At 37.7% G+C, this 71800-nt stretch overlaps 5 protein-coding genes and 1 non-coding gene across 6 annotated transcripts; 2 read left to right on the top strand and 4 right to left on the bottom strand.

Moving 5' to 3' along the window:
- Nucleotides 1-5471: 5471 nt before the first annotated feature.
- Nucleotides 5472-9952, bottom strand: LOC143601967 (signal peptide peptidase-like 4). Its single transcript, XM_077079234.1, has 14 exons — nucleotides 9655-9952; nucleotides 8578-8736; nucleotides 8397-8508; nucleotides 7908-8027; nucleotides 7670-7821; nucleotides 7354-7536; nucleotides 7247-7281; nucleotides 7002-7164; nucleotides 6858-6911; nucleotides 6603-6695; nucleotides 6372-6514; nucleotides 6226-6296; nucleotides 6066-6149; nucleotides 5472-5896 (listed from the first exon to the last, which is right to left on the bottom strand). Exons 1-14 carry the CDS (start codon nucleotides 9817-9819, stop codon nucleotides 5787-5789), a joined length of 1644 nt encoding a protein of 547 aa, XP_076935349.1. The 5' UTR covers nucleotides 9820-9952; the 3' UTR covers nucleotides 5472-5786.
- Nucleotides 9953-27223: 17271 nt separating this feature from the next.
- On the top strand, nucleotides 27224-34926 carry LOC143601966 (uncharacterized). Its single transcript, XM_077079233.1, has 5 exons — nucleotides 27224-27445; nucleotides 27772-28819; nucleotides 28907-29022; nucleotides 33933-34104; nucleotides 34175-34926. Exons 1-5 carry the CDS (start codon nucleotides 27428-27430, stop codon nucleotides 34387-34389), a joined length of 1569 nt encoding a protein of 522 aa, XP_076935348.1. The 5' UTR covers nucleotides 27224-27427; the 3' UTR covers nucleotides 34390-34926.
- Nucleotides 34927-48660: 13734 nt separating this feature from the next.
- LOC143601968 (rop guanine nucleotide exchange factor 3-like) lies at nucleotides 48661-51790 on the bottom strand. The gene is made up of 7 exons (XM_077079235.1): nucleotides 51355-51790; nucleotides 50749-50865; nucleotides 50511-50665; nucleotides 50343-50417; nucleotides 49954-50253; nucleotides 49070-49414; nucleotides 48661-48994 (listed from the first exon to the last, which is right to left on the bottom strand). The coding sequence occupies exons 1-7, from the start codon at nucleotides 51752-51754 to the stop codon at nucleotides 48872-48874; spliced, it is 1515 nt and encodes a 504-aa protein (XP_076935350.1). The 5' UTR covers nucleotides 51755-51790; the 3' UTR covers nucleotides 48661-48871.
- A 4428-nt stretch (nucleotides 51791-56218) lies between these two features.
- Nucleotides 56219-57161, bottom strand: LOC143601964 (elicitor-responsive protein 1-like). Its single transcript, XM_077079231.1, has 5 exons — nucleotides 57095-57161; nucleotides 56797-57004; nucleotides 56575-56710; nucleotides 56354-56424; nucleotides 56219-56234 (listed from the first exon to the last, which is right to left on the bottom strand). Exons 1-5 carry the CDS (start codon nucleotides 57159-57161, stop codon nucleotides 56219-56221), a joined length of 498 nt encoding a protein of 165 aa, XP_076935346.1.
- Nucleotides 57162-64703: 7542 nt separating this feature from the next.
- On the top strand, nucleotides 64704-64775 carry TRNAC-GCA (transfer RNA cysteine (anticodon GCA)). The gene has a single exon. It is a non-coding gene; the product is annotated as a tRNA-Cys (tRNA).
- Nucleotides 64776-65077: 302 nt separating this feature from the next.
- LOC143601965 (acyl-CoA hydrolase 2-like) lies at nucleotides 65078-70751 on the bottom strand. The gene is made up of 17 exons (XM_077079232.1): nucleotides 70659-70751; nucleotides 70473-70565; nucleotides 69033-69100; nucleotides 68847-68928; nucleotides 68729-68769; nucleotides 68490-68615; nucleotides 67778-67855; nucleotides 67530-67617; nucleotides 67232-67344; nucleotides 66854-66916; nucleotides 66725-66780; nucleotides 66508-66603; nucleotides 66031-66087; nucleotides 65845-65946; nucleotides 65718-65766; nucleotides 65433-65501; nucleotides 65078-65340 (listed from the first exon to the last, which is right to left on the bottom strand). The coding sequence occupies exons 1-17, from the start codon at nucleotides 70672-70674 to the stop codon at nucleotides 65269-65271; spliced, it is 1269 nt and encodes a 422-aa protein (XP_076935347.1). The 5' UTR covers nucleotides 70675-70751; the 3' UTR covers nucleotides 65078-65268.
- Nucleotides 70752-71800: the final 1049 nt, after the last annotated feature.

Here is a 71800-nt window from a genome sequence, read left to right as displayed (position 1 = left end):
CATGCCGTGACGCCACCCTGCGGCCCGTTCGAAATTTTTCTAGTATTGCCAAAGGGGTATGTTCACGGATCCGGAGAAAAAACGGAGTATGGGTCGAACCGCTGAATCAGATCAGAAATTCGGTCTTGGTGACCTCCATACAATATTTTATGAACCCTACGAAAGAATCGGATCAATAACTCTGCCCTGACGCCGCCTCGCGGCCCGTTCGAAATTTTGCCAGTATTGTCAAAGGGTTATGTTCACTGATCCGGAGAAAAAACTAAGTATGGGTCGAACCACTGAATCGGATCAGAAATTCGGTCTTGGTGACCTCCATACAATATTTTATTAACCCTACGAAAGAATCGGATCAATAAATCTGCCCTGACGCCACCCCGTGGCACGTTCAAAATTTGCCAGTATTGAGAAAGGGGTATGTTCACTGATCCGGAGTAAAAACTGAGTATGGGTCGAACCACTGAATCGGATCAAAAATTCATGCATGGCGACCTCCATACAATATTTTTTGAGCCTACGAAAGAATCAGATCAATAATTATGCCCTAACGCCACCCCGCGGCCCGTTTGAAATTTTGCTAGTATTGCCGAAGGGGTATTCACTGATCCGGAGAAAAAACTGAGTATGGGTCGAACCGCTGAATCGGATCAGAAATTCGGTCTTGGTGACCTCCGTACAACATTTTTTGACCCTACGAAAGAATCGGATCAATAATTATGCCCTGACGCCACCACGCGGCTCGTTCGAAATTTTGAAACATACTCAGTTTCAAAATTACTGATCCGATTACTGATCTGATTCTTTCGTAGGGTCATAAAATATTGTATGGAAGACTTCAAGACCGAATTTCTGATCTGATTTGGTGGTTCGACCCATAATAAGTTTTTCTCCGGCTCGTGAACATACCCCTTTAGCAATAATAGCAAAATTTCGAATAGGCAGTGGGGTGGCATCAGAGCATAATTATTGATCCGCTTCTTTCGTAGGGACATAAAATATTGTATGTAAGACTCGAAGGCCGAATTTCTGATCTGATTCAGTGGTTCGACCCATAACAGTTTTTTCTCCGACTCGCGAATCCCCTTTTGGGAATACTGGCAAAATTTCGAACGGGTCGCGGGGTGACGTAAGGGCATAATTATTGATTCTATTCTTTCGTAGGGTTATAAAATATTGTATGGAAGACCCCAAGACCGAATTTCTGGTCCGATTCAGTGGTTCGACCCATAACAGATTTTCTCCGGCTCGTGAACATACCCTTTGGAAATACTGGCAAAATTTCGAACAGGCCGCGGGGTGGCGTTAGAGCATAATTATTGATCTGATTCTTTCTTCGGGACATAAAATATGTATGTCACACTCGAAGACCAAATTTCTGATCCGATTCAGTGGTTCGACCCATAACAGTTTTTCTCCGGCTCGTGAACATACCCCTTTGACAATACTCGCCAAATTTCGAACGGGCCGCGGGGTGGCGTCAGGGCATAATTATTGATCATATTTTTTCGTTGGGTCATAAAGTATTGTATGAAAGACTCGAAGACCGAATTTCTGACCTGATTCAGTGGTTCTCCGGCTCGTGAACATACCCCTTTGGCAATAATGGCAAAATTTCAAACGGGTCGCGGGGTGGTGTCATGGCATAATTACTGATTCTATTCTTTCGTAGGGTCATAAAATATTATATGGAAGTCTCCAATACCGAATTTCTGATCCGATTTAGTGGTTCGACCCATGACAGTTTTTTCTCCGGCTCATGAACATACCCATTTGGATATACCAGCAAAATTTCGAACGGGTCGCGGGGTGGCGTAAGGGCATAATTATTGATCAGATTCTTTAATAGGGTCATAAAAGATTGTATGGAAGACTTTAAGACCGAATTTCTGATTTGATTCACTGGTTCGACCCATACTCAGTTTTTCTCTGGCTGGTGAACATACCTCTTTGGAAATACTGGCAAAATTTCAAACGGGGCGCGGGGTGGCGTCGGGGCATAATTATTGATCTGATTTTTTCATAGGGTCTTAGAATATTTTATGGAAACTTAAGACTGAATTTCTGATCTGATTAAGTGGTTCGACCCATACTCGGTTTTTTCTCCGGCTCGTGAACATAGCCTTTTGGCAATACTTACAAAATTTCGAACGGGCCGCGGGGGTGGCGACAGGGCGTAACTATTGATTCAATTCTTTCGTCGGGTCATAAAATATTGTATGGAAGACTCCAAGACCGAATTTCTAATCCGATTCAGTGGTTCGACCCATACTCAGATTTTCTCTGGCTCGTGAACATACCCCTTTGGCAATACTGTCAAAATTTTGAACGGTTCGCGGGGTGGCCTTAGGGCGTAATTATTGATCCGATTCTTTCGTAGGGTAATAAAATATTGTATGGAAGACTACAAGACCGAATTTCTGATCCGATTCATTGGTTCGACCCATACTCAGCTTTTCTCCGTCTCGTGAACATACCCCTTTGGCAATACTCGCAAAATTTCGAACGAGCCTCGGGGTGGCGTCAAGGCATAATTACTAATCCGACTCTTTCGTAGGGTCATAAAATATTGTATGGAAGACTTCAAGACCGAATTTCTGATCCGATTCAGTGGTTCGACCCATACTCAGTTTTTTCTCTGGCTCGTGAACATACCCCTTTGGCAATACTGGCAAAATTTCGAACGGGCCGCTGGTGGCGTTAGGGCATAATTATTGATCCGATTCTTTCGTAGAGTCATAAAATATTGTATGGAAGACTCTAAAACCGAATTTCTTATCTGATTAAGTGGTTCGACCCATACTCAGTTTTTCTCCGGCTCGTGAATATACTCATTTGACAATACTGGCAAAATTTCGAACGGGCCGCGGGGTGGCGTCAGGCCATAATTATTGATTTGATTCTTTCGTAGGGACATAAAAAATTGTATGGAAGACTTTAAGACCGAATTTCTGATCTGATTCAGTGGTTCGACCCATACTCAGTTTTTCTCTGGCTGGTGAACATACCCCTTTGGAAATACTGGCAAAATTTCAAACGGGGCGCGGGGTGGCGTCAGGGCATAGTTATTGATCTGATTCTTTCGTAGGGTCATAGAATATTTTATGGAAACTTAAGACCGAATTTCTGATCCGATTCAGTGGTTCGACCCATACTCAGTTTTTCTCCGGCTCGTGAACTTACCCCTTTGGCAATACTGGCAAAATTTCGAACGGGCCGCGGGGTGGAGTCAGGGCATAATTATTGATCTGCTTCTTTTGTAGGGTTATAAAATATTGTATGGAAGACTCCAAGACCGAATTTCTGATCCGATTCAGTGGTTCGACGAATAATAGTTTTTCTCCGGCTCGTGAACATACTCCTTTGATTCAGGAAGATTAATGGGGTTAACATTATTTTTAATCTCTCGTAAATAAATTTGTTTGAAAGAGATGATCATTTACCTAAATTGTAAGACAAGATATTGAAAACAGGGTAAAGTTAAAATACAAAGGACAACAAAAATGAGAAGGGTGAGAATGAATTCAGTCCATTGATTTTAGATTTAAATGGCTGAGATTAATTTAATAAATAAAAATTGATGAAAAGGGCATGAAGGTAATAACTCATCTTTGTTGACTTTCTCTCTCCACATGCAAGGCACATGTCAATTCCCCCATCATTTTAAAATGTCCATAACTTTTTCATACGACATTATTTTTTTAAAAAAAATTCACCATAATAATAAGCGTTTTTTTATCTTTAATATGAGTATCATATTGTTATATAAAAATAAAAAAAATTAATGGGTTTTTTTAATTGTGTTTTTTTGTTGTTTATTGTGTCATTGTGTACTATGTTGTTTTCATTGTGTTTTACGTTTCAAGTCATTGTGTTATACGTATTCACCATTGTGTCTTACGTTTTAGGTCATTGTGTTATACGTATTCACCATTGTGTCTTACGTTTTAGGTCATTGTGTTATACGTATTCACCATTGTGTTTTACATTTCAAGTTATTGTGTAACATGTATTAAGCATTGTGTTTTATGTATTAGATAAAAAGACACAATGGTGTGCGAAAAGACACAATGACGAAAAAAGACACAATGATAAGCGAAAATACACAATGGTGTGCGAAAAGACACAATGACGAAAAAAGACACAATGATAAGCGAAAAGACACAATGGTGTGCGAAAAAAGACACAATGACGAAAAAAGACACAATAAGAAGCGAAAAGACACAATGACGAAAAAAGACACAATGATAAGCGAAAAGACACAATGGTGTGCGAAAAAAGACACAATGACGAAAAAAGACACAATGAGAAGCGAAAAGACACAATGACGAGAAAATACACAATGATAAGCGAAAAGACACAATGACGAAAAAAGACACAATGGTGTGCGAAAAGACACAATGACGAAAAAAGACACAATGATAAGCAAAAAGACACAATGGTGTGCGAAAAGACACAATGACGTGATTTTTGTTTTAAATTTTATATAACAAAAATCATACTCATATTAAAGATAAAAAAACGCTTGTTATTATGATGATATTTTACAAAAAAAAATATCATACGAAAAAGATAAACGTTCTAAAATGTTAGGGGTATTAACATGTGCTTTGCATGTGGAGAGAGAAAATGTGTACAATTACCCATATACCCTTTTTATTTTGGTCCCCACTTGACACATGTTAATTATTTATGGTTTCTCACACTTCTTATTTTTATCACCCTTTATAGAATAACTTGACCCTTGAAAACAACTCTTGGTGAAAGACCAATGACTGAAAGTTAGATACTTTCAAAAGTTAAATCAAAGTTGTTTTAAAGTAAATATTTATTTTGTGGTTAAAGCACCTTACACATGTCGTGTCCGGGAAATAAAATATGGCATACACAAAAATATTATTTTTCTTCTCTCATAAGAAAGTATCCGAGTCAGAAAAAATACTTAAGAGTTACAAAATCTTGATATGTAACAATTTGCAACTTTCAGTTGCATTTGTACTTTATGCAAAATCATACAGAACTTTATTTTTTATACTTTTCAGTCAAATTTATGTTATTTTCACATTTTAACACGCCCATGGTTTAACGTTTTCACGTCAACTCTCAAATATCACATCATCAATTATTTGATAAACATTTGTTTATTTAAAAAAATGACATACAAAAATTGAACCCGAAACTTTTGGTTTTGTAGACAAGCGTTCCTTCCATAATACCATTACACCAAAGTGTCATTTTATAGACTTCGGTTTTAAAATAACTTTATATGTATAATGTGTATTCTTTTAACTATAGGCCCATGGAAAAGTAGGCCCTGTACAATTGGCCACCCCATACATGGACCCGGCCGGCCCTGACTCATCGATGACAGATAATAGATTTTGATCTTGAAAGTTGAAAACGAGATTAGAAACATCCAAAATGTTTGCTTTGATTCGAGTTTCAACCCAAGAGATATGATACAATAACAAATATTAAACTCACTGACGTTTATATAAATACTGCTCTAAGATTTTCTATCTACATTTCACGATAAAAGGAGTAACTACAAAAGGTCAATACGTCTTGTATGTAACAAAACAAACACATAACGATATACAACTTTTACCACAACAGGTACAACTTCTTAACGCATCGACCACTCGAGATTAGATGGTTTCTGCTAAGAGTAAGACTTGTGCTGCGAATCACACTTGGGGGCAAACTTGTAGTTTATTGTTCAGAAAATAGATACGTAATGCATTAGTGAATTGTACTTGCAGTTAAAGTTGTACCTTGTTCAGGGTTTTTTACTCGTCAGAGGATTGAAGCCGCACATGCGGGCAAATCTTGTCGGGCACGCCTTTTGTCCATAAATGTCTTAGGTCGCCTCGTTTTGTTCCTAATGTTATAAACGTGCCTGAAAATATGACATCACCCAAATTTAATATAAATTATGTAATCATAATAAAAGTAAATAAAAATTTGGAGTTAACAACCCGCAAACATGACACATTTAACAACCCTAACTTCGACCCATTACCCAACCGAACGCTCCTTTTGACACCTCTAATATTCAGAGAACCTACCAACTGTGAAAGGGACGATGTAAAGCAACGCTGGTTGACCATGTCCATCCATCAAGTTCAAGGCTACATATGTAACAAGCAAACCTGCATTTTTATATAGGAGTGATTAATATTTGAAAACCGTAGAGCAAATTAACCACACACGTACGAGTTTTCTTACCTAATCCGTAAGCAACCATTGTCCATAAGAAATACCCCTCTCGAAGGGTCTTGTTGGACAGCCAATCATACCTTTTATGTGAAAATACAACATAAGTTTAATCATTCATTCATTTGGATACAACACGAAAACGAAAATGTTCAAACCTTAGAGAAAATGCTACTAATAATCCGGGTAAAATTATATCACCAAATCCAATGATACTGTAGCCTCCCCAAGGATCAAACATCCTTGGAATTTTAAGTAGCATGGGAATACCGTCTTCTCCACTCTTATCACCACGTGCCACCTGTATCGAAAAATAATAATAAGAAACAGTCACGGTGTCCTGATAACTGAAAATTAATAAGTTTATAATTTAAAATCAATAAACTCACCACTATCATCACACTTTCTTTGAAAATCCGTTTGGAAAGAAACACCCAGAAGATGTCGTACAGGAATGCGCAACTCAGGAGAACTGTTCCCACCTAAATTCATCAAATAATAATAAATTATTAACAGTAGATTAGATTAACATATTTAGATACACAGGTAAAAAAAATTTATGTTTTTAAGCATCTTATTAGATTTAATATTAACAATGAAAACCCAATGATACTAACTGAAATGAAAACATGGAATAGCAATACCTTAAGATTAGGCACTTGTATTATCTGGATTACTGTGATTATCAACGCAACACCCTGATTTACCATAGAAAAATAATTACAATTCTGTATAATGCCATTATTTCATCAATTGCAAGTCAAAAATCGATACATAATTGATCTTACAAGTATATCTTGGCCAATCCAAGCGAAGTGGTGTCGGCGGTAAACAGCCCATAAAACCGCGCACGCCACACAAAATGGAGAAACACCAAGTGTCAAATACGACACACCTCCTAAAAACGGGATCTTGATAAATGATTTTGCAGCCTTCTCAAATATCCTGAAACTGCATTTTTTAAAATCGTTAGTTAGACTTGAAAGATAAATTAAATTCTCATATAACTGTTATATGTGGAATGTATATATACCATGCTAATAAAGCACCCAGGCACGTTTGCAGACCCTGAGAGAGAGAAAAAAGGAGCTCATTTAATTCATTAAAGATGATCAAATCAATGAAAATAGCATACGTTACCTCGGCCCCACCAATGGCGAAGAGGACAACCAAAACCTCGATGAACACGTATGACATTTTCTTGTAAAGCAAAATTAAGAAACATGATGCAACCGCAATAAACACAATTGCTGACGTGGTGGTGATCTCCACCACCCCACTTGAATACGAAGCCTCCGTGCTCAAATATTCATCAAATGCATCCTGTGAATTTCAATATTAATCAATAAATTCAGATTTACTCTAGTGAACTTAAGGAATGGTACATAGACATATGATAACTGCAAAAATATAACCCAGATCAACCATTTATAAATAAACGGGTCAATATTGCCACCTTTAAAAGTTTATCCTGCTCAATAGCTCCTTCCCTCGCACTCCAGGAAGACCAGTAAGACGCACATAAAATGGTACCGACAGCCATAAGCCATAAAAACACCTCAGCAACATCTACCAATGGGCGTTTTGGAGAGTATAGCTGCACAGAAACTGAGAAAAGAACAAGCGAATTTCAAATTAATTTAAGGTAGTTTTTCTTAATTAATAACTTTAATAGAATGTTATATGAACCCTACCATTTACTTTCTTCTGGAGACTCTGTTTCAAGCTTTCACCGGCATCTTGTGGAAGCATCACTACTGGGATGCCAATATTAACATCAGGTTCATCGTCTTCACACACCATCTTAAACAATTCTGTAGAAAAAAAATGCATGATTAGCTACACCATTACAAAATTTAAAAACTTTCAGTTGTATCCTTATTAATAGTAGATATTGTATTATACAGCAATCATAATAACCTAAAGTAGCAAAGTAACGGTCAAAACAATTAAACTTGTTTACCCGATGACCACTTACATTACTTTTTTCTTAAGTTCTTATAAAAAGGGAAAATGTTAAATACGAATAGAAAACTATATTATTATAATGATAATCTCAAGTTTAAACAAAATGATTTATAAGGTCATACACTTGAAAAGAACACATAACCGACTTTCAACCAGTTTCCTTATTAGGTAAATTTTTATTGGATTTAGATAATAGCATAAACAAATGACTATACCTGTGCGATTGTTAATAATGAGGATTGCTGAAGCACCAGCAGCTTCAGCAACATTTGCCTTGGTTGTAAAACTACACTTCCCTCGGTGCACAAGGATAATTTCACCAGTAAGCTAAACAAAATTACAGTTGTCAATGAACCGTTTACAAAAGATACAAATATATATTAAATTTAAACAAACCTTATTTTTAGGTGTTGTGCAACAATCAGTAGGATCTGCAAGAGCAATCCTGGTTTTATGAGCATCCTTCTCCTTTGACTCCAAAGTGAGACCAAACCGAGCACCAACGCCTACAAATTCATCTTCTTCGTTATCATTAATCCATGTCTGAACTTTCACCTGTTACACAATTATAATTGAGCATCATGAAGCCCTAAAGAAGAACATAACAATTCATCATACCATCAAAAGCTTTAATAATTTAAAAGTTCCAGTCAGTTAGTACTTGAACCAAATTTTGTGTACAAAACATCATAACCGCATTTTAAACAAATATGCATAATTGCATATCACACACCACATTTTATCATGTTTTGCACATAAAATTTGATTTTTGGCAACTTTATCATGTTTTAATAAAAAAATACAATATTTGTAAATTTTTGGCAACTTTATAATATTTTAGTAACAAAAATATATAATTTATAAAATTTTGTCAACTTTATCATGTTTTAATAAAAAAAAGTTGAGAACTTTATAAAATTTTGGCAACTTTATCATGTTTTAATAAAAAAAGTTTGAGAATTTTATAAAAAATTTGGCAACTTTATTATGTTTTAGTAAAAATATATGCATTAATTAAAAATTCTATAAAATTTTGGCAACTTTATCATATATTAATGAAAAACAGTTAAGAATTTTATAAACTTTGGCAACTTTTATTTCACTACATATGTAATATTTATCGCGTCCCTAAACAGTAGCAGATAGCCGTATACCGTTTCTAAACAACTTCGTATACGTGTTTGGAAAAAGTAACTTGATTAGCTATCGTATCGTGTTCATGTCTATCACCACAAGTAATCGTGTCTTGTTCATGTCTAGCACCACAGGTAACCGTGTCTTATCGTGTAGCGTCCGACCTGTTACGCTAGCCCTAAAATCACACCAATAACTACTTCACACACAAAATCACATACCTAATTTCACTTTCTCATTACACTGACTAACTTCTACTATCACAATTTCAAAACCCTAAAAACTATATATTACCAAAATTCCAACTAATTAACAAACAATTACAAGATCAACAATTACCAGAACGAAATTGTTGTCACAGCCAGGCCGTGTAGGGGCTTTATCGTCATGGTGAACAATATCGCCGGCGTGTGCGTGATACGCGCCGGCAATAAGTGAAATTAAAACCACGGCAAGTAGAGTTATGGTTGGTTTAGCTGATAGTGTTGCTGTTGATGGCTTCATTGATGGATTGTGAGTTCAGAGATGAGTTGATTTGAGAAAATTAAGGGGTTTTGTTGGTCATTAGACGGCGATGAAAACGGCACGAAATGGGTAGACATATACGTACGTATCAAAGCGCGTGAATATGTTATTATTATTATTATTATTATTATTACTGACACGACTCGAAACCAGACTGATACGAACTTAACATGAAAAAATATTAGTTTTGGTTTGCTGACACGACTCGTTTTCTTAAACATTATTATTATTATTATTACTGTCACGGCTCGAAACCAGACTGATACGAACTTGACATGAAAAAATATTGGTTTTGGTTTGCTGACACGACTCGTTTTCTTGAACATTGTCAAACTAAACTTGACAAATTTAAAAGATAGGTCAATTTGAATCCGTCATGATAAAAAGTGGATCGACATGTTAATCCGTTTAAGAATTTTAAAGAAGTTAATATTTTTAAGTTTAAAAGCAAAATAATTTAATTTATTTTTAAGCTACTTTTGTATACTTTTTACTTATAACATTTTTATTTTTATTATTTCTAACTATATAGTCTCTTGTTATTTTTATTCGTTTTTTCTTATCTTGAGTTAAATATGTGAACCTAAATTTGTTAATTGATAATAAGAGATAAATAAACAAAAACAAGTAAACATATCATAAAATTATATAAAACTTGATTCAATTAAAAAAAAATCATAAAATATTAACAAGTTTTATAGGTATTACTCATAAAATCATTAAGAGTAATTAATTGTTTAATTTATTACTAAGTCAATAGGTATTACTCATATTTGTATATGAACGTAAAATGGGTTGACCCAAACACGACATGACACGAATAAATATATATCTTGGGTTAGGGTTGAAGAATCTTAACACATTAACTCGCCAACCCGAGACCATCCATCACTTGTGTCACTTTTGGTGAATTATGACAATGAAAATTTTGAGCTAGACCTTGTGCAAGAATGTTAATTCGAATCCCGATTTCACCCGGGTTTTCGTTTCATCGTGTGTTACGTCAGAAATTTATGCTCTTGTGGTAACACAACAACTGTCAAGTGACAGTCGTCGATATAGTTTCTCAGTGGCACGCCCAAGCCTAAAACTCTGAAGCCATAATGGACCCGGTTAAGACAACATAGTCTGATCAGAGTGAGACAACGAGACTCTCTAAATTTAAAAAGTATGTAACTAAAATACAGAAAAATCATTGTTCTAGAAAAAATAATATAACACGAGTCAATGGCATGTGTTTTGAATAGTATGTTGAAGTGAGTGGTTATGTGTGTACTCAATTAACGTTACTTGTGACAAGGATGGTTGTGGTTTATAAACTAAGAACAAAATAAGTATTCAAAGACATTTGAGTGGCGTGTCAATCATGTAACTTTGATGTATAGATTCTTATGATCGTGTTCTCTTGTTATTTTAGGAGTTTAAACCTTTTTAAGATATGTTTGACACTTGGATAATATAAAAAAGAGCAACTTTACTTGATTTTTTAAAAAAATTTGTTATAAATTCATCACATCAAAGAAAAAGGTCAAGCATTTTTTTACTATATAAGTTAACATCTAATGTATACTAAAAGGTTTCTTAGGTAAAATTTTCTTTTACGTAACATGTTGGATCCATTTGGCTTGATTTGAAGATCGAATAAGTCAAACATCGCAAAAGAGTCTATTGTTTAGATGGAACAAATGTTTGCAAAAACGCTATTGTATGTTGATGCTCAGAATGAGATTCTACATAAGCAAAGGCAAGCCTATCTCTGGTTATAAATCACAGGTGCTAGAAATATATGGTTATAAATCGAGTTAAGTGTCATTTTAGTATTCGTAGTTTATCTAATTACGCAACTTTAGTACCGCTTTTGATTTTATTGCAAATGACTACTTCATTTTTCTGGAACTTTTCATTTGAGTCCTTTTTCTAACCCCGTCAATTTTGTCCATTAATTTAGGGGTAAATTGGTAATTTCATTAATTTATATATTTTCACTTTCGAGCTAAGTGTCATTTTCATACATTTTGTTTGTTCAATTATCCACCTTTAGTACCTTTTTATAATTTATTTCGACTGGATATTTGGATTAATTTGGATCATAATCAAACTAAAAGAGACATTACATATCACATATTGCAACTAAAAGGTCACTAAAATACATGATTTGTAAGTAACAAGGAGATAAAACAAACAATCCCAAACACCCCTCAATCGTTCCTAAACAATAAACGTCCTGCTCAAATTTTGAATTCGTGTATTAATTTTAGCTCTAACAGACTCATCCCAAAGGAAATTGAAGTAATCGTCTATCTCTCCTATATCTATAGATAGATATATTCGACGATCTCCACTTACAAGTTGCAACTATAAACACAATACGTAACCTCTTCCTTTTTCTTACAAGTATTAATTTCCTTTTTTAAATCCTAATGCATTTTCTCCCAAAATATAAGTAATTAGATCATTTCTTTCCCTTTTCATTAAAGATAGGATTCTTCTTCTAGACTTAAATAATTACAGCCCAACAATTATTTATTTTTGTTAATGTTACATTCTTATCTTCATATATAAAATAAAAAGATTCAATTACAATAAAAAAAGTGGATAAGCGGACAACAAGCTATGTCGCTACCCCAATTTTTCAGTTATATACATACACAATTATATTTAGCTGAAATTTCGCTTGAAATCGCTGGTTTTTGCAAGATTCCCATGCGGAACCGTTGATTTTGGTCAGAATCTTGCTGGAAACCGCTGATTTTGGTCGGAATCTTGCCGGAAACCACCAATTTTGGTCGGATTTAACCATTGACCGATTAATTGGCCGACTAGCTCAAAGTTAATCAATGAAGTGAGGACTAGCGATTAATTGGTGACTAGTTGAGCTTTTTGCAGCACTGCTCATTCCAATCATCTCTAGTACTTATTTTCACATTAATATTATCATGTTTTATATTCTCTTCACTTGAATTGCTTGAATTTCCCAAGCTATAACTTTTAATATTAATATTGTTGTTTAATAAGACTAATCCTATAATTAAGAAAGTTAGTTCATTAATAGATTGTACTTGATGAGTTAATGATTGATTCTCTTTGTTAAGGAGATCAGACTTAGATGAAAGTGAATCATATACAACTAGCTTTCAACATGTTGTAATATTTCTTTAATTGCTTTGATTTCCATCGAGCTCACTTGTTTTGAAACCAAGCCAAGATCTTTAGTAACTTGTAACTTCTTACGGGGGTTCAAGTTTGGATTCAAATCGGAAAATTGTCTCGAGTGACTTAATATGCTGATTGATGAACCGTCTTTGGATTTTGTTATTATTGTTGTCGGATAAAGAGTTGTAGAAGGTTGGGAAACATTCTGAATCTAACATCGGCATTTTTTTCGTGAAATGAAATTTACAGTAAAAAAATTAACAAAAAAATCTCAAGTCTTATTTCTTAATAATAATTATTAATTATGATGTCTCGTTTGCCTAATGTTCTCACTTTGTTACATGTCCATTTTTTTCCAACCCACATGAATGCCATGAGACTTATTTCTACACCCAGATAAATATAAAATATTGAAATATTTCTAAACTAAATAATAATAACTTATTATTCTTTTAAATATTTCTTCGTTATTATTAAACGGGTATCGGATAAAATAAAATTCGGGTCATGGGGTGCGTTTGACAAGTTTAGTGGTGTGTGTTTGCCTGTTTCCTATAAGATGTAGCGAGTGGTCGTGTGTACTTAATTGACGTTATAATGACAAGCATAGTTGTATGTTGAATACGGTATGCTTATCTCATCTCGGGTTAACTTATTCTACAATGTCTTCTAAATCTATGAAATGTATAAAGACATAATTAATCGCAAAATATAGCACAATGCCGAGTAACAAACACAACGTCGATAAACAAACACAATGTCAAGAAAAAAATATATAGTGACGAAAATAAACAAAAAATACAATGATAAATAAAAAGACACAATGCTCTGAACAAATATTCTAAAATCTAAAAGCGAAAACCTAAAATTTAATAACGTAGAGTTTGACGTGGCGGTTCCAATGCCGCTTGATTAAGTTCAATCAGAATTCGTTTGATATCATTTCTACGACTTCCTATTTTCAGATGACTATGTTGTTTAACTTAACCCATCTCATATAATGGCACGTTAATCATGTGGCTTTGATGTTTAGAGGCTTAAACTTTTTTTAAGATATGTTGACATTTGTTATAACTTCATCTAGTTAAAGAAAAATGTTCACCTGCTTGACTGGTATAAATTTTCATCTAATGTAATACTAAAAGCTTTTTTTAGTTAAGGTTTAAAAAAATGTATAACTTTTAATATAAAAAGGTTAAACGATGTAAAAAAAAGTATATGTTTTAAATGTGAGACACCTTTTCCTTAAATGGAGACCGTAGGTGTCGGGTGCTTCTTTTTTTTTTCAAACTTGGTTTTGTTTTGTTTGGAGTTGTACGAATTGTGATTTACCACATATCTTTGTTGATGTTGAAGTATCATTGTAGTTTTTATAATGTGCAAAATAGTCGTTAGTGGCTAAGGATGTGTAAACATAAACAAATAAAGTATATCTAATATTTTAGCATAAGTTGATATTTTTATTTTCTTAAAGATAGAAAAATGCATTTCATATTTTATGATCATTTAGCACTAACACTTTTCATTTTGTAAGTATCTAAGTAATTAAGATTTCTCATACTAAACATCAAATGAGAAAAAAAAAAGTTTGCAACCCCCTAGTCGTACCCTCGGTCACACTGTCAAAAGTCAAAACAAAAGGATTCAGTAACTATCGAAATAATAAGATCTCTTCACGTTATCTCTGATTTGAATTGGGGAAAATGATTTAATTGTAGTCTCTTGCCTTGCCCCTTGACCAAAACATATGTTAATATGTTGTTTTTTCCAAGGGTAATTGAAAAGGTAGGTCCCAGCAGAGCCCAGTTGGACCCGTAAGACTCACCTCAAAGAGGGACGTCTGCGCAGTTGAACCTGCAAAACTCACCTTCAACAGGGACGTCTGCGCAAAGGCTAAACTCGCAAGACTCCTTGAAGAGAGACGTCTGCGCAGAAACCAACTGGATCCGCAGGACCCACCATGCTCAGAGACGTGATGTCCTTACGCGCAGTACGCAAGCTGTTCCCGCGGGAAAAGCCTCTCAATGGTGAAGTACTCCGCCTGTTCCCGCAGCTGCGGATACAAGCCATCAGGGAAGGCTACCCGCGCAGCAAGGCTACACGCACAAGGCACTTAACTCTTAAATAATTCAGTAATGTCACCTGAAGAAGGAGTGAGCAAGCCGGGAACACTCCCGCACAAATGAGCCAGTCCGTACGATACTGGAGGATCTTTTGTACTGTACCTGACGAGGTATGGACAAAAGATCTGACCAAATATACGACAGCTCACTAACGACAGTATGACGAGCAGCACGCTCTTGTACTGTATGTCACTATTAGCCGCTGCCTACTCACCAACCTGTCGGAGGACGTGCTTAGCCTGCACAAATGAGCAGGTTAATGCGTGTAGAACCCCAGTTGGGAAAACACGAATAAAACTGCAGCTTCAATGTCGGAGAATACATACTGCGTAAACAACGAGATTCCGAACCAAGTGCATATCGGCTCGAAAGGCTCGATGACACTCCCAAGAGCATGGAAGGGAGCTCAATTACACAGTCGGCATGTAGATCAATTCCAAACTTGTAAAAGAAAAGGCCCAGAGCCACTTCTAATGGAAATAATTCTCCTTATCACATTGACGCTAATGGTCTTACATTTATATTTCTACACTGATATGCCGGTCTTCACCGCATACATAAGTGGGGAAATAAGTCGTTGCGTGTGGAAGGCGGCAAAACCCGCATAAACACAAAACGGCAAACCTTCACGCAGGTCAGTCATAGGTAAAGTTTGGTCATCCCACTAAATGAAAGTGACGGTCTTACCCGCACAAATCATGATAGAGGAAACCGAACTAACCTATTGACAACCGCGCGTCGAACGGTTAATTTATTCAAAACGCTGATGCCGGTTTTCACCGCATGTGTAAAGAAATCGTTGCGTGTGGACGGCGGCAAAACCCGCGTAAACACAATAAACGGAAAACCTTCACGCAGGTCAGTTATAGGTAAAGTTTGGTGATACCACTAAATGAAAGTGCCGGTCCTAACTGCACAAATCATGATAGAGGAAACCGAACTAACCTATTGACAACCGCGCATCGAACGGTTAACTTATTCTAAACACTTAGACAATTTATAAGGAAAAGATGAGGGAAACCTCCACGCAGGTCAGATATAGGTAAAGTTTAGCCATCCTACTAAGTGCAAGTGACGGTCTTACCCGCACAATCACGAAGGAGGAAGCAAAACTCCAACCTATTATCTACCACGTTCAAAGGTTAACTTATTCAGAACACTTGGGAAGTTGCTAATTTAAACTAAAGTATGCATGAGCAAGTCATATAACGTTTATAAAGCAAGACATCCAGTGAAAGTAGCGGTCCTACCCACACAAAGATTTATATTTCATAATAATTCAAGTATTACAAGAATGGCCGGGTATCTACCCGCCTACAAGAATATAAATCTATACAATGTAAACCTATCCTAACAGTGGGAAGGGATCTAAAGGTTCAGGTTTCAGGACCACTCCCTCCAAACCCACTTGTACCCGCACCATCAGTTGGCTGTGGCGGTTCAAGGGAGGTCTTGAGAGTGGTTAACCCATCATCAGCAGCAGCAACTTCGTTCACCTTCTCCACCACTGGATGCGGGAAGGCAGCATACTAGTTCACTGCTTGGTCATAAGCAGCTTCAGTATCCACATCATATAAAGGGAAGTTGGAAGGCGGGATGCCCTTCTCAACGAACCCTAGACCAAGCAGGAAGCCAGCCTTTTCCCCATCCTCATGAGAAGCGTTGAGGGCTGCGCTCATGGCATCGTCGTATGATGTGTCCGTGAAGACCCGATGCACAACCTACAAAACAAAAATACAAGTATCAAAACATTTTCTAAGTATAAAGAAAAGCGTGAAGACATTATGAAGCTAAGCTTACCTGCGACAACGCTTCTCGTAGAAGCCATTCCTTGGTAACCAGAGCCTCCTGGAGGGCAGCTTGAGCTTGGTTACGGGCGCGTTCGGCTTCACTTTTGGTAAGGTTGGCAAGCAACACTTCTTTAGCCGCAGCCTCTTCGACTCCCTTAAGCTTACGCTCAGTATGGTCAAGCACCCCCCTCTGGTCCAAGATCTCTTGGAGCTTCTTGGCGTCTTCCATGGCCAAGGCATCATGAGCCTGTTGGAGCCTCTCTAGTTTGGCTTTAAGTTCCTCATTCTCGAGGCGTAGAGGCTCAGCAACAGCTTCAGCCTTGGTGGCCCTCTCAGTTGCGTTCCGTGCGGTTTCCTTAGCCAGCCGAAGCTGTTAGTTAAGCCTTGGAACGGGCCTCGAGACAGGCCTGAACTTCAACCTCAAGGGCCTTGAAGGCCTTCTCCTTCTCCGCAGCAACAGCGGAGAGCCTCCTGTTCTCCTCTCGGACAGCCCGCGCCTAAGCTACTTCTTGGATCCGAGCTGCCTTTAACTTGTCGTTTTCACGACAAAGCAGCTCGACACGCGGCTGCATCCGAGCTAGGAGAATCCGGAGCTCATTTGTCAATCTACCCTCCTGGTAACTTGACATTGCTCCACTCGACGCATTCTACAGGCGTCCGAAGGGTTGTTCCTCGGCGGATGTTCCATCGTGGAACATACACTTCATTGGAATCCGACACTGCAAAAGCAAAAAGCAGTTAGGAAAATATGATATAAATATATATATATATATATATATATATATATATATATATATATATATATATATAAAAGGCCAAAATAACCCTACGCACCTGTAGGGTCGACGACAGGCCTGTAGCCACCAAACCCTTCACCCGAACCTAACGGATATCCATCCAAGAGGTCAGGCAGATGGGAAGGAGGCAGAGATTGGCTTGACGCCCCAATCCCGGACATACCTGAAGGACCGGCCGTAGTCGCCGGCGCCGGAGGAGGCATGGCGGAGGCCGCCGTGGTAAAGACCAACGGAGGTGAACTCACCGGAGGTGAACTCACAACCGCGGTCGTCGCTGCGGAAGAGACCACAGCAAAACTCACCGCCGGCTCAGTGAAAGAATCAGTGAATATGGCACTGATAACCGGCGGAGACGTAGTCACAGTTGGAGCAGTTGCCTCAACCGAGTGAGCAACTGAACCAACTGAAGCAGGCGCGGCCGCCTGGGTCATCGCCTCAGGTAGGTTGACCAAACCTACCATCATGGGTCCGGAGGTGCTCCTCCCCGCTCCACCCTGGAATGCGGAAGCATCCATGCCTGCACGAAGACAAGATATATAAGTATAATGGCGGAAAGATATGAAGATAAAATTAAAGGAAATTTATACTTACGAGTTCTCTTCAACTTGAAGGTTCTGACCGGCGGGGACGAACCCGACGGAGCCGGCCTCTTCACGCCGGTCACCGTCGTAGAACTTGGTCGCGCGGCAGTGGCAGATGTCTCAACCTCCGAGACTGTTGTCTCACCACCACCAGGGTTCCCCGCCACCTCCTCGCTTTCGGTCTCTGAGTCAGACCGATTCACCGGATCGGCAGTAGAGGCAACCTTCGCCTTGCCCTTCGCGCCAGCAGCCTTCTTCTTCCTCACCAACAAAGGACCATCTGCGGATTCCTCATCAAAAGATGACAAGATTAGAGGAACTCCAGCAGAGGTTTGAGCATTGAGAGGGCGAGGGTCAAAAAGTTCTTTACCTGGCCGCCTGGCGCTCAGGATCTCGTGGCCTGGCGGGTAGACCTCCACGAACCGATCCGCCGTTTGCTCAAGGATGGGCAACTCGTTCTCATCTAGAGCACGAGTACCCATCCGAGCGGGACCATCAGCTTTTCGCGGGTACAGAAGCGATTGCAAATCGTTTCCCTCTGAAAAAAGAAAAAACAGTTTAGCAGAAAAACCCTAAATCAGCAAAAAGATGTGAAGCATACCGTAAGGGATAGAGTTCAAACCGTATTCAAGGACGATGGGAATTTGCGGCGCCTCCGCCCCAGCATTCTTCCACGCCCGGCTCATCCCGAGCATTACCATCCCGGACTCCGCAAAGCGGTAAACCGGAGACTGGATCCGGGAAATCTTGGCGAACCATTCCGCCTCCTCATAGTTGGAGGCGTGAAGGTTCGGGAGAGCTCTCCCGTTCTTAAACGTCATCGCTATCGGGACGACGCGAGCGGAGATATAGAAGAACTCCCGCTTCAAAGACCGAAGACTGCGCTCGGTTGCGCAGATCTTCAGACCCTTGATCCGATTGACCAAGGTATACCACCCCTGGATGCACCTCCAAGAATAGAAGGTCATCAGGCGGTCGACATGGGGCTCCACGCCCAGAATGAGGCACACCCATTCAAAATGGCGGATCTTTGCGATCTACATTGGGTGTACCTCCGTCAGATGCACACCGTGTCTCTCCAGAACACGGTATACAAACTTTGTCAATGGGAACCTGAGATTCCCATAGACGAAGAATGCAGCGTACACCCCTATCTTGCCCTTGGGGGCATCGTACACCGTCTGATGAGGTGCAGGAAACTCAGGCTCGAAAGGCTCGAGCATGAACTTCCTGACGACGTACTGATAGAGGTCGGCCGGAAGAGCACACTGGCACTCACCAGCAGTACTCTTGTCATCCTTGTCCGACGTGGATGACGGATTCTCGACAAACACGTCAGACTCCTCGGCAGTAGCCGCAACATCATGAGAAGAAGACATTCTGGAAGGATGAAAGGCAACGATTTCAGGAGAATGCTCGACAGAAAGGTTAGAGTATTCGCCGGAAATCGCTTGAAGAAAGAAGTGAAAGTGTGGATTAAGATGCAACCTCTCCTCCCTTTATATACTCATCGCAATGAATGCGATGAATTTAATGCGGAAGAGAGAGGAAAACACTGGTGCAATGAAACTATGACACGTGGAAAAAGCAAGCTGGCAACAGCTGTTGACAGGACGCGTGCCAGAAACTTCGCGGCCACGCGCCCGAAAACTCGCGCCCACGCGCCTGAAAAAGCGTCTGGAATGACCATATACTGTCACGTCGTCATAACTTCCTGCACGTCCTGACACTATCAGAAGAAACCGTCGGACGACATTTCAACAGTTTGGACTGTTCTTATCCTTTCACAAACTCTTCGAATTTCAAAAAGATTCAAAAAGATTCAAAAGTAAGCGGGACTATACCCCTTACCTTGGCAACCAAGTAACTATAAGACAGGTGCGGGTACAGTGTCAAGGCAAAACCCTTCACATACTTAGCACCTGCAGGGAATTGAAGCCAGGAATACCTTGGAAGTAAAGTAACTATAAGACGAGTGCGGGTACAGTGTCAAGGCAAAACCCTTCACATACCTAGCACTCCGCAGGGAATTGAAACCAAGAAGGATCTTCTGGGCCATGCTTGCGGAAACGGGAATAACATCCCCGCATAGCGGGAACGTCGAGAACTAGATTGTTTGAAGCTCCAAGATGGAATTGGTTGTTTAAACATAATTGATCACTATGTTCAAAACTACCAAAACCTCATGGAGAATCTATACAAGTGGAACTCAACGCTCCTGACTTGCGAGGAGGTTACAGACCTACCCGCATCATACCCAAAGATCAAGCAGAAAAGTCGGGAATTTCTGCGTGACATTAGGACTTCCGCGGGAAGAATCCCCATGGAAAACCTTAAAACTAAACCCTTTTCAAAACCCTTTGCTTAAGTCCAAAAGTTCACCTCACTTATTAACAATTCATGAGAAGAACATTGGACTGGGGGGACTTGAAGAGGTAGGTCCCAGCAGAGCCCAGTTGGACCCGCAAGACTCACCTCAAAGAGGGACGTCTGCGCAGTTGAACCCGCAAGACTCACCTTCAACAGGGACGTCTGCGCAAAGGCTAAACTCGCAAGACTCCTTGAAGAGAGACGTCTGCGCAGAAACCAACTGGATCCGCAGGACCCACCATGCTCAGAGACGTGACGTCCTTACGCGCAGTACGCAAGCTGTTCCCGCAGGAAAAGCCTCCCAATGGTGAAGTACTCCGCCTGTTCCAGCAGCTGCGGATACAAGCCATCAGGGAAGGCTACCCGCGCAGCAAGGCTACACGCACAAGGCACTTAACTCTTAAATAATTCAGTAATGTCACCTGAAGAAGGAGTGAGCAAGCCGGGAACACTCCCGCACAAATGAGCCAGTCCGTACGATACTGGAGGATCTTTTGTACTGTACCTGACGAGGTATGGACAAAAGATCTGACCAAAGATACGACAGCTCACTAACAACAGTATGACGAGCAACACGCTCTTGTACTGTATGTCACTATTAGCCGCTGCCTACTCACCAACCTGTCGGAGGACGTGCTTAGCCTGCAGTTGGTGGAACAGGAATAGTACACAGTTGGCAGAACAGGAACACTATTCAGCCGGCTGTACCTGCTTGGAAACCTACATTCGGCTATAAATACTCCAACACCTTGGAACGGTATCAGGATCTTATATCTTATCTCATATCTCATATCTTGATATATTACCTGATATCTGCTCTAGTCATTCTCTACACTTATATTCAAGAGCAATCTAGTCTGATTCTCACGCCGGAGGGTGGTCACAAGGAGGTACCCCCCCCCCTTCTCAGTGACGAGCTCACGGTGTCTGTTTTGCAGGTTATCAGAAGAACCATCTTTGCCGGACCTAACCCTCGTGGGAAACATCTATTTAACCCCCAGATTATCCGTAATCTGCCCGGGGTCGGTTAGTGTTTCTTCAGTAATGATCAGTTCCGATGACTTGAGAACTACCACTACGATGGATATAAAATTCATCTCAAACGCTATAACATGTGTGTATCCGTTTAGCAACAACTATGCACATACGTACACTTATATTGAGCGAGTTATGCTCTTAAAGCATTGTTTCTAACTATGGGCACAATACCATACAAAAATGAGATAAATGATTATATGGCAGTTAATTCTAATAACCCACATGCTATAATTTAACCGTGTGGTGTATTTGAAAAGCTGGAAACGAGATGGTGTTTGAAGGAAAAGTGGCTAATCTAATTAGAGTAATAGGAGAAATAAAGACGTTAAGCTTTCTTTGGGTTCGGAATAGATCAAAATATTTAAGCTTACTTGGGAAAGATGGGCTGATTTTAATTTTGATCTTTTGTAAGGGCTGGGTGGGTAGTTTTTTTTTTGTTGGTGGTTTGGTTGTATGTATATTTTGCATGGATAGTGTCATGTTGATTTTTGTGCTCTTTGTTTTATAAAATTTCTTGATTGGTCATTTAAAAAAAATATTAACTAGCATTTAATACTAGCATACAACATCAAATGAGCTATTTGGTACTCAAATAGGCTTTAAAAACATAGCGCAACTTGCATATCTAAAAATCTAAAATATTAGTCGTATGACTCGTATCGACACAGTGAAGATAAACTAACAAAATATGTTAATACAATCATTTGAAAGGAAAAACAAACTATTAACGTACGCTTTGTTTAATAAACACTATGAATTTACTCGTATCCAAACTCTTCAATTATTCGATGTCTATTTGCACCTAACTGGGTCAACCGAACAAACTCATTACATTGATCAATTGTTATGATCGATCTTGTGAGTTTTAATTGTTAAAATTTACTGTTATTAGCCATGACCATGACTTCATCTTGTGAGTTTTAATTGCTATACTTTAAATACTTTAATGTAATTTGCTTGGCCCAACCTGTTACAGTCTCATCCATTTTTTGCCCCACTGATAAGAAATATTGTAACCACGCCACTTGTTTGTAGCATGAGCTCTAAAGCTAAATATATGGTTTAGAGCTTGAACTCGTGTAGGGCGGGGCTTGTGCATGAGCGGAGGTGCAATCATATAGGGCCCAAAATTTTAAGGAGCCAAAAAAAGAGAAAATTGTTTACTTGTTTTGCATACATATAAGAAAATATTTTTTTTGAACAACTAAATATATTATTTATAAATCACCGCTAGTAAGGATCGAACCCTGACCACCATTTTAAAACTAAACCATCTTTGCCACCAATCAAATGGTGTGAGTTATATATAAGGAAATATTTAATTATAGTTTACTTATATACATATATCTATTTTAAGTGTCAATTTATACTAATATAAGTAATAACACAGGACATTTGATACCTCAAGGACAACCTTAACATTTGATATCTCAAGGACAACCTTAAGCTCGTGTTGGTGTAGTGGAGTGTTACGATTTACATGTGAAAACTAAATCATAGAAATTGAAGACATGATGAAATCTAATCAGCTGGCTAAGTAACATATGAGTTCATTACATTCAAGATTCATATGTTTTAGTTTTACAGTAAAAAGTTTAAATAAAAATGGTAAATTAAGGAAAAAAATAAAGTATTGGTAAAAATAAGTAACCCCCCCCCCCCCCAAGTAATCAACCCATATCATTATTTATTTATACCTTTTCTTACTTAGTTCTATATAACCACAAATATTTAAACTATCTTCATGTATATGTAAAGACAAGTCGGTCTCTCTTTCAACTCATTGTTCATTCGTCATTCAACGTCTTTTACTCTTTTTTTCTCTCTACACTTACTATGTCTTTGGCTCTTATCGACTAGTAAGAAAGATCCTTGATCCTCTTCATATCACCTATATTTGTCACTGATTATCCCCACGTAAGAGCATAGGAGAGAGTCGGTCTATTTACCTTTAATGATTTTAGAATAAAAATTCGATTCTATAATAATATTATTAATATGATTATAATTTCATTAGTTAATTGATAAAATCTTGAGATATAATAATGAAATTAAATTATTATTGAAAATCCCTTGATATGAGTAGCTATCTTTTCCTCCATTTTGAACAACCCCATTCACTCAATTTATACATTTCTACAAAATCAATTTTAAATTTAAAATCTTTTTTTAAACGACTGTGTATTATCAACCAAACCCGAATTTCAGCCAAACAGGAACCGTAATCCAAAAACCAAAGAACCTTTACAATGAAAAAAATATATTCAAGCACACCACAATGGCATTATTATTTGCTAGTTATAAATGCTATTAAAATAAATAGAATTATACTTTTATTAAATAAAATACCATCATAAAAGAAAGTACAAATGATATAATTAAAAATTCATTGAATCAAGGAGTGCAATTTATAATAATATAAAGAATGAAGTAGACAATCAAATGAAAAACATCAAGGACCACTCCTGCCTCCATCCCTCTAAAATACAAGTGCATCCCAACAATCTTTAATCAAACTTAAATAAACATGTCCACAATCCTTCAATTATAGCCGGTGGTAGGAAGACTTCAGTTCTTTTTTCGGTGAAGACTTAAGTTCGATATTCATTTGTGTTATTTTGGATAAATATTAACAATGAAAGATTTAAACTAGGCTTAGAGAGTTTGTCAGCCCGGATCTTGAGCCCACCCTGACTTTCGTCCCACCGTGTGTTACGCCAGAGAGTTCTGCTCTTGTGACGGCACAATGATTGTCAAGTGGCAGACAATATGGTTTCCCGGGAAACATTTAAGCCAAACTCATAAACCAGTGTGAGCCCGATTAAAACAACATAATTTAACAAGAATTAAGCAACTTGCTCTCCAAATTAAAGCGAATGATGACCTAAATAAATAAATAAATATTACCTTTCTAAACAAAATAAACATGTCACACTGTTTGTGGCACATTACTATACTCTCTAGTGTGTGACATTGATGATGATGATGATGATGATGATGATGATACAACTGCAGATGAGAAACAATAGAACCTTTAGTTCAAAGCTTTCTCATTCTGTTTCATGATTATGTCATCTGTTTATTTTTCAGTGTGCTTTTGTGTATCATGAATTGATTCCATTGGGGGCCCACCACAAAGCACTTTCCTCTTCAGAATCCCAATATTTCATCCCAAATTGACTCCTTTTTAACACTTACCAATGCCTGCAGCAGCACCCATAAAGAAAAACCCTAAATTTTTGCAAGAAATTAAGTGGGTCAGTGTCTGATTCCATTATTATCAAGTTTCTTGAAAAACCCACATTCAAACAGGTCTGATTTTGTAGAATCTTGATCGAGATTGTTGGTTTTTGTTAAAAAGCTTGGATTTTTATTGTGAATTAGCTTATTTTCTTGAAAACCCACATTGAAATAGGTCTGATTTTGTGGAATCTTGATCAAGATTGTTGGTTATTGTTAAAAAGCTTGGATTTTTATTGTGGATTCTTGTTTTTTTGTGTGTGTGTGTGTATGTGAGAATTAGCTTGGTTTTGCTTGAATGATCAATGATGGGTTGATGGTCCCACAATATTAATGCTGTGATTGTCAATTTTCTCTTATTCTTCTTCTTCATTGCAACCACCACATTGTTTAATGGGTGCCACACATTCACACCTAATTTTGTTTCTCAAATGGGTTAGTGTTTAATTCATATGGGTTCTTTCTTTTTGATCAATTGAGAAAAAAAAAACCCTTTTTTGTTTTATAGTTTTTTTTAAGTTATTGCCAAAAGTTGTATGAAGTATAATCTTGGAACTTTGACAAATTTTTTTTCATAATAATCCACCAAAAGATCCTATTTTATTTGAGAAAGTTTGAGGTACCCAAATATTGAATAAAGTTGGGGTTTTTTAAGAGTTTGATTAAAATCTTGGATGCTTGATCTTTATCATGGTCTTTTAGTTTGGTCATAAGTCAAAACCCTTGAAGATTTGTGGTTTAGGGTTTATAAATCTTGAAAGTTGTTGATCACTTTGTTCAAGCAATCAGATTCCTTACATTGATCCAATGGAATTAGTAAGCAAGACCGAGTAAAACGAAGAAAAAAAGGATTTTTTTTAAAGATTCTTTATCAAATCAGAGAATTGAAATTCGGACCATCGTGATCTTGTCTGAAGAACAGCTTGTTTTGCTCTTGTTGGTATCATCAAAAGGTTATAAATTTAGGTACTTTCTCATCCCTGCATATTTATAGTCATGGTTTTGGATTCTGTAGACGATTAATTGAGCTTTTAATATTTTTGTACTTTTGCATTTACATCGACAGCATCAACGGTTGGTAGTCATTGTATTTTACTAAAAATGCAGCCGAGTAGTCTGTTTCTTAATGCAACTCTGTTTTTCCGATACATTAGAAGAAAACATGGAAAATATAGCTGGTAAATCGTAAATGTGTGTAAAGTTATAACCGTTGCAATTATTAGGAACCGTTGCAAGGGAAATAGAAATAAATGACTATCAGTAAGCAATAATCATGCAGATTTTTACTGAAAAGTTCATATAGTGATAAGATTTGTAACAATCTTTAATATTAAAATTTTCTTTTGCATTATTTTTTAAAAAAGTTGATTGTTTAAAGTTACAATTGGAATAAGATTTGTAACGATTCTACTTGGTCTTTGACTTGTTACCATTATATTACTCTCGAAAGTGCAAAGAAAAAACCTTATAGTTGGCAAGTATGCATAAATAACCGTTAGCTTATTACCTTTGTCCATTTTTACTAACATGCGCTGCTATGCTGCCAACCCTCCAACTTATGTATTTCAAAAAATTGTTAAAAACTTTGTTTCTGCCAATAAGTTTATATTTTGCATTTTTGTACATAGTTTGGATGTTTTGAGGGATATTTGGATGTCTTTTTGAAATTATGAATCAATAATCAGTTTTCTTGCAGCAATTCTATATCTGTTTCTCTGATTAGTAATATATTAATTATTATGATACGAAAAGATCAGCAAATCAGATTCATAATTAATTTTCCACATCTATACATGCCATTAAAGACTAACATCTGGCCGAGTGATTCAAAATGCTAATCACTCGTTTCTTGAGTCAAATATATAAACAAAAACTTCTTAGTTATCACATTTTCACCATAAGATGCATCCATTAACAGCATTTCTAGTGATTTGAGCTTGTATTCACATTGGTTCTTTCTTATCAGGCTTATCATCTTTGTTTGTCAGATAAAAAATTGAGGATACTGTTTGAGGATCTCGATTTCATCATGGCAAAAAAATCACAACAACGTTCTGCCCGACAAAAGAAAGACACATCAGGTTGTATGTGGGGAATTATTAGCATGTTTGACTTCCGATTTGGTCGGACTCCAAGAAGGCTGCTTTCAAATCGTAGAAGATACGACGATTTTACTTATGGTAATACTTTATGTTGTTTGTGTATGTTTTCCTTAAGAGGTTGAACTTTTAAAAATGTAGTTAAGACTTGAGATAGAAACGGGTCAAACCGGTCGAAAGTCGTCTAAAGTGTATTAAAATTCAAAAAAGAGAAGACCGTAAGTATTTGACCCGAACCCAGTTTGACCCGTAACCCAACTCACCCAAATTCCGAGTTCTAGTTTATGAATAAATTTACTGGCTTGTGACCTGGTCATATAACTTGTAATTTTCTTGTGTTTTTATGGTCCTCCATATTCCACATCAGAAGCAGATTTTCCTACAGATTGGCAGGAGATGCATCCAAGCATTCAGGTATAGGATGTTACGAGTTTGACTTTTTAAAACTATTCAAGAAAATCGAACAAATTCAGTTTTTTTATTACTGTAAAATTTGAAGATTCTGTTATTATCACCTCTTTTAGATGTTTAACACTTTGACTAATGGTCAAAAGTCAAACACTTTTGTACAGCCATATGTGAAGTCAAACTTTAGTCTAGTTTTCGGTTCATACAGAAGATGTTATATGTTTACTTTGATAATCTTGATTATTTTGTTACAAAGACATGACATGACTGTGGGACCCACAAAACCGAATTTTTTTTTTTTGACAAAAATGGTTTTCTTGACTGATCCTCAGGATATCGAAAAGGCGAACAAACCGGCATATGATCTTAGGAGGACGAGAGTAAATGAAGTTACTGAAGAAAACATGTTCATTGAGCAAGATCTGAAGCCCAGAAAAAGCCACGAACGCAAGAATATATCTAAAACATTAAAGAAATCTTTTGATGAGGAAACCTCGATTAGTCATCAAGCTCAGAAAACCTCACAGTATCGTGATCTTGAAGCTCTCGTGAGAGAAATTTTATTAATTTACCGAAAAAGGAACGGACAGAATGGTGATCTTGGAACAGGGGCAAAAGGGTCTTTTCCCATAGTCGAAGAAAAGCTTATTGCAGCCATTGAGGCTTTGCTGAACGAGAAATCAAGAAACGTGGACCGCAAGAAGTTCCACCGTTCAAAAGAGATGTTTCAAATGTTGACTTCAAATAAAGAAATGTTCTTGAAAATCCTTCAAGATCAAAACTCGATTTTGCTAAAAGAAGACCGGAAGTCAAAGTCAAAGTCAAAGGGTCAAGAGTCAGAAGAACCCTTGACCCATAAACACCGAAAGATCCACAGAAGAAAGAGTAAGTCCCAAGAAATTTTACCCTCGTATGAAAAGGACAGAATTGTCATTTTGAAGCCCGGGTATTCTGAAAATCGACAATCACCGGGGACCAGGGAAAGAGCGGGAAAAACGGTTGATAGTGGATGGTGTTCTCCAAATAGAGATCATTTCTACATGGAAAGATTTGCAAAGGTTCCAAACGGGTTTAAACGTGTAAACGAAATTAAAAGTGAAAATGCAGATGATCGGATATCAAACATTTATGTCGAGGCTAAGAAACATTTATCTGAAATGCTGACGAGTGGAGATGAAGATGCCGAGTCAATGAAGAGAAGCCTCACGCCCCTCCCGAGAAGTCTCGGGAGGATTTTGTCTCTTCGAGAGTACAATTACTATTCTCCATGTACAAGTCCTCGAGGTCAACCGAGACCTGTGGTCAACAAAAGTCAACCGGCCGAGACTGTTGAAAACCCTGTAAGGAAAGCTGAGGTTCTTGAAGTTGTCACTCGTGAAGGTACTCTTCTTTCTTAAGTTTCGGTTTACTTTCAAATAAAACGTTATGCGTTGACTTTCGTGGTCAAACTCTTCACTATATGTACAGGGGATCAAGAGAGTATAAAATCGTCTTTATATGATAAAGAACACGAAAAGCAACCGGAAGAGTGTGAACCCCGTGATTCTGCTACTGAAGGTCGACCTTCTGAGAGCTTGGAACCGGTAATTCACAAATTTATCGATTTTAAACGAGCCATCGAGCTTGAGCTCTGCTCATTTAATTTAACGGAGCTCAAGGTTTGCTCGTTTCGAGTTTTATGTCAAAAGATCGAGTTCCACTTGTTTATAATTTATTTATAAACTAGTTTGAGGCCTGTGTATTACACGAGTAGTTCTTGAAAATACAATATTGAATAAATAATCAGTATAAAAGAAAACAATAAATCCGTTAAACACTATTAATACAGTTGTTATACCAATAGTCATTAAAACAATTTTAAAGTAAAAGACAATTATAAATATCAAATGTTGAAAAAAAATAAGAAGTAAATATTAAAGTAAGAAATTCTAAAAATGGTAACTATTATTTTACTGTTATAAATTTGTTAAAAAGGGTGAGGTTTAATGTAGGAGTGACAAGTGGCAAAACTTGTAGTCTTTTATTAGAGAGTATAGAAGTATAGATATATAACTATTGGTGTATATATAATTATAATTTTTTGTATAACATAATGCATATTATTTAGTTATTTTTATCATAGTCATATACTTATATAAATATATAATAATAATAATAATATTTATTAGGTAATATATTATTAAATAAAAGTTAGTATATTTTGTAAAGAAGATGGTTGTAGTGAAAGTAATGTTTATTACTTGAAGGTGTAAGAAATACATAAGCAACTACATCTATTTATACACAAATAAACCCTAGCTATCAACCCATAAAAGGCCCATGGGCTTTAGCCAACTATATGGGCTAAAACCCTAATTATAACTAAATACAACTAACACTCCTCCTCAAGTTGGAGCATAGATGTTAATCATGCCCAACTTGTTACAAATAAAATCTATCTGAGCTTTCCGGAACGGTTTAGTTAGAATGTCTGCTAGCTGAATATTTGTCTTCACATGAACTGGTTGAATGGAAGGAGGATCAGTTTGTGTGCCTACTACTCGATCTCTGATAAGGTGGCAGTCGACCTCAATATGTTTTGTCCTCTCATGAAATACTTGATTCTTGGCTATGTGAATGGCTGACTGACTATCACAGTATAACCTCATCAAGTCATTAGAAACAACCCCGAGCTCTCTGAGAAGACGACGAACCCATGTCATCTCTGATGTTACATCTGCCATGGCTCTATACTCCGATTCGGCACTCGACCGGGAAACCGTGTGTTGCTTCTTACTCTTCCATGATACAAGATTTCCTCCAACAAACACACAATATCCGGTGGTAGATCGTCGAGAAATCGGACAACCTGCCCAATCTGCATCTGAGAACCCTGATATCCGACCATCTCCTTCTTCCGTGAAGGCACCTACACGACAATGACCCTGATCAGAGTATAATATACCCAAGCCAGGTGAGGTCTTAAGATATCTTAAGACACGAATGGCAGCATCCCAGTGACCGGTGTATGGTGTAGCCATAAATTGGCTCAGAACACTGACAGTAAAGGAGATATCCGGTCGTGTGACGGTTAAATAATTAAGTTTACCAACCAACCGTCTGTATCGCTCAGGATCTTTCATTGGATCTCTTCCTTTGGTAGGAGTTTCTTTGTAGGAAGCATTGGGGTATCAACAGGTTTACAACCCAGTAAGCCACATTCAGTTAACATATCAAGAACATACTTTCGTTGGGAGAGAAGTATTCCTTGTGGAGAGCGGGATACTTCTATGCCAAGGAAATACCTCAATCGACCTAAGTCGCTGACCTGAAACTGAGACTGAAGAAACTGCTTGAGTTCGATAATCCCGACCTCGTCATCACCTGTGATTATAATGTCATCCACATAAACAACTACGATAATCCTCTTTCCTTTCTGGTGTCTAAAGAAGACAGAGTGATCGTAGGCACTCCGAGTCATCCCAAACTGTCCCATAACACTAGAGAATCGACCAAACCATGCCCTGGGAGACTGTTTAAGACCATATAGAGAACGACGTAGTCTACAAACTTTCGAGGCCTCCTCCTCAACAACGAACCCTGGGGGCTGCTCCATATATACCTCCTCCTCAAGAACACCATTAAGAAAGGCGTTCTTGACATCAAGCTGATGGAGCGGCCAATGATTAATGGCAGCAAGAGCGATACAAATACGGACAGATGACATTTTAGCAACCGGAGAGAAGGTTTCATCGTAATCAATGCCATATGCCTGAGAATACCCTTTTGCAACCAACCGAGCCTTTAAGCGGTGTAAGGAGCCATCCGGGTGTAGTTTAACCGTAAACACCCAACGACAACCAACAATACGCTTCCCTTTAGGAAGTGTTTCAAGATACCATGTATGATTGGACTTTAGAGCCCCAATTTCATCTTCCATAGCCTGTCTCCATCCTGGGTGAGCGAGAGCGCTCGTCACATTCTTGGGAATCGGGTAGGAATCAAGGGTAGTGGTGTACGCATGAGATTCAGGAGATAGGTGGGTGTAGGCAACATAGTCCTGAATTGGGTAACGAGTACATTTCTGGGGTTCCTTGCGAAAGGAAATAGGTATATCGGGAAGTGGGGCACCAGGAGGATCATAAACGGGTGTATCAGAGGTTGTTGGATCGGGTAAGGATGTATTAGTGAGAGGTGTGGATTGCTCGGATGTAGACGGAGTATCGGAGGGTATTTCGGGGTCGTGGCCAGGGTATGAATCAAGAGTCGCTGATGTTTGACCCCTACCCCGCCTAGCATATGTGAAAAGCAGTGGCGGAGATTCTGTCGGTGGGTCAGAATCAGTAGAGATTGGATCGGTAGAAGGAATTGACACAGGAATGGTGGGGATGAAGGGAGATGTGGGTATATCGAGGTCGGGAAACGGGTCAGAAACAGGAGTGGAATACTCGAGAAAGTAAGGAGACTCGTGAAAAGTGACATCGGCACTGGTAAAGTATCGGTGAAGTGATGGGCTATAGCATCGATACCCTTTTTGAACCCGTGAGTAACCAAGAAAGACACAACGAATGGCTCAGGGATCAAGTTTGATGGTTTTTGGACTATGGTCATGAACATAGTGCGACGCAACCAAATACTTTAGGTGCGAGAGGAAATGGATCATCGTTGGGAAATAGTACAGAAAACGGTGTTTTACCATGAAGAACGGTTGAGGGCATGCGGTTAATCAGATATGTGGCAGTGAGAACGGCATCTCCCCAAAAACGATGAGGAACACGTGATTGGATCATGATTGTGCGAGCAACATCCAATATGTGACGATTTTTGCGTTCAGACACACCATTTTGTTGAGATGTATAAGCACACGATGATTCATGAATAATGCCGTTGGTTTTTAAGTATGAAGAAAAGTCGGTGGAAAAATATTCTTTAGCATTATCAGATCGAAAAGTTTTAATGGTGGTGTTAAATTGGTTCTGAACATAAGCATTAAATTCTCGAAATATGGAAAATACCTCACTACGAGATTTCAACAAATAAACCCAAGTAGTGCGAGAATAGTCATCAATAAAGGTAATAAAATATTCAAAACCCAACGTAGATTTGATAGGGCAAGGACCCCATACATCAGAATGCAACAGTTCAAAACAAGAACTGACTCGATTGGGCACCCTAGGGGGATAGGGACGCCTGGTATGTTTACCAAGTTGACACGACTCACAATGAAAATTAAAAGATGAAAGTGGTAAATCTGGTCGCATTTGCCTCAGAACCGCTGTAGAGGGATGACCTAACCGACAGTGAGCCTCCCTGACAGCGGAATCACATAAGTTTGCTACAGGATGCGAAAACGGGGATATACGATAGAGACCTCCTGATTCAAAACCAGTACCAATTACCCGGTTTGTTCCTAGTTCATGAAAAACGCAGTGAGTTGGGTAAAAGGCCACAGAACAGTTGTTTTGTTTGGTAATCTGACTCACTGAACAAAGACTGGTAGGAAATTTAGGAACAAATAGGATAGAAGACAGTTTTAGGTTTTCCGAGTTACTGATGGATCCTATGCCGAGAACGGGACATGAAGATCCATCGGCAAAACGTACCGGTGCATGGGAAACATTTTGAAGACTAGAAAAAATACCCCGATTCCCAGTCATGTGATGTGTGGCTCCAGAATCAATCACCCATGATAAGTCAAGGCTAGAAGGTTTACCTGAATGTGCCGAGCTGGTTTGAGGATGAGGCAACTGGGAGGTAAGAAACCGTTGAATAAGATCATGCTCCTCTTTAGTAAATGTATACATGTATGTATTTTCGCCCATAGTGATACACGAAACTGAAAATTGACTGTGAACAGTAACAAGTGCGGGTGGAGGGCGGGAACAGATTCCGGCGTAAACAGTTAATCGTCGTGAACAGTTAATCCCGGCAGCGAACAGTAATTCCGGCAGCGAACAGAAATTCCGGCAAACGAACAGTGGCTTCCGGCTGTGAACAGTAATTTCTGGCGTGAACAGTGATTTCCGGCGATGAACAGTCTCCGGGTGAACAGTGATTCCGGCGTGAACAGTATTCCGATGAACAGTGATTCCAACGTGAACAGTGCCGTCGGTGAACAGTACTTTCACGGTCGAAAAAAAAAAAGATTTCGTGACAGGACAGAACAACAAGGCAGGGGCTTGTTTCAGATCTGAAGGCTGCTGGTGACGGCTGGTCAGACTCGGGTTCGGGTCAGATCGCGGCTAGGGTTTGGATCGAGAGTCGTAGCTCTGATACCATGTAAAGAAGATGGTTGTAGTGAAAGTAATGTTTATTACTTGAAGGTGTAAGAAATACATAAACAACTACATCTATTTATACACAAATAAACCCTAGCTATCAACCCATAAAAGGCCCATGGGCTTTAGCCAACTATATGGGCTAAAACCCTAATTATAACTAAATACAACTAACATATTTAAATAAATAATAGGCTCGTTTAAACTCGTAAAACGTTCTTCATGTCGATTTGCAGGATTTACCTGAAAAGAATGAGCCATCTTCTCCTCAAAACCTTCACGAGCATTCACTTGCAACCAAAACAGAAGAACACGAGATACATCCCGGGAAACCTAGTCCTACATCCATTCTCGACCCGTTGTTTTCAGATGACGATATTATCCCTGCAAGAACCATTTCTCCACCTGGTAAGCATATGTTATAAATATGAAATAATATTCCTGTCATTTGCTAACTTATAATTTTTGAAACACGCAGTTGACGTCACGGTTCAACCGCGAAGCATCCAGTTTGACGAACTCGTTTCCGGTTCAGAAAATCAACAAATACGAATCACAGACTCGGGTGATAACGAGGAGTCCGAGTTTGAATATGTCGAAGCCGTGCTCCTTTCCTCGGACCTAAACTGGTCGGGATTCGAAACCCGATGGCTTTCATCGGTTCAAATACTCGACCCGGTCTTTATTCGATGAAGTGGAAACGTTTTCAGGTCGGGCCAAATACGACCAAAAGCTTCTATTCGATTCAACTAATGAAGCTCTTGAAGACGTATGCAACCGCTTCATTCCCGAGTCATCATTTATTAAACAAAATGTCGGGCCCGTTCCTAAAGGAATGGACCTGATAACCGAGGTATGGTCGAGGCTCGAGTCACGTCTAAGTAAGGTTCACCCTCGGGATTTGAACACGCTCGTGAGAAACGAGTTGGAAACAAATAGAACGTGGCTGGATCTTCAAACCGGGTCTCGTCAGGTGGTTAATGAGATTGAAGAGTTAATATTTGAAGAAATAATGGATGATATCGTTTTCGAGTTTGTTAGTTAATAGATGATGGAACGAGTAACAGTCCGTCTTGGTCGTGAAACTCGATTCGTTTGAAATCGAGTTCCCGGAAGATGGTTTTATTCGTTTGGTGTGTTTTATTTTATGTGATTTTGGTCACTTTGATATAGTTAAAAAGATATATGAATGGAGGTTAGTTTGTAAACTATTTATGTAAAATCTTATATAAAGGTTGTATGTTAGTAGCAGCTTGTGTTAAGAGTTTTATTTGATATATAAATGGAGGTTAGTTTGAAACCTTATATTAATTATGTAGTAGTTTTATCAAGTGGTAAGTTCACTATCTTCATTTACTCTGCAAAATAGTTTTTTCTTTCTTTTTTTTTTTTAAGGTATATTGGTTTTTATTTATCCTAACTATTACATTTTGGTCACCGTCGAGCCCAATTAACGAATTGGCTGCTGACGGCCTCAACCTTTAACGCATTTGGTTCTAACAGTTCGCGACTAATAGAATCCTAACACCGTTAGTTGCAGGTCGTTGGAAAAACGTTTTTTGCCAGGAAATTAACATTTTTTTCCAAAAAATTTCAACATACTCGTCCCAAACATCTTGGTAACTTCGTATCGGACCCAGAGAACCGTTTTCTAGTAAAAATCCCAATTATTGAGGTCTCTGGAACCCAAGAACCATCATCGGAATCGGTTTATGGTGCTCAGGTGGTGGTGGTTGGTTGGCGGTGATACAATTGGTGGTTGTGGCGGTGTTCAGGTGGTGTTTTTTTAGCAAAAAATGTGACTTTTCGGCCAAAAACGTTTTCCCGGTAACCTGCAACTAACGGCGTTAGGATTCTGTTAGTCGCGGACATTAGGAACAAATACGTTAAAAGTTGGGACCATCAGCTTCCAATTCGTTAGTTGGGACCGACAGTGACTAAAAGACGATAGTTTGGATTAATAAAAACCAATATATTTTTTAAAGAGTTAATTATGTAAAGGTCTTTTAATTATGCAAAGGTCTTGTTAGTTTGTCTTAAGTAATAGATTTGGGACCTAACTTTAAAGAAATAACAAATTTGGGATCTCTTGTTTCAATTTTGTATTAAGTTCGGGTTCTAAGGCTAACTTAAATGGTGCTGAAGAGGTAGGTCCCAGCAGAGCCCAGTTGGACCCGCAAGACTCACCTTAAACAGGGACGTCTGCGCAGAGACCAACTGGATCCGCAGGACCAACCATGCTCAGAGAAGTGACGTCCTTACGCGCAGTATGCAAGCTGGTCCCGCAGGAAATGCCTCCCATGGTGAAGGACTCCGCCTGTTCCCGCAGCCTCGGATACAAGCCATGAGGGAAGGCCACCCGCGCAGCATGGCTACACGCACAAGGCACTTAGCTCTCAATCGTTCAGTGTCACCTGAAGGAATGAGCCAAGCCGGGAGCAATCCCGCACAGAGGCGGGAGGGGGAATACTCCCGCCCAAATAAGCCAGTCCGTATACTGAAGGATCTTTTACTGTACCTGACGAGGTATGGACAAAAGATCTGATCAGAGATGCGACAGCTCACTGACAGCAGCATGGCAGACAGCACGCCACAGCACTGTGACCAATAGCCGCCGCCTACCCACCAACTCCTGCCATACCACGTGCCTAGCCTGTAGTTGGCAGAAGAGGAAGAGTGCACGACACGCCTGCTCTGTGTCAGCCGCTACCTATCCACCACTCACAGGCAGGGCACGTGCATAGGTTACAGTTGGTAGCGTGTTGGGCCGGCTAAACCCCTTGGAAACCTACCTTCGGCTATAAATACCACAAATGGTATGATCATCTTATCTCATCATATCTTATTACATTATCATCATAATATACCTGATATCTGCTCTAGCGATCTCTTAATATACTTTTATATTTAAAGAGCAATCTAGTCTGATTCTCACGCCGGAGGGTGGTCACAAGGAGGAACCCCCCCCTTCTCAGTGACGAGCTCACGGTGTCTGTTTTGCAGGTTATCAGAAGAACCATCTTCCAAGGGTCTAACCCCTCGTGGGAAACATCTCTCCAACCCCCAGGTTACCAGTAACCTGCCCGGGGTTCGGTTAGTGTTTCTTCATTGGCGCCATCCGTGCATAAAGCTAGAACTACAATTTTCTCCAGTTTTTTCAAAACTTTATACAAAAGATGGTTAGAGAAATTCCGGTAACCACAACCCCAGCTATTGGGGGGAATACCGGCAACACAGTTTTTACAAACACTACTCCGGCTACCGAAGCCGGAGCAAGTGAAGTAAATTTTACGAACACTACCCCACTTACTAAAGCAGGGGCAAGTGCAGTAAATGACCGCCTACTGGGATCCACCGATACCCAGTTTGAAAAACGAAGACTCCCCCGCCAGACTCTCGACGAAGTCAAGGCATGGGCGGAGGCACGACAAAAGGAATTCCAGGCTGAGTTAAATGAACGCTTGCGTTCCGTGCAACAGGCCGACGAATTCGAATACTGGGAGGATGACTCGGAGGAATCCGACTCCGACGCGAACCCTCGTCATAAGGCAAAAGGGAAGCGTAAAGAAACGGAAACCCAACCGAAAAGGTATTTTGGACAAGCCTTCAAACCAAAAAGCATAGATGGAAGTCCGCGAGACTTCTCTAAAACGTTCAGACCAAACGTTACAAATGCAGGAACGTCCAAATTTGCAAGGGACATTGCTGAAGCAATTGCCCCGAAAAGTGCTAAACAAATGCCTAACATAGGCACATATGACGGCATATCTGATCCAGACGATCATTTGAACAGGTTCATAGCGGAGGCAACCGTTAGCAATTGGACGGAACCCACGTGGTGTTACATGTTCCAAATGACGCTGGTGGGGGCTGCTAGGGCTTGGTTCGATCGTTTACCGGTTAACCACATTTACGACTGGGCAGACTTCCAGCAGAAGTTTAGCCAACACTTCAGCCAGCAGCGAAAGTATACCGAGGAGCAATGGACAATCCTCAAATGCACACGGGAAGAAGATGAATCTCTTCCAAACTTCATCACTCGCTTCAACTCAAAGAAGTTAAGTTTGGGCAATATCAGCGAGGATCTTGTTCGCGCAGCCTTCATCCAGGGCGCGCAAGACCCAGAGCTTATCCGCACCCTAACGGGTAAAGATGGAATGCCATCCACATGGGATGGCATCATGACAGCAGCCAAACGCTATGCGGAAACGGAGAAGCAACTGGGTAGAGACCTTCCGCAGAACACAAACCTTTACACCCAGAGGACGAGAGAGGACAACGTCCTCACCGCCCGATTGAACAAAAAACGGAAGCAAGGCATTTGGCAGTCAAGGTTAAACTTTGACACCTCATCCGGCTTACAGCACCGATTGGGTGAAAGGGATAATGTAAAGCCGCACCGGAACTCCAGGTGGACGCCACTTACCAAAAGCGTCACTGACATATTTGCTACTGAGGAGCTCCCATGGCCAAAGCCTCCAGTAATCCGGCATCGTCACGATGCTGATCGGAGCAAGTACTGTGACTATCACAGAACAAAAGGCCACAACACCGAAGAATGCATAGACGTAAAAGACATGGTCGAAACATTCGTCAGAGATGGGACGCTCGCACACCTCGTGGCGAAATAAAAGCTAGGCAGGCGAGTGCGTATAGAACCCCAGCTGGGGAAAACACGAACCAATTTCAGCTTCAAAATCAAGACTACATGCTGCGTAAAGAACGAGATCCCGAACCAGGTGCGTATCGGCTCGATGGCACTCCCATCCCAACATGGAAGGGAGTTCAATTACACAGTTTGCATGTAATCAATTCCAATTTGTAAAGAGAAGGCCAAGAGCCACTTCTAATGGAAATGATTCTCTTTAAGAATATCGAAGCTGATGATTTTACATTTATACTTTTCTGAACACTAATATGCCGGTTTTTCACCGCATAATTACGTGAAGTCATTGCATGGGAAGGCGGTCCTACCCGCACGAACCCAATAACGTGACAAACCTTCACGCAGGTCAGTTGAAGGGGAAAAAGTTCAGCACCCAAAAATGAAAGTGCCGGTCTATCCGCATGAATCATTAAGGAAACTGAATAATAACCTATCGACAACCGCGCGTCGAACGGTTCAAAACAAAATTCTTAAAAAGATGAGAAAAACCTACACGCAGGTCAGATAAGGGTAAAGTTCTGCCATCCTACTAAGTGCAAGTGACGGTTCTACCCGCACAATCACGAAAGAGGAAGCAAAACTTCACACCTATTATCAACCACGTTCAAAGGTTAACTTATCCTCAAAAGATGAGAAACCTACACGCAGGTCAGATAAGGGTAAAGTTCTGCCATCCTACTAAGTGCAAGTGACGGTTCTACCCGCACAATCACGAAAGAGGAAGCAAAACTTCACACCTATTATCAACCACGTTCAAAGGTTAACTTATCCTAAAAAAGTAAGAAAAACCAGCACGCAGGTTAGATAAAAGTTAAAGTTTAGCCATCCTACCAAGTGCAAGTGACGGTTCTACCCGCACAATCACGAAGGAGGAAGCGAAACTTTAACCCACTATCAACCACGTTCAAAGGTTCTTATTCTGAACACTTGGAAAATTGCTAATTTAAACATGCAAGCCATAAGTTTATAAAGCAAGGAACCCAAAGAAGGAAATAACAGTCTTATACGCAAAAAGATTAATATTTCAATGATGTATTACAACAGTGGCCGGGTAACTACCCGCCTAAAAGAAATCTATACAAAGCTAAGTCTATCCTAGCGGTGGGAAGAGATCTTCAGGATCAGGCTTCAGGGCCACCTCCGCTTGGACCAGCACCGTCTGAGCGTGGCTGCCCAAGGAAAGCCTTAAGGATGTTTAGCCCATCATCAGCAGCAGCAGCCTCATTCACCTTCTCCACCACTGGATGCGGGAAGGCAGCGTACTGGTTCACAGCTTGGTCATAAGCAGCTTCAGTATTAACATTGAATAAAGGGAAGTTGGAGGGCGGAAAGCCTCTCTCAGCAAACCCTAGACCAAGCAGGAAGCCAGTCTTCTCCCCATCCTCATGAGAAGCGTTGAGGGCTGCGCTCATCGCATCGTCATAAGAGGTCTCTGAAAGGACCCGACGCGCAACCTACAAAAGAATACAAGTTAGAACATTTTCTAATTACGAGCGGAAAGCGTAAAGAAAAAGATAAAGATACCTGAGGCAACGCTTCTCGAAGCAGCCATTGGAAGGTAGCTTGACTTTCTTTGTAAGCACGTTCGGCTCCGTTTTTATCAAGGTTGGCAAGTTGAACTTCCTTGGCGGCAGCCTCTTCGACGCTTTTGAGTTTCCTTTCAGTGCGGTCAAGCACCCCCCTCTGGTCAAGGATCTCCTGCAGCTTCTTGGCATCTTTCATTGCCAAGGCGTCATGAGAATGCTGAAGAGCCTTTAATTTGCATTTAAGCTGCTCATTCTCTTCGCGAAGCGGCTCAACAACAGCTTCAGCCTTGGCAGCCCTCTCAGTTGAGTTTCGCGCAGTCTCCTTGGCCAGCCGAAGCTGTTCATTCACAGCTTGGGCAGCCTTGGAGCGGGCCTCGAGTCGCGCCTGGACTTCAACCTCGAGGGCCTTGAATGCCTTCTCCTTCTCGGCTGCGGCAGCGGCCAACTGCCGGTTCTCCTCCCGAAGAGCCCGCGCTTCAGATATATCTTTGGCGCGAGCTGCTTTTAACTTGTCGTTTTCACGACAAAGCAGCTCGACGCGGGGCTGCGTTCGGGCCTGGAGAACCCGAAGCTCATTGGTTAGCCTACCCTCTTGGTAGCTAGCCATGGCTTCCCCCAACGCACCATGAGGAGCAGCGTGGCGAGCCCAGTCCACGCACTCCACAGGGGTGCGAAGGGTTGTTCCTCGGCGTATGTTCCATCTTGGAACATACACTTCATTGGAATCCGACACTGCAAAAGAAGCAAAGGCAGTTAGGAAAAGATGATAAAAATATATAAGGAAAAAAGAACCCTACGTACCTGTAGGGTCAATAACAGGCCGATAGCCGCCAAACCCATCACCTGAACCTAAAGGAAATCCATCCAACAGGTCAGGCAGACGGGAAGGTGGCATAGATCGGCGGAAAGCCTGGCGCATACCTGATGGTCCGGCCGTCGGTGCCGGTGGCGCAGGTATAGTGGCAGCCGCTGTGGTAGCCATGTTTGGCGCCACCTCCTCAGCAACAGTAACCGCCGGCTCCGTGAAAGATGCTGTAAAAATTGCACTCACGGCCGGCGGAGACACCTTCTCAGCGGGAACAGCCTCAGGAAGGCTGGAACCAGCGGAAGCAGGCGTAGACGCCTGGGTCGACGCCTCGGGAAGGCTGACCGAGCCTACCGTCATTGGCGGGGGAATACATGCTCCAACTCCACCCTGGAATGCGTCAACATCCACACCTGCACAAGCAAAAGTGTTAGAAAAATTTATTTGAAACAACAAATCTAGACAAGAATTATGGGGGTACTCACGGGGTTTCTTGAGCTTGAACGCACGGACGAGCGGGGGCGAACCCGATGGAGTCGGCCTCTTGACACCGGTAACCGTCGTCGTCGCTGCCTCCCCGGAGGTAACACCTGCAGCCTCCGGAGCGGTGGTCTCCTCACCACCGGGCTTCCCCGCCACCTCTGCATTATCTGACTCCGAGTCAGATAGGATTACCGGGTCGGCCGTAGAGGCCACCTTCTCCTTGCCCTTCCCGACGGCAGCCTTTTTCTTCCGCACCAGTGGAGGACCTTCTGCGGATTCCTCAGAAGAAGAAATGTCATGAACTCCAGCAGCAGGCACAGCATTGAGAGGTTCAGGGTAGAAGATAGGCTTACCTGGCCGTCGGTGGCTCAGGATCTCTTGGCCTGGCGGGTAAACCTCCACGAACCGACCCGCGGTCTGCTCTAAGATGGGCAACTCGTTCTCGTCCAGAGCACGAGTACCCATCCGCGCGGGACCATCTTCCTCCCGCGGGTTCAGGAGCGACTGAAGATCGTTCCCCTCTGAAATCAACAAGAAAGTTAGTAAAAATCGAAGTCAGCAAAATGAAACAAGACGTACCATAAGGGACAGAGTTCGAACCATATTCAAGGACGATCGGAACCTTATCCGCATTCGCCGCCTTCCACACCCGGCTCATCCCCAACATCACCATCGCCGACTCCGGAAAACGGAAAACCGGGGACTGGACCCGGGAAATCTTCGAGAACCATTCCGCCTCCTCGTAGTTGAGGGCGGGAAGGTTCGGAAGTGCCTGGCCATTCTTGAACTTCATGGCGATGGGGATGGCGCGAGCGGATATGAAGAAGAACTCTCTTCTCCATGAGCGAAGACTCCGCTCGGTGGTACAAATCTTTAAACCCTTGATACGGGTTGTAAGAGTGTACCACCCTTGGATGCACCTCCATGTATAGAAGGTCATCAGGCGATCAACGAGGGGCTCAAGGCCCAGTATCCGGCACACCCACTCAAAGTGCCGGACCTTGGCAATGGCCATGGGGTGCACCTCTGTCAGGTGCACACCGTGCCTCTCTAGGACACGGTACACAAACTTTGTCAACGGAAACCTAAGGTTCCCGTAGACAAAGAATGCAGCATAAACCCCGATCTTGCCACTAGGGGCATCGTACACAGTATGGTGGGGTTCAGGAAACTCAGGCTCGAGAGACTCGAGCATGAACTTCCTGATGATATACTGGTACAGATCGACAGGAAGAGAGCACTGGCATTCGCCAGCAGTCTTCTGGTCATCAGCATCATGAGAAGACATGGTGGAAGAAAGACGAAAAGAGATTTCAGGGTAATGCTTTACTGAACAGAAAAGTTTGCCGGAAATTACTTGAGAAGAAGAGATGAAAGTGGAAAGTGTGAATTGCAAATAACCCTCTCCCCCTTTATATAGTAATCGCAATTAATGCGGTGAATTTAATGCGGAGGAGAGAAAAATCAAATGTGCAATGAAACTATGACACGTGGCAAAAAGCAAGCTGGCAACAGCTGTTGAAAGGACGTGTGCCAGTAAATTCGCGGCCACGCGCCCGAAAAATCGCTCCCACGCGCCTAAAAAAGCGACTGGAATGACCATGTTCTGTCACGTCACCATAACTTCCTGCACGTCCTGACACAGTCAGAAGAAACCGTCGCACGACGTTTCAGAGGTTTATCTTTTCACCAACTCTTCGAATTTCAAAATTCAAACTTCGAAAGTATTAAAAAGTAAGCGGGAAAATACCCCTTACCCCTTGGCAAGCAAGTAACCGTAAGACGGATGCGGGTACAGTGTAAAGGCAAAACCCTTCACATACCTAGCACCCGCAGGGAATTGAAGCCAAATAAACCTTGGCAAGCAAGTAACCGTAAGACGGATGCGGGTACAGTGTAAAGGCAAAACCCTTCACATACCTAGCACCCGCAGGGAATTGAAGCCAAATAAACCTTGGCAAACAAGTAACCGTAAGCCGGCTGCGGGTACAGTGTTAAGGCAAAACCCTTCACATACCTAGCACCTGCAGGGAATTGAAGCCAAGAACCTTGGTGAACAAGTAACCGTAAGACGGATGCGGGTACAGTGTTAAGGCAAAACCCTTCACATACCTAGCACCCGCAGGGAATTGACGCCAGGAATACCTTGAGAGTAAAGTAACCGTAAGACGAGCGCAGGTACAGTGTTAAGGCAAAACCCTTCACATACCTAGCGCTCCGCTGGGAATTGAAACCAAGAAGGATCTTCTGGGCAATGCTTGCGGAAACGGAAATAGCATCCCCGCATAGCGGGAACATCGAGAACTACGTTGTTTGAAGCTCCAGGATGGAATTGGTGGTCTTAACATAATTGATCACTATGTTCAAAACTACCAAAACCTCATGGAAAATACATACAACTGGGACTCAATGCTCCTGACTTGCGAGGAGGTTACAGACCTACCCGCATCATACCCAAAGACCAAGCAGGAAACTCGGGCATTTCTGCAAAGTGACAAGGACTTCCGCGGAAAGAATCCCCATGGAAAACCTTACAAAACCCCTTTTCAAAACCCTTTGCTCAAGTCCAAAAGTTCACCTCACTTCATTAAACACTCATGAGAAGAACATTGGACTGGGGGGACTTGAAGAGGTAGGTCCCAGCAGAGCCCAGTTGGACCCGCAAGACTCACCTTAAACAGGGACGTCTGCGCAGAGACCAACTGGATCCGCAGGACCAACCATGCTCAGAGAAGTGACGTCCTTACGCGCAGTATGCAAGCTGGTCCCGCAGGAAATGCCTCCCATGGTGAAGGACTCCGCCTGTTCCCGCAGCCTCGGATACAAGCCATGAGGGAAGGCCACCCGCGCAGCATGGCTACACGCACAAGGCACTTAGCTCTCAATCGTTCAGTGTCACCTGAAGGAATGAGCCAAGCCGGGAGCAATCCCGCACAGAGGCGGGAGGGGGAATACTCCCGCCCAAATAAGCCAGTCCGTATACTGAAGGATCTTTTACTGTACCTGACGAGGTATGGACAAAAGATCTGATCAGAGATGCGACAGCTCACTGACAGCAGCATGGCAGACAGCACGCCACAGCACTGTGACCAATAGCCGCCGCCTACCCACCAACTCCTGCCATACCACGTGCCTAGCCTGTAGTTGGCAGAAGAGGAAGAGTGCACGACACGCCTGCTCTGTGTCAGCCGCTACCTATCCACCACTCACAGGCAGGGCACGTGCATAGGTTACAGTTGGTAGCGTGTTGGGCCGGCTAAACCCCTTGGAAACCTACCTTCGGCTATAAATACCACAAATGGTATGATCATCTTATCTCATCATATCTTATTACATTATCATCATAATATACCTGATATCTGCTCTAGCGATCTCTTAATATACTTTTATATTTAAAGAGCAATCTAGTCTGATTCTCACGCCGGAGGGTGGTCACAAGGAGGAACCCCCCCCCTTCTCAGTGACGAGCTCACGGTGTCTGTTTTGCAGGTTATCAGAAGAACCATCTTCCAAGGGTCTAACCCCTCGTGGGAAACATCTCTCCAACCCCCAGGTTACCAGTAACCTGCCCGGGGTTCGGTTAGTGTTTCTTCAGGTGCTTTAAAAGTTAATTACGTAAATGGTCTTGTTGGTTGGTCAAAAGTAATAGATTTGGCCTTCGGGATCTAACTTTAAGAAATAACAAATTTGGGATCTCTTGTTTAACTTTTGTGTCAAGTTCTAACTTCTTCATTTTCATTTTTTTTTTTAATTTTTAAGGTTTTATTTATTTATTTATTTTTATTTTTTCGACTTAACAAAAAACTTATAATTTTAGCCTTATGACTTATATTTGATATAAAACCGAACCACATATCCCAAATTTGTTACTTATAATTTGACGTCAAACCTGTTACTTTTATAGAACCAAAGTGAAAATTTGTGCATTTACCTTTTTTTTAAGGAAAATTGGATACTAATAATCCAAACTATTGACAATTAGCCAATAATAATCCTAACCAACAATCTAACCGGTGACAGTCCCAACTTCCAGTGATGTTACTAATAACAATCTCAGTCTAATAAACTGTTAACTCCGTTAACTATGATCGTTAAATTTGTGTTAAATGACCGAAATACCCGCACACATTCTGGTCGCCATCTCCGGCCACTGTTACCTTCACCATCTCCGGCAACACACTAGTTCGTCTGCCCCTCACCATCATCCACACCGGAAAACCAAACCCGCCGCTGGGTACGGGCGGAACCTTAACATCACCTACAACATCCTTTAGATCGGGCTGTGACAATGACCCCGGAAAGATACAGATATGGTCTTGACAACCGTTACCATTTCAGCCGCATGAACCAACAAAAACAGTTGCCATCGATCTGGTCATTAATAGCCACCGAAGTCATGTTGCCGTCGCTTATCTAATGTTCGACAACCACGGACACCGCCCTGTAACTACCGCAAAACCACCACCGATCAGAATTCCTTCACCGGAAAATCGTGGTGGTGATGGGCGAAGATGATGGTAGTAGAGGACTGAGCTGTTAACTGAGATGGTTGTTGACAGTGGCGGGCCGGAGATGGTGGCAGGTCGGAGATGACCGGAATAGTGATTTATGAGGAAGAAATAAAAAGATTTTAATAAATAGGTAAAGAGGGTAAATTTTATTTATTATTATTTATTTGTTAGTGAAGTGTATTTCGGTCATTTAACGATTATAATTAGCGGAGTTAACGGTTTATTAGACTGAGATTGTTATTGGTAACAACACTGAAAGTTGGGACTGTCACCGGTTAGATTGTTAGTTAGGATTATTATTGGCCAATAGTCAATAGTTTGGATTATTGATATCCAATTTTCATTTTTTAAGAATTAATTTCATATATACCCCTATAAACAACATAAATATCATATATACCCAAGTAAAACTTGAAATATCATATATGTCCTTACAAAGTAACTAAAATATCATATATGTCTTTAAAAAACATTCAAAGTATCATATATACCCCTATCTATTAATAATAATTTAGTAAATGACCAATTTTATCGTTATTTTCAAACAAATTAACTTACATATATGCTCATTTTAACGAATATACCATTCTACCCCTTCCAATTACATAATGCATTTATACCATATATTATTATTTTAATTTTATTCGACTTTTCTCGCCTTTAACGAGAACCAAATCGTCTCTCGTCACCTCTTCAAAATTGCAAATTATTCGAAGATTTATTGAATCTAATGCTCTACAGTATTAACCTTTTATCGCATCTAACCAAACTAGGGTAATATGGTCATTTTTCTATAATTTTTTAGTGAATTGGGTATAAATGATATATTAATAACTTTGCAATGACATATACGACATTTTTAGTTTTGTATGGGTATATATGATATTCTCACTATTTGTAAGGGTATATATGAAATTGTCTTTTTTTTAAATACCAAAAGAGACAGACAATTTGTTTAGGAAAAAGTTAGTAGTCATGTTTAGAGTTTTGCTTGATTCGCATAATATTAAAAAAAACGAAAATTGTATAAGAAACTATACTTAGTTATACTAAGAGTAACTTATCACTTTTAAACACTTGCAAACCCCTTTGTCAATCTAAATAGAGTAATAAGTAACCACATGGAACCTTCATCATCGATTCTTCGTGGAGATTAAGCTTGGCAACCGACGAGGATTTCATCGGTTGAGATATGTAACTGGCGACGAGGGTGTGTACACGATATTTACCAGGCGTTTAAATTTCATCTTTTTATGTTTGTTTGTTACACTTTGTTTGATCTATAATCACAAACTATGCTTGGATCAATATTTTTTTTCCATATGTTGACATGTAACACTAGTTTGATAATATAATGTAAATAATAAATCCCACTTCGTTAGCATATTTATTTCCAAATGCTTTGAATATTGAATTGATACACCAAAATAGGTACTTTGAATATTAAATTATGCACCAATACGGATTAATATTTTTTATGGAACATGGCTTCTAACTTCTTCACATTACTACTTTCCACCAACTTTCCAATTATGAAACACAATATTCCATAAAGATTTTATTTTGTTTGACCTATGATAAATCAAATATGTAAAGATAATAATTATATAGCTAAAATATTATATAAAAAAAACATCAAATGTCACGTCCCCTTTCACATGTCAAGACCACTACTATATGTGTTATGCTAGAATGATGAAAAACTATTATTATAATCATAAGTTACCATGGAAAGACACCACATACATACGTCATCCACGTAAGCATCCTTGTCAAATAAAAAAAATCCGTAAATTAATTAACCGGTATAATCAAAGGGAAATAACTGAACCAAAAAAAAAATCAAGGATTCGGTGTATTTATATTTTTTAAACCTGATTTTTTGGTTCGGTTACGATTTACCATATATCCATTACCATGCATTGGGAGAATGCGAGGTTGTTCATTGTATTTTTATAATTGTATAAAATATGTTAAGTTTAAATGTAATTTATTCTTGAATTTATTTTAATAGGCTATTTACGGAGTTTTGAGGATTTTTTTTAATGTGAGAAATGAGATATCAAGGTCTATTATAATTTTTTAAGCTTTTGCAAATTAAAATGCATGCAAATATAACAAAAATGTCTATATGTGATGAGAATAACAGAGATATGGGTTTGTCTATGAAAACAAAATTTGACATATATTGAGATTATTTAAAGTTTTATACGATACGAATTTCTTGTTGTACGTGGCAATAATTCATTGATTTGTGCATAAGATTGCTTACGGTCCCATTTGCAAATTTGCAAGATTTTAATGTGTATTGTCAATAACTATCATTGAAGATGATGAAGATTAGGACCAGAAATTTTAGTGTTTTTGGTTATAAACTTATTGAATTTAAAACTTTTAACCACTTTGATTTAGTGATATATATTATTATAATTCCACTTTATTTACTATTATTAACTTTAGTTGTTCCTTGGTAAATCTACTAACTTGTTAAGTTGTTGTAAAGCTAAATAATATAAGCCCAAAATGGCAAAATGTCATTTAGCTAAGTTGGTAACTAAAGTTTCAATGTCCAACATTCAATGTGCAAATTCATTTTTCTTACCTATTTGTATGGACCACACATTAAAAGCCCAATTTAATAAAAGGTTAATGAACCCATAATCAAACCGAAACCAAGATAAAATAAAACAAAAGCCGATAAGTTAAACGACAACGATAATTCTGGGTTTCCTCTTTGTTGGTGTTCTTGGACGAGTCAGGCCCAGAGCATTAAAATTAGCATGGACAATTGATATCCTGACTCAGGAATACCACTCAAGTATTGTGGGTAGTTTCAAAAGTTTTTAACAAAAAAAATTGGGTGTGTATGTGATGGCAATAATTATAAATCTTGCACCATACACCTCCTAACTCGTATCAATGTTTATTTTTATTTCTGCTAGCTCTTAAGTAAATCCAACAAATGGTTAATTACGGCAAAAATCACAAACATAAATAATTTATACATTAAAAAAATGGATGGAAATGTTAATAATGTCTACCATCCACATAAAACATCCATTCCGACTCTAACCCATTTTAACCCATTAAAGAAAGTTTCTACACGTTTTCGTTAACTCCATTTACGACGAAAAAAAACAATGAAAGAAATGCCTACATTGAAGGTGTCTTCAAAACAAAGGCCTTATGATTCTTGGTTTCTCATGGATTTATCTTCAAACAAAACATCATCAATCCAAGCAACAATATTAAATGCCAAACCTTCCAACACCCTTGAATAACTCTCTAGTATTGCTTGTCCCACATCCTATACAAATATAAAATTCATAAATTTAAAAAAATCACAAACAAAATGTTTTAAATTTTTTTTATTTAGACTTACCATGTTGTATTGGATCTTGCTTGTGTCAAGTGTTGTTTGTGACAGTTCCGGGTACCGTTGCTTTAACGAAAACAACAAACTGTCGGCTCGTTCAGCTAATACGACATTCTTGTCAACTCGTTCTGTCTCGGCCACATGTTGTTTAACCTTCTCCCATGATGTTTTTGAATAACTTGCACACGCTTTTCGTCTCCATGTGAATATAGAAGCCTCGACCCGATCAGCCAACTCAAGTGCCTCGTGTTCCGAGCCTATGTTGAGACAATCGAGTAGGTATTCGGGTGAAAATTTCCCGCCTGAAGTCATATATCGGTATATTGTGTCCCCGACACTTGTTCGTCCACACTGAAAACAAAAAATTTTTGACCAATTATTAAAATGCAAACGAGTCGATTTTATAGAGGTGTGCATGGGTCGGTTTGAGATCATACCAAACTAAATAGTCAAAAGCCAAAAATTCGGTTTTTGAGTTATTGAAACCAGTTCTATTTCGGCTACTCGGTTTTACCATTTGGGCTTGAATTTTTTTGTCCCCCAAATAATGACTTTGGGCATAAATCTTTTTGTTAGTTAATGATAATTGATTATGATTTTGATTATTACACATTTATATGAAAATATTTGGCTTATACTATTTATTAAATGCTAATAAATTATTTAACATTCAAAATTAAAAAAAAAACGAAAATTCATAAATTAAGCCCGGATAGGTTTTTTCGGTTTTATTACATCCAAAACCGAACCGAAAATTCGATTTTTACGAAAACACAAAACCAAATCAACGGTTTTTGTTTGGATTCGGCTATTCAGACCTTTCGGTTACAACTGACCGAACCCGTTTTGACCCGATAAAAATGAAGTTAAATATTTGAAAATTTTTAAACCTTAGGAAGAGAACTGATGTATGTCTGTGGAACCTCCATTTCAGCCAGAATGCTACTATTGATGGCCATTGCTGCTTTGTGTATTTGATTAGCGGAGTCACGTTTTTGTCTCAAATGCTTTCGGGCCTTATCCGAGAGGCCTTCTGGGCTTACACAAGGAACGGGCAACCACCATTTTTCATCTTTCCTCTGAGGCTGAGGCTGAGGAATCTTTCTAAATGATCCCGTTCGTGAGTTTGACGACATGCTTCCTTGATCTACATACCAAAATTCCTTCTCTTTGAAGCTGTCAAGTATTTCCTGTAATATAATAAATAAAACAAAAGATTTTTGTTAAAAAGACACAAATTCGATAAAATCATTAAAATTTAAAAATCATAAAAATTTACCAAGAGCAGCGCATCTAGCTTCTTTAACGCTGGAAGGTTTATATAAATATCCGGTCTTGGCCGGCTAGACATCACCTGAAAATAGTTTAAATGGCATCTATGAATTTCATATCAATTACTTATAAAAGGATCTAAAATCTCATAAAAATTATTTTTTTTTGTATATACCTCCATGGCTTTTCCATTATTTAAACTATGTGACGTTGGGATGAATTCGACGATGTAATCACAAACCGAGAGTAAGCAATTCATCTCTCGTTTCCACATCATCTTCTTCTCCGGATGCAAAGGTTCCAACTTTTGATGTTGGCCAAACATAGAAGCTAGAAAGACATAAACAAGACAACTTAAAAACACACGAACCAACCCGTTAAATATCTTGAAAACACGGATTGAAAACGCATACCGTAAAGATTTGTGATCGCATTAGAAACTGTAACAGCGGTAGAAACACCTTTGCCACTGCCTGACATGTCTTCTCCAAGTAAAAGCTTTGCAAATCTTTCTTTCATCATGTCAAGCTCTGATTCAGGTCAAGAATATATCAACAAATCTTCAAAAAAATGTAATTTTCCAAGAAAAGATTGAAAAAATGTAATCTTTCTCAAGAATATATCAACACGTCTTCGAAAAAAACGTAATTTTTCAAGAAAAGATTGAAAAAATGTAATTTTTCTCAAAAATATATCAACACGCCTTCGAAAAAATGTAATTTTTCAGAAAAAAGTCTTAAAAAATTATAACTTTTCTCAAGAATATATCAACAAGTCTTGAAAAAACATGTAATATTTCTCATTTCTATGTGTTTTGGGTGTGTGCTTGAGCTGCTTATAATGACTTGAAGTTACTATAAAGGTCAAAAATCAATAATTGCATAAGATTATGCAACAAATAATGCCAATAGGAAAAATATTAATGATGGATTTCAAGAAAAGTCAAAGCATTGATTTCCTATTATTAGCTCACAATTAAACTCTAATGCACAAAAAATAAAAAAAAAATAAAAACTCACCCAAATCCATAGGTTCATTAACCTCAAGCTTATCTTCGGGTTCAAACGTGTGTGTCGGTGTCTTTATTCCAAATCTCGAAAGTGCAGGCCGGTAAGGCGATCTCGTGGGCCAGCACACGGGCGACTGTGTATCCGAAGAGCAGCTATTAAGATCATCAGTTAACTGCTCAGAGAAAGCTGAAGTCTCTGAGTTAGTTCTATAATAAGCAAAAGAGTTCCCACTAAGCGTCGAATTCACCGTAGGCGACTGATCATGATCATGATCATGCTCATCATCAACTACTCCATGATCCAATGAAGAAACTGTTGATGACTCAAATCCCAAATCAATAACCTCTTCAAAATCCACTAACTTCTCCATTTTTTTAACAATTTCTGTTGTGAATATTAATCCCTGCATTTATACAAACAGTTGGTGTGCATAATAAGTTTTCAATACTTTTTAACTAAAATGATGCATGGAATCAATTATAACCGGGAAAAAAGTTAAAATTTATAAGTTTAAACACAATCTTGATAAAGAAAAGCAAAAATCTTGAAAATTTGAAACAAAGTTATAGTTACAACGGTTAAAATAATAAAGATTCATTCAAAATATACCCTAAAAAGCATATAAAACCTTTATACAGAATTTATTATTATTATTAATTTATTATTACCTTTAATAGCAACAGAATGAATACCAATAACAATATTAATAATAATGAATATTAATAAAAATTGAATATTGCTTTATCTTTATTCGAAAAAAGGGTGTTGAGAGATCAGAGGCGTGCTAGAAACAAAAAGCTTTGGAATTGAAAGTGTAAGAAGACAAAAGAAGGCATTTTGAACATAACCCAGATGGGAAATTGAGTGAAATGAAGATGGTGAATGATAATAATGTATACAACTTATGAGGGGTGTCATTATGGTTAGAATAATAAAGGTTTTACAGTGATGAAGTTGACGAATCTTGGCTTGAATTAAGTTGCAATAATAATAGTAATAATAATAATAATAATAAGTAATAATAATAATAAAGAAGTGTGTATAGAAACCAAATCATTACTTTTTGGGACAATGATTGGGTGGATGGTTTGTGTGTTTGTGTTCATTTCTAAATATGGAAACTCAAAAGAGAATGTATGTTATTGTTTTATTGGTAAACTAAGTTAGAAATTATAACCCAGCGTTTGCAATCTAGCGATAGAAACACTTGGGTTCTGTAAGTGTCATTTTGGTGAATTATAACAAGATTAAACAAAAAAATCAAATTATGGTAATGCATGATTTAAGCTAGGCCTTATGCAAGGTTGTTGGTTTGAATCTCGAGCCCACCTGAGTTTTCGTCCCATTGAGTTACACCAAAGAATTATGCTCATGTGGTAGCACAACAGCTGTTAAGTACAGTAGACGGTATGGTTTCTCAGGATAACACCCAAGCTAAACTCTGAAGCGTGGACCCGGTTAAGACTACATAGTTTGGTCGTAGTGGGGTAACGGGGCTCTCCAATTTGAAGAATGCGGTGACCTAAACACAAAAAGAAAGTTATCGTTTTAAGAAAAGTTAGAAATTATAAAACCATGTTTTAGTAATTATAGCACGATATTTTGAGATAAGATATGATTGATATTACGTATAAGTTAGTATAACTTATAATTTAATATATTTGAAGTAAAAAATCTTTCACATAAATTAATTTTATTTTATACCAAACAAATTACTATCTACGCCATTTGTTATAATTGCTCAAGATTCTTTTGCCACTTCTTTTATTTCACCAATTCGTGACACATAATGTGTAGGCCTAAAATCAATCTTGTATATATAAGTTTGTTATTGGATGATTAAACATATTATATGATTCCTTTTTATATTGTTGTTTAACTGATGGAGCTCCTACCTACACAATTGTTTTTAGTCATGCAACCTCTTTCTATACTATCGTTTTACGTCATGTGCCCCCCCCCCCTTTATACGACCATTTAACACTGGGCGTTTCCACAAATGCATAGCCTTGAAAATTAGATTATGCAAAGCCCACATTGTCGTTAATGGTGATGAGGTGGCAGGGTAGGCCATGTGTATACTGGCCGGTCTTACAAGAAGTTGATTAGTGTGAAGTGTAACTAGCGTCGTTAGAAATTCTATTAATAAAAAACCAATAATGAGAAGGTACTTTTTTTTTTAAATTATTAATCCAATCATTCACATTGTTTACCCCACACTCATAAAAACTCAATAAAACGTTACTGGTTTGCATATTTTTTTTGGTCCCTGTTGTTGACTATATATAAAGTCATGAGTTGTAAAGTACACTGATCAAACTTATGTATACAAATATAGAAATTTTAGTAACTAAAACTTACAATGAGTTACATCAATATAAACTTATTCTTGGAATAAAAATGTTAAACTTAAAAAAATTACTTGTTCCATCATATTCATTTGTTTAAAAAGCAACATACAACACAACGTGGTTATAAATAAAATATATAAATCACATAGTCGTGCTTATCATCAAGTTTGAGTTTATTGGAACAAAAACAAATAATTAAATTATGGATAACATTGAGTTATGCTCTTGTGATGGAATTTGATATAATAAATTAAGGAATACATTTAAATAATAGTTGATAAATGCTAAAAAATATATAAATAGAATGATGATTGTATAGTTTTTAATTAATATGTGTAATACGTTAACATTATTGAGGTCATTTTTAATCTTGAAATAGTTGTAGTTCAAGAATGGACAGAACTGAAATCATCGTGCAAGTGAAAGGCCAAGATAACGTTAATTATAGTTTAAATAAATAAATTATTGAAAAAAAATCTTAAACAAGTATAATTATATATATATTTCTTATATTTAATTGTTAGTTTATATGTATAATTATGTTTAATTTATATAGGAGGATGCTTGATAAATATTTTCTATATACACCCTTGACCATTGGCGCATATACTAAAACACGAATTGACCTTATAAGTTATAACCACGGTAGGTTAAGTGCTCATTTGATTGTTTCGCCTAAAAAGTGATGTTAGAGCTTCGTTAGTCTAGCGCCTTGTTTACTTTAATAAAGAGATGTAGTGTCATAGGTTCTTATGTCCGATATATCAAAAATGCATGTGTGAAATATATCAGGTGGATGTATAATTGAATTATTTTAGACCTGCAAGGTTTTTGGAGTTAAAAGAGATTATGCAAATCTAAGCCTTGTTTTACTGTGTTCTTTGTCATTGTTTAAGAATTTCACTGATCGTGTGTAAGTAAATTATTTTAGTAACCAGTTTTTGAATATTTGTCTGTTATGAAGAAACTTGAGGATTCAATAACAAGTGGAGAGTTGAGAGAAGAAAATATATCACTAAATACGCAAGGACACATAGTTTTGCGGTTCGAATGAATGCAAACTAATTCATCTTGCGTACACTTCTAAGTTCTTAAATCGATATTTTCTTCATTATCTTTTTCTAAAGTGATATAGATGATCATCACTAACAAATCTTCTCTATGATATATGGTATGCATCAACAATTTTGTTACTAATTATTTATGGGGGGAATTATTAGATACTTCATAATATAGATTTGTCAATACTTTGAAAACTTCTTAGTAATCTCACTAGGGATGTATGAGTGTTGAAAACTAATATTACAATACAAAGATATACTAATACATAGTAAGTTGTGGATCATGAGGCCGATGCATACGAACTTGTTGGTATCGATGACTTTAGTGTCATCAACCAGTTTGATTTACTTGAGATGAAAGAGAAATGAATATAAACATGTTACAAGTTAAATGTTTTAAGTTGAAGTTGCATAACTCAAAAAGAAAACTAACACCGTACTCCCAAATATAGCCTGTTTTTTTAAGTACAACAATAGTCCAGTCTAAGGCCCATTTTGAAGTACAAAAATAACGACACACAAATTCCCATTTTCTTTCACTTAATATTTTACTTAGTTAAGTTAACATGTTATAATTTATATGGCTTTTGTTTTATCACATTAGTTAACTCGAAAAACCATAAAATCATATTTTTATTAGGTTGTTCATTTATCAATTTTTGTATATGGGTCATTTTGACACTTCAAAAAGAACAAAAGGCCCAGTCCATTTTCCAATGTTGAAACCGTTACAATTTGCTCACTTGTTGGCCCATTACGTTTAAACATGTTTCCATATTCTTTACTTGGTTAACAAATAAGAATCAAATGGTCGTTTAACTAGAGGTGCACAAATCGGGTTTATCAAATACCCAGTTTCGGATATGACCGGGTATTAGAATGTCGGGTATTGACGATACCTGGTTAGGGCTATGGTTCGGGTATTGCCTTTAAAATTCATACCCTATGTATCGGGTTCGGGTCGGGTATAGAACCATATATTTTAATACCCTATTTCCGGGTATTGAAAAAACCATATTTTTTTTTTGGTTTTTTCTGGATATATAGTAGATTTTTTAAGGGGTTGCACTTTTTCGGGGTATTTTTCAGGTAATTTTGGGTATATATCGGGTATTTGAAAAACCCGGTTTCGGGTATTGGAAAAACCCAGTTCCGGGTATGGAACCGGTTTTGGGTTTCCGGTATTACCGGGTACAAATCGGGTCCGGTTCGGGTACGGGCTTTGATACTGAAATGCATACCCTATATGTACCATTCGGATAGGGTCGGGTACGGGTTTAGGTATTAGAAACCCGGGTATAAAAAACTGGTTCCAGTTTTTTTTTTCGGGTTCGGGCTCTTTGTGCACCTCTACGTTTAACCATATCAAATTGCCAAAAGAATTAAGGGAGGAAAAAAAAGATAACACACAATCCGAAATCAACATATAAGGTTAATTAAATCTATAAGAAAGCGAGTCTCTTACTCATACAAATATCTAAATACGCTAAATGAAAGTTGTCGTTCAAAAAAAATCTAGACACGCTTACACTCATCTGGATTTAGTTTTCTACCATAAAAAATCTCCACCATGACATCTTACAAAAGCCCACCAACCTGTTCCATATTGTGTCCTCATAACTTCTTTCCATAGTAATAACCTCTTTTCCCTCTTTCCTAATAACTGCCTGTTATATAGGAAACGTAAAATAAATATATTTATTTAAAGAGTCAGATATTGCACTCAAAACATATTTTTATAAGTAAACTTTTAGTTTGGATCATTATCAGCAATTGACAGTCCCAACTTTACCATTAGGGACTATTAGAATACTTACATCCGGGATGAACTTGAGTCCAATTCTGATCTCTCCTCTATAAGTTTCATCATCAAGGACCACCTTATACGGTTTTGGTGTCTGTTCCACGAGTCCTTTCTCGTTTCCTTCAACGAGTATTTCATCAAGATAAACCCTAAAAGGGATTTTAACATTAGGATAAAAATATTTATTTCACCGCGATTGTTTAAAAGAATTGAATAGAGTTGTGGTAAACATTACTTAGCTTCGCCGACAAAACCAGTATCGCTGTGAAATAACTCTTTATCCATGATTCTCAACCCCAAGTGTGTCAGCTTCTCACATTCATACATCGATAACTCAAATGCGAGCTTCTCATTCCAAGATACTTTGTGATGATCACCCTTCGATGACTTGCTTTTATGATGTTGGATACCGCATTCAACGATAACATAATACTTTGGTTTACCTTTTAATTTAAAATTATAAAAATTATTGTTCATCTTACAAAAATTAAAAATTATAAAATTTAAAGAAATGAATAAAAGGAAGTATATACCAATTAGATTGGTGTGTCTAATGCCTTTGGCGCTCTCAAGAAAAACCTCCAACACTCCACCTTTCATGATGATGAATGATATTAATCAAATGTGGTAAAAATATTGTTGGTTTTGTGTTGGAGATTAGTAATATAATATTTCATAAATGGTGTAATAAATATATTATAACACTAATGACTTATAACATATTAGTTATTAATGGTGGAAAGAAGTAACACACTATAAATATTTTATATTTGAAACGTATGTTAAAAGTTAATTCAGTTATATCTTGTTCTAGTAATTGAAGTTTTGATTACAACAATTTACTACTTTTACATATTCCATTATTACTATTACTATTATAGTAGCCAGTTCTCACAATTCGCTCGTTGTAAAAACTTGTTCAATGTTCATAATCATATAAACTTTCAAGTCGAAGAGAGCTTGCTTGAATAAGTATCATCATTGATTTACCTTATATATTGACATTTTGGTGACATGTTATCCGGTTCTTATACAATAACTTCGAAATTATCATATAAAATTCTTGAAATGAACCGCCACAGACTTACTTGAGTTAAATAGAGTCATATACGAGTTTGGCCTAATTGAAAATTACGAGTCAAGTCAACTCGGCTCGTATGTGAGCTTGAGTTTGAGTTAATTCTAACTCAAGTCGAAATAATTCAACTCGCCCGTTAAGCAACCCTACTCTAGTACTATCCATACATATGGTTTAATATTTATGAAAAATGAGCTTTAGACATTTATTTAAGTGGAGCATACTTTTATATAATTATAGAGAGAGAGAATTTATAGAAAATTTTATGTTATTGATACAATTTTTTTTCACTAAATGTAACTTTTTAGGTGTTGCTAAACGTATTGTTAAAAGGTAGTCAATTCACTAGCAAACTTGAGTTTGGTTTGATAACTTGAAATATTGTTTGTAGAGTATACTTGAAGATGGAGGGCTGGATATAAAGTTGAGGGGCTAAAAGGTGAAGTTGCTGGATGATGAGGGACTGGAAGTGCAATACATGAAGAAGTGAAAATGTTTAAACGAGATGAGCTGTGTAATATTGATTGCGGTTATTTTTCCTCTCAGTCTTTTAATCACCGAAACTAGGGTTCGTTCATAATAGGTCTCTAGATTGTTAGATGAATCTTGTTTTGTAACCTTTAGTGTTCAATTGAGAGATTGTTTTGTAATTGTTTCTTTGTTATTTGACTCATTGTAATCTCATCGCTTTGGTGAGAATTTAGTTTAGGAATTAATCACAAATTCACGATTGAATCTGTAAGTTGTCAAATTTCTGTTGTTCTTGAGTCTAATTATATCCGATACATATTTAGTGACACGTATATTTTTTTCTCTTTAGTTTTTTTTAAATGCACCCTTCCTTAAGTTGTACATTAATCAATTTTTTTTTGTGTGTTTTTATAGTTAATCCACTCTAACATTAAAAGTTAATTAATTTATAACCATTAAACAAGGATAATACAGGACTGCAGTGATGTGTTTTTTTAGCATTCTACACACTTGACTTTACGCCCACGCAAACGTAAAATGGATTTAACTAAATGTTACTTCAAAAGAAAGAAATAATAATATTTTTTTTGAATAAGTTAAAAGTAGTCCCCACACCTTACATGCTAATTAGGTTGGAAAATTACCAAAGTAGACATTGACCCATTTTGTTTTATATATATTGACACTAGTTTTTAATACCTCGTATTACGGGGGTTGTTTTACATTATGAGATGTTATAACCTGGTTTAAAAGCTATATGGGTTTGATGACACTTATGACCTTTTTTTTTTTTTACTATAAAACTGGTTCTTAATCATAAACAAAAAAAAAACTTAAAAAAATCAGATATAAACTTTTAGTATATTCATAATTTATAGGATTTTCATATCAAATATTTGGTGAGATTAACGTTTAATTTAATAAGATGTTATAACATGTTTAAGAGTTATCTGGGTTTGGAGAGACACATACAAATAAAACAATTTTGTGGCTCGAGAAAAAGTAGAGAGCAGCCAGAGAGCTTTTAAAGGTTTTATTTATATATTTAAGATTAGATTTAGCATATAACTTTCTAGATTTTTTCATTCTACACCAATTTGATATCACCATGTGGGACAAGTCTGAAATGCATAAAAGGTACAATGGGAGTTGGGACCCATGTATATGAATCCACTTTGTTAGACGTTTTGCCACATAGTTTGGAGGCTACGAATTACACGTCTGCTTCTCTCCTCTTAGCCAGCTCCAAGACGACTCCAACACACTTGCTTAGCCAACAAGAGGAGAAAAGTCGGCTAAGTCCTCGTATATTTTTTAAGCCTATGGTGTGACGCAGAAGGCTAACAAACTAAATTCATAGGCTAAACATAGCCTACTGGTGACACGTGGTCAACCCTTGATTGGTCAAAAGGTGGATTAGATTGTACGTCTTATAATTTTCGGTGCAAAAAAGGGCTGGCTAAGGCTTAGCTAACTTGTCCTACATGGCGACACCAAATTAGTCTAGAAAGAGAATGTCTAAAAAGTTGTAATCTAAAAGCTAAGATCTATATTGATATATTCTAAAAGAAGATCAACATTGTCTATTTTGGTAACTTTGCCTAATTAGAATTAAAGCTGTTCATGAGTCGAGCCCGAGTCTAGCCAGGGTGGTTTGGAGCTCGGGCTCGAAATTAAGCAAGGAAACTCAACCAAGGCTCTAGCTCGACTTTGAAGTTAAACGAGATTAAGATTGAGCCAACGAGCCGAGCCATGATCGAATCGAGCCTAGGTTGATTTTGGCTCGGTTACAAAAATGAGCCAACTCAGCTCAGAATGTTTCAAATCAAGTTTTTTTAGCTAGTTGTATTCGAGCTTTTATCGAGCGAGCCACGAGTCCGAGCTTCGAGCTTTTTGAACCTCCCTAATTAGAATATCCAAGTCATGGTTATTGAATAAAGGCAAACTCTATTATGCCATGTTAATAACTTATTAGAAACTATGGTTAATATTCATAACCCTTGAGTTTAAAACTTATCATATGCCATGTGTTATGGCTTCTTAGTCTTAACATAATATATCCATCAAGTTGGTCGATTGCGTATGTACTCTTGCATTGCATATTATTATTAACAAGTCCACTTGTATGCAAAAGTAAAAAAGTTGACCTTATATAGTTATATATAACATTAACATGCAATGCATGTGTAACTAAGTATATATAAACACTAGCTAATGGGAGTATTTATCCCAAAGTAAGCATCTATCAAGTTTAAGAAAAAAAAAGCAATAGAATGGTAAAATTCGCGGTTTGTGTGTTGTTGGTGATCACACTGGTCATAGTTCCTTTAGCACGAGGACAGTGTGTGCCTGTGGTTCCTGAGGACTACGACGACGAGCCATGCATTGATGAACACTGTAGCAACATTCGCTCACGGTGTGTGACTGTGTTCCCTGGGGGTGAGGACGGGTCGTGCCTCAAAGGAGCTGATGAACACTGTTGCAACATTCTCTCACAATCGATGTGGGGTTCACCAGGAGTTGAACCCCCTATGTGTGTGTGTCTGGCGCTTAAAGATGTCGGCATCCCTGTCACCTACCTTAATAGTTGTGATTTGGTTCCGGGTATAGAACCCTTTTGTTAAAAATGTCTGCTTAACTCGATCGTTTCGTCTTAGTAGCCATATGTTTAGTCTTGTAATTATTGCACAATAAAACAGTGTTATATATTTGATTTTACATGTTGAATAATAAATAGATGCAGTTAGTTTTTAGATGTTCACCTATAAACACCTTGGGTTTTCTACAAACCAACTACTTCTATATAAATTATTACTATATAATAAATAAGAAGTTTGGTGCCGCAAGGGTCCTATTGGGCCACTTGGCAACACCGAATTGTTCCGTAAATTTTGTTTTTGTTTTTTGTTTTTTTAGTTCAGTCACTGTAACAAACGTAACGGAAACCAACTGAACGTCAATTTTAATTTAGTTCCGGTATCTCAACAAACATGACGAAAACCGATCGAATTCTCGTAGGCTCAATGCCTCAACGCTTGGGATCGACAACAGTCGAGTTTTACCAGCACTCGAATTTTACCGACCAATGCCACCACATTGGTCTTTTTATAAATTTTTTGTTTTAATTTCGGTACAATAACGCACGTCACCAAAACCGACCGAATTCTCGCCCGATTCAACGTCCTAGTTTTACCGATCTCGCGCCGGGTAAAAAACTAGTTTATAATAGATATGTTTCTACGCGGGCTAACCTTACCTAGTGTATTTTACTATGTTTGTTAGCTTGTGTGTGGTAAATGAACAAGATTTAGAAATTGTCATTATGATTTCAATTCACTAAATTAACCATTTTGACCAATTGAGTTAACAAAATAGCTTTTGGCTTTTTAAAGTTGCCAAGAAACAAGACGGGCACATGCGTAACGTGACGGAAAAAATTTCTATCAGGCGCAAGAGGATCTTTGGCACAGAAGATGGCTTTGGCGTAAAAGCTTGTTTTTTAACGTTATTTCTTAATAGTATGAAAATAAATTATATAAAACTTATTATTTATAAGCAACACTAGTAAAGTACTCGTGCGATGAGGCAAGGTTGTCATACACGTATTTTCACCTTACGCAGTTACGCACACCATTTAATCAAAATTTCATTTTCAGTTGTTTTTAACCCATGTCAAACAACATACCAACATGCAAATCTTTACCTTCAAATTTTAAGAAAAACAATTCGTTCACACAAATCAAGTAACACATAAAGCATAGTCTTAAGTCTAAACTACTTACAACTTTTGAATCGGTCAGCTTTGATTGAATGCAGCGCACCAAAACCGCGTAGTTTATCAGATCGAAACAAACTCAAGCTTACGACAATGATGTTATAGCTTTTCAGATTGTGTGAGCCGCTGCAGTAGCCTCACACGAAGCAATCTTTTGAGGTGATATTTCGTCTTTTAAATGCAGGATGGATTCCTTTGCTGAAGGAGTCCAGTTTCTCAACTCTTGACATACAGTCTTCCACTCTCTTCAATTGTGACGACATTGCAGATTTGTTGTCTGAAATCTTTTGTTTAATCGTTTGTATCTTTTCAGCATGCGCCTGATCACCTTCTACCAATGCTCCACTATCTGAATCAAGAAGTTAGACAATGAATCATTACGTATGAGTTACAACTTATGGATTCAAGATGTTAGTAAAACCAACAAAAGATGAAACAATATCTCACAGAAAGATGAGCAAAACATGATATTCACTAGCGCTGTAAGCAAACGATTCGGTTAACTGTTCGTGAACGGTTTGGCAGGAAGTTTGTTTATCTTTGTTCGTTTAATAAAGAACACGAACAGAGGCCATGCTCATTCAATTGTGCTTGTTTACATCCGTTTTTAGGTTTATTCATTAAAGGTTTTAATACTATTTAATGACTTTTCTAATCTTGTCATATATATTTAAGCAAAATTACTAACTATAAAACAAATATATATTTGAGTAATATGCGATTATTTTATATGTAAAATTAACATATGAATATGATTATTAAAAAATACAACAAAAACTTGGTAGCCTGATCGAACCGTTGACACTGACCATGCTCGGTTAGCCAAATCAAATAAAACATTGTTTGTGCTCATATCTGTCCGTGAACCGTTCACGAACAAGTCCATTTCCTTAATGAACGAACATTAACAAGAACAAGAACAAAAAATCCGTTCTGTTAGGTGTTCGTCAACGATTTTTTTCGTTTGTCCGATAAAAGCTTAACGGACGAACATGAAAAAGGCCTTGTTTAGTGCGGTTCGTTTACAGCCCTATCAATCACATCATACATGTACGCCACAATATGATCACATATCAACAAATGAACTAATCTAACTGTATACATAGAGAATAGCATGATGATAAGATGCAGTCATGTGCAGAAACCTAAAACTAACTTAACAATACCTAAATACTCATTTTCATACTCTTCATATATAATCTCACATCTTCCTCTAATTTTTCTAATTCAATAACAACTAATTGGCATACTAACCAACTAATTAACAACCCTAAAATACCAATTAACAACCAAATCACAGTTCTATGAAAAGCAGAATGAAAAATTCAGTGAGTACCTAGATAAGATTACTAGGGAGTGTAAACAAACCAATCCCAAGCTCGGCTCATTTTGAGTTACAAGAGCTTGAGCTCAGCTTGTTTTGAGCTCTTTTTCTAAAGCTCGAGCTCGCTTTTTTTATTAATTTATATACGTTTTTAATTATTTTTATATATTTTGAGAAAAACCTTAAACAAGCCTAAGCTCGGCTCGTGTAGTACCTTAAACAAGCCAAACCTCGGCTCGAGCTTGGTTGTGCAGTGTGAAATTTATAAATACAAGTCCAAAAGAGTAAAAATTCGGTGAGTACCTAAATTGAACTCGTTTACTAAAGCTTGAGCTCAACTCGTTTACTATTTATTTAGTGATTTATTTTTAATTATTTGTATATAACTTGAGACAAACCTTAAACAAGCGTAAGCTCGGATCGAGCTCGTGTAGCACCTTAAACGAGCCAAAGCTCGGCTGTGCAACGAGTTTTATTTGACGTGTTACGAAAACATGAAAGAACTCGTATAACGCAAAGATTCAAGTGAGACTATTATTGCTCACGATGATCAAACGAAACTAATTTCAACGTCAACGAAACTGAACTATTAACAAAACTAATTAGACCGTTAACAGAATGCTAACAAACTAAAGTTACTTAACTGACTTGAAACTTCGTTGACCACATTGACTTCGGTTAATTAATAGTTCTTAATAATAATAATAATAAGGAAGAATTCATTGAGTACCTGGATTGGGATTACTGGAAGAAGGTCCAGGATTATTATTAATAATATTATTAAGAGGTCTCTGAGCAGAGAGAATAGAGGCGAGTGTGGTTCGAAGCTGGTCGGGTAAAGTGTGTCTGAATTCAGTTAGCTTTTGAGCCATAAGGTTCACATCTTCCTCTAATTGTTCAAGCTCATTGGTTTCTTCGTGCTGGTCCGCCATCATCACCAAAAGTTTGAATTGAAGTTTAGGATGACTGACTTCAATGGCTAGGGTTTCAAATTTCAGTTTATTGTGTTTTCTAGTTAACTTATAAGTTACAAACCTTTTTAAAATTTAATAACGTGTATAAGGCATTTACCAAATCATAAGATTTTATTTTGAAAAGTTAACGAGGTGTATAAGGTATTTGGCAAAACAAAGGGGTTTTGAAAAGTTAGAATATATAACTTAGTAACTTAATAGATTTGATTTACCTATTACATCCATCTAACCCTCAAAACTCATTGTCCTTCTTTGAAAAAAAAAGTGCCCATTTTGGTCATTTTAGTTTTTCCAAACACATAAGCTAATCTAAACATTTTTTTTAACTTCATTTCAAAAATTCATAAATTTATAAGTTCTTTTAACAAAAAGTCATTTTTCATTTAAATATGCAATCCCAAACACACCCTAAAATCAAGATTTGGATTGATGTCTGTGTAAAATAAAAAAATATAAAAGAGGGGGAAGCATTTGGTGGTTAGTGTTTCTATAAGGTGAATGAAGTTGGTAACTCAAAAATGGGTCCATAGCTCAGTGGTAGAGCAATTGACTGCAGATCAATAGGTCACCGGTTCGAACCCGGTTGGGCCCTATTTTTTTAGTTTTAATTCTTGCAGCTCTCTAACTCTCTCTCTCTCTCTTCAAATAAAAAACATGGATGTAGCTGATCAACTGTTTCTCATGCCACCATTTATACATATTTTAGTAAACTTTCCTTTACCAAACAAACATTGTAGCTTAATATGAAATTATTATTATTATTATTATTATTATTATTATTATTATTATTATTATTTTTTGAATGGCAACTTTTGTATATATATACTGAAAAGTTTTGGCAACAACCAAAACCGCAATAACTTACATTGTAATAGTTTAATCACGAAAAACTGAAATTACAATCATTGTACCAATTAAAGGACGGATCGTTATTTGTTTATTATCTGAATATCGAATTACATTATTTGTTTAGTTATGCAGCCGTGATAATCAAGGGCGAGTGTGGATCCTACTCCAAGATTTGACTGACCTTTTATCACGGATTTCAATGAAGTATACAACAGATAGATGTATGATCGAGCGAGTCATAGGTTCGATGCAGCCATTGGTGGCTTTAGTTTTCTTACAACACCAACCTGCATTGCTGACATAACAAGCTGCAACATGAAAATAAGTTATTAGTCCACAAGCCTTTCGTTCCATGTCACGTCTCTTATTTCCTTTTTATAAGAAGTTAAGATGCGGTTACCTCTCCCCTTCTGTTAAACAGTTGACCACGAGAAAAGCCTCGTGCGTTATAAGCAGTAGGACTATCAATCTGAGAAGAAAAAGTAAACAATAAAGAGAAACTAAGATAAGATCTATGAAAACCGGAAAAAAAAACATCATTTTTAAAAAATGCAATTATGAAATGAGAGAAGCGTGTTTATTCCACAATAACTAACGCAAAACGGCAAGTTTATGATAATATTTGGTGGTTGCTAACAGTAGAGCATTAACAAACATTACATAAGTAACGGTCTTGAATACTTACCACATATAACAACCAATCATCTGCTCTAAAATCCCTATGAAACCACATCCTGAAAGAGAGAAAAAGATGAGATCATAATGGCCTAACTTCTTAAATGCTTATGTTGTAAAAGCTTGTATTAACTTACGAATGGTCGAGACTAATAGAAGATGGAAATATGCCCTCTCTACGGTGCGGATTCAGACTGATTTGAATGAATAGTAGATCGGAGAAGTATGCCCCTACACACCTATTATTTGAAAGCATCAATATCATAGGCCGTATATTTCTTTCTAGAGTTATTTTTCTAAATATAACCGACTGAAAGTCAAACCTATGCAAAGCTGGGTCAGCAGGAAGTCTACCTTTTGCTCTCAACCAGTAGCTGATACTGCAATATGTTATATGAATCAAAGAAGTTGTCATGTACATACCATGAAAAATAAGCATACAACAACAATCGTACCCAATGAAAATCCCGCCAATAGCAAGGCTATCAGCAGGGGTCTGGGGAAGATGGGATGTAGGCATACCGTACCTCTATCCAAATGATAAAAAGTAGGTAACAATAATAATAATGATATTAGTAATAGTCATAATAATGAATAGATGTTGTTTAAAAATAAATAAATGAATAATAAAAATAAGTAAATAAATAATAATAACAAATAGATATATAAAAATTAGTGATGATAGTAAAAAAAAATATCAAAGTATACGATAACAAATAATAATAATATATTACAACAAAATAGCATTTAAAACTCAAAAAAATAAAAAAAAATTGCTTTAAGAGAGAACAAGAAATAACCTTGGAGGTCGTTTAGTGTGGCGGGTATACTTTTTAGGATCTAGTGGCCTGATTTCTGTGGGCCACTCGACAGAAGTTGAGGTGGAAGCTTCAGTTCTGTTAATCATGAATCATGAGTCGAGGATTGAGGCAAATATAGCCTATAATGTGTGTCCAGACACATAAGATTGATCAATAGTGAATTACTGAATCATGAGTTAAGGATACAAAATCTAACCTAGGATGATTTTTAGGAAGCTTAACACCCTCCTCTAATCCATGCTCTGGCAAAAGCTGAAACAGTAAGATTATACAATTAAAGAAAAGGATTTACATGAAAAATTGATCATTCAAAGTATCCGGTTACCGTTTCTGGGTCAGACACAGAAGGCATTGTTGGTTCTTGGTGATCAAATCCTTCTTCTTCCCTCTGTAAGTGTATGTCATAAAAAGGCACTATAAGTGGGAACCATTAACTATTAAACAGTGAAGTTGAATAAATATAAACGAAACAATAGACATGTACTAGCTGGCACATTGATTTATAGCTACAAATGATAATATTAGGAGCACCCTCATTTCTTGGTTCTCAAGTATTAGTCTACTTCTTATACTAGATTAATAAATATAACCACCCATAGCTTTCATGTTTCATATTGAAATGAAAGAAAGCAAAACTGAAAAATGCATGAAATAATAAAATTTGTAAGAAGAAATAATCAGATTGAATGCATAGAACACATACATGAAAGGAAGCAATCAAAAAGAAGACAGCACGCTCCTTTTGTACTGCGTTCACCCTTCTTGTAGATATATTAGGCACATCGCTCAGCCGCTCAACTTGATACATGATTGGAACTGTGTATATACACTAAATATCAGGGTAGCATACATTACAAAATCAATTTAGCATAAGAAAGTGCATGGTTTTGAATATGTGGTTTAAATACTTTCACAATAGATTTAAGATGCATGCATTTTGAAAACTCAGATTTTTTGAAAACTACTACCATGCATATTCAGTTACAAAGAAATCGACTTACATTTTACGTCCCCGGAAAGAAGAAAGTGAGCATGAAAGCTATGTAAAATCTTATGAAAATGAACAGTTTTGGAAGCTGCAGCCAGTGCCTGAATAAAATTGACCATCCAGATATGTAAAGTATGCAAGGATAATCTCATTGTGCTATAGAGTGTTAGGATTTAAGATCTTATTTTGGTGTAAATAAAGATTTTCATTCATATAAATAATGCTAGCAAATCCAAGTAGAAATACATAGAAGCTTCTTGCCTGTCCCATAAACTGTCCTCCATACACGTTAGCAGATTTTGGAGCTCCTTTCAGAGTGATTCCTCTGAATGTGTTCACCTTCACAACAAAAGTAAACTCGATCAAAGCACTTTAATGTATACATGATGCCAAACGTATTGTACAAAAAAGAAAGAATATGTGAAAGTTTCCACAATAATTCATATGGATAGACACTCTAAGCAACAAGTTCATGACTATTGACTACCAACATACGGTTGCAGTAATCCCCATTTTTTCCCCTAATTTTATATGTGAAAAATCAGGGGAAACGTTAAACACCGGTTAAGAGAAGAACTTAGGCGACTGAAGATGCACATTGTAATAGAAAAGGTCCATTTCAGAGTTATTTCTGCGCATTTTTACATTTTAAAGTCAACATTCAACATCTTATAATTGAAAAAAAATACCAGAGCTTTTTAGCTACCGGATAGTTTACAGTATTTATAATTGCATGCCTTAAAAAAGAACAAAGGTAAATATCAAGTTTGATTCAAGAAATTTTTGTTTTGACTGCAAAATGTCAAAAGGGTGTCTTTAATTTGTGGCATTAAAATAAAAACCACAAGAATCATGGATTGACAATAAAAACTGGTATTCTGCAACTGAGAAAATTTATATAGACATAACAGAAAATAAACCATGAAATTTAACAGATGCAAGATAATAAATTTGGGTCAAGAATACCACATACATCCAGTGGATCTAAGGACAATATCTTTTCCACATGTGCACGTGTATTAAAATTCGCATCCGCACTCCAAATTGAATATGGATGCATCAAGGGACTATATTTGTGGGGCAGCATTAAGCAGGTCAGCTGTAACCATAGTAAAAAAAGTCAACATTTTTGTGTGGCTGTACAGAACAGCATATGAGCATACTCTGAACAAACTTTATGCAAATCAGCATGTCATACAGTATAGCAGCTACCTTAGTCAATGCAATTATAACTTCTTGCCTATCAGGTTCACCTGCAAAATAGACTTGGATCATGTGTTTGAATTGAATAACATATACTGAAAAAGACTGGAAAATGGTGTTCTCTCACTTTGGGTAAAGTGATCAAACTTTCCCCACCGAAAAACTTGAGAATCATGACTATCTGCACGAAACGAACGGGATACCTCCACCTGCAAATGCGGATGTCATCAAATAAACTACGAGTTACTTAAAGACTATGTAATTCTTGATCAGTTAACCCTAGAATTAGTCAACAAGGAATACATAAAATTACCTCACCATCCGAAATAAAGTAAATTCCACCACCAGGTTCACCTTCTTGGAAAACACACTCACCAGGACCTTCAAAATAAAGCATCTATGCAATCAATTTTGTTGATAATAGTATAATACACGGTGTCAACAGTGAGAACCACTAGGGCACGATTGTATCATATATAAAGCACATACTGATTATTGAACACATTTATATCAAATATTGTTTGACTTACAAAAGCTCAAGCTCTGCTCGTTTTGAGCTCTTTTTCTAAAGCTTGAGCTCGGCTCGTGAGTCGTTTTTAAGCCCAGAGTTGGCTTGTTTATTGTTTATTAATTAATTTATATACGTTTTATAATTATTTTTATATATTTTGAGAAAAACCTTAAACGATCCAAAGCTTGACTCGAGCTCGGCTCGTGAGTCGTTTTTAAGCCAGAGTTGGCTCGTTTATTGTTTATTAGTTAATTTATACGTTTTTAATTATTTTTGAAAAAACTTAAACGATCCAAAGCTCGACTCAAGCTCAGCTATGCAGTGTGAGATTAATACATAGAGGTCAAAAAGAGTTAACACTTAAAAATACACCAGGTCGCTCGACAAGCCTAAACGAGCTTTCCATTCCCATACAAGCTTCCATACAAGGCTCGAGCTTGGATCGACTCGGCTCGTTTATTGGTTTATTAATTAATATATATGTGTTCTTAATTACTTTTATATATTTTATGAAAAACGTCCTAAGCTCAACTTGAGTTCGTGTAGTACCTTAAACGAGCCAAAGATCACTCGAGCTCGGCCGTGGAGCGTAAAATTAATACATAGAAGTCAAAAAGAGGTAAAACTTAAAAAAACACACAAGGCTCGTCAAGGCTCGACAAGCCTAAACGAGCTTCCCATACAAGGCTCTAGCTAGGATCGGACCTGGCTCGTTTATTATATATTTATTAGTTAATTTATATACGCTTTTAATTATTTTTATATATTTTGAAAAAATAAGAGAAATAAACTTTAGCTATCCTAAGCTCAACTCGAGTTCGTGCAGTACCTTAAACGAGCCAAAGCTTGGTTTGAGCTCGGCTATACAGTGTAAAACTAATGCATAGAAGTCAAAAAGAGGTACAACTTTAAAAAAACACACACACACACACAAGTCTCGATAACCAAAAGAGTCTTATTCCTGAGCTCGAAAAAGCTTCGCTCGTCTCGAGCTTTTTATCGATCCGATCTCAAGTAACTCAGGTGAGTTCCACTTCAATTTCACATGTCAAACCTACAAAATCTAGTTATAACCGCTACAAATTCAACCTAAACAGCAATTTCATCTCAACACCTTCACAATTCAATCAAATGCATACTAATTACTAATTAACATCCACTACCATACCTAATCAACAATACTCACACTAACAACACCAGAACCGTACAACAAATTCAAATTAAATAAGTCAAGAGGATTACTATAGCGTTTAACGATAACGTGTTCGGCAATTCTCCTAATAGACGAGCTCGGAAGCCTCTGGAGCACAGCCACGTCACCTAAAAACTCAATCGCTGCATATAGATATGTTAATAATAATAATAATATGTTAATAATATAGATATTATGAAAAATTATGGTTTGATTGGCAGTTGTACGGTTTGTACCTGTTTCTGTATGCATATTATTTAGAATTAGAATGAAGCTAACTGACAGTTGCAGGCTTGTTGTGTGTGTAGTGTAATCAAAGTCAAACGATACAGTTTATACTTATAGTGGTGAATGGTGATGGTTTACCTTTTTGGTACACATTTTAAAAATGATAAAAACGTTTACGTAACTGTTAATTGAGCCGTGACCGAACTGAATTAACTGATAACCGAGATTTTAACTGGGTGTGGGTATGGTTAAGGGTGTTTCGTAACTGAAAGTTAACTGAATTGGAAAGAACTAAGACATGTTTACATCGAGATGAATGTATGATGTGTAAATATTGTAACGGAAATTCTTGAATATGTGTGTATGTATATATGTTAACGTTAATTCAATTAATATTGGCGTCGTGGATTCTTTTTACAAGTTCATTTACTTTAAATTTAGTTAAAAGTTGGCTTGGTTAATTAACCAAGATTCACTGAAAGCGAGCCATAATCGATTAAACAAAACCAAAGTTTGGTTTTGGTTATGGTTATGGTTATGGTCAAGGAAGTCTCATACCTGAAATAGCAGTTACGATTATGGTTAAGGGTAAAAACTTACCGAACTACATCCAATTTGCACACCCCTATGGGCATAACCTTTATTGTGGCCGAGCCCCCCCCCCCCCCTCTCAAAATGTTTTTTTGTTCAGTAGTGTAAATTACTTGTTTCCATTATAATTATTGTACGTAGTGTAAATTTACCCGTTTTCGTCATAAAATTTGAACACGACCCTCCCTGCGTTTTCAGCTTAGCTTCGCCAGTACGCACCCTCACTCTAGCTGCCAAATCTGGTTAATTTACATCTAGTTAAATAATATTAAAAAGATAATATGAGAAATCGTACGCTTTTAAACATAAGTTCAGAAGAAATGGAGAAAAAAAAATATGTATAAATCTTTGTCATACAAAGCCATTCTTTTGACATTTTTCTAAGAAAACAAACTTGGGGTATATAATAAATTCAAATGTAAATAAATAAGTTTTTTAAGTAGAAAAATCACACAAGGCGTTTGTATGATTATTTATCAACTTTCTAAAATAGACCGATATAATACACACACGAATCACGATACATATGAAGCAACGCGTAAAATTGAACTATTTAAAG

Source organism: Bidens hawaiensis, unplaced genomic scaffold, assembly GCF_021521415.1.
Source record: "Bidens hawaiensis isolate Kalapana, Puna unplaced genomic scaffold, B.hawaiensis_p1.1 tig00057703_1, whole genome shotgun sequence".
Taxonomy (NCBI): domain Eukaryota; kingdom Viridiplantae; phylum Streptophyta; class Magnoliopsida; order Asterales; family Asteraceae; genus Bidens; species Bidens hawaiensis.
This window is presented reverse-complemented; position numbering and strand designations above follow the sequence as displayed.

What these genes read in the sequence shown, in the direction of transcription:
- LOC143601966 (XM_077079233.1), top strand. An exon ending in CTTCTGAGAGCTTGGAACCG is followed by an intron (nt 29,023 to 33,932) that starts GTAATTCACAAA and finishes GTCGATTTGCAG; the next exon opens with GATTTACCTGAAAAGAATGA. An exon ending in AAGAACCATTTCTCCACCTG is followed by an intron (nt 34,105 to 34,174) that starts GTAAGCATATGT and finishes TGAAACACGCAG; the next exon opens with TTGACGTCACGGTTCAACCG.
- LOC143601965 (XM_077079232.1), bottom strand. An exon ending in ACTTTATTTCGGATGGTGAG is followed by an intron (nt 68,929 to 69,032) that starts GTAATTTTATGT and finishes CCGCATTTGCAG; the next exon opens with GTGGAGGTATCCCGTTCGTT. An exon ending in TTTTGATTGCTTCCTTTCAT is followed by an intron (nt 66,917 to 67,231) that starts GTATGTGTTCTA and finishes ATACACTTACAG; the next exon opens with AGGGAAGAAGAAGGATTTGA.
- LOC143601964 (XM_077079231.1), bottom strand. Translation starts at nt 57,161, where the DNA reads ATGAAAGGTGGAGTGTTGGAGGTTTTTCTTGAGAGCGCCAAAGGCATT. An exon ending in GGTTTTGTCGGCGAAGCTAA is followed by an intron (nt 56,711 to 56,796) that starts GTAATGTTTACC and finishes AATCCCTTTTAG; the next exon opens with GGTTTATCTTGATGAAATAC. An exon ending in GACTCAAGTTCATCCCGGAT is followed by an intron (nt 56,425 to 56,574) that starts GTAAGTATTCTA and finishes CCTATATAACAG; the next exon opens with GCAGTTATTAGGAAAGAGGG.
- LOC143601968 (XM_077079235.1), bottom strand. Translation starts at nt 51,754, where the DNA reads ATGCAGGGATTAATATTCACAACAGAAATTGTTAAAAAAATGGAGAAG. An exon ending in ATAATGGAAAAGCCATGGAG is followed by an intron (nt 50,418 to 50,510) that starts GTATATACAAAA and finishes AACTATTTTCAG; the next exon opens with GTGATGTCTAGCCGGCCAAG. An exon ending in GCAAGATCCAATACAACATG is followed by an intron (nt 48,995 to 49,069) that starts GTAAGTCTAAAT and finishes ATATTTGTATAG; the next exon opens with GATGTGGGACAAGCAATACT.
- LOC143601967 (XM_077079234.1), bottom strand. Translation starts at nt 9,819, where the DNA reads ATGAAGCCATCAACAGCAACACTATCAGCTAAACCAACCATAACTCTA. An exon ending in CATTATTAACAATCGCACAG is followed by an intron (nt 8,028 to 8,396) that starts GTATAGTCATTT and finishes TTTTTTCTACAG; the next exon opens with AATTGTTTAAGATGGTGTGT. An exon ending in CATCGTCCCTTTCACAGTTG is followed by an intron (nt 5,897 to 6,065) that starts GTAGGTTCTCTG and finishes TCATATTTTCAG; the next exon opens with GCACGTTTATAACATTAGGA.